At 41.3% G+C, this 55,458-nt stretch overlaps 1 long non-coding RNA gene, 2 other non-coding genes and 1 pseudogene across 3 annotated transcripts; 1 reads left to right on the forward strand and 3 right to left on the reverse strand.

Annotated features, from left to right (window-relative positions):
* Window positions 1–5,540: 5,540 nt before the first annotated feature.
* Window positions 5,541–5,633, reverse strand: trnar-ucu (transfer RNA arginine (anticodon UCU)). Its single transcript has 2 exons — window positions 5,597–5,633; window positions 5,541–5,576 (listed from the first exon to the last, which is right to left on the reverse strand). It is a non-coding gene; the product is annotated as a tRNA-Arg (tRNA).
* A 17,055-nt stretch (window positions 5,634–22,688) lies between these two features.
* LOC138242904 (uncharacterized) lies at window positions 22,689–27,467 on the reverse strand. The gene is made up of 4 exons (XR_011191779.1): window positions 27,333–27,467; window positions 23,834–23,916; window positions 23,490–23,528; window positions 22,689–23,346 (listed from the first exon to the last, which is right to left on the reverse strand). It is a non-coding gene; the product is annotated as an uncharacterized lncRNA (long non-coding RNA).
* A 5,208-nt stretch (window positions 27,468–32,675) lies between these two features.
* LOC138218934 (5S ribosomal RNA) lies at window positions 32,676–32,794 on the forward strand (annotated as a pseudogene).
* An 18,314-nt stretch (window positions 32,795–51,108) lies between these two features.
* Window positions 51,109–51,180, reverse strand: trnaa-ugc (transfer RNA alanine (anticodon UGC)). Its single transcript has one exon. It is a non-coding gene; the product is annotated as a tRNA-Ala (tRNA).
* Window positions 51,181–55,458: the final 4,278 nt, after the last annotated feature.

Raw genomic sequence — 55,458 nt, forward strand, 5'->3', positions numbered from 1 at the left:
CCAGCATTTAACGGTGCTGTTGTTTTGATTTTACATATTGTTAGCATTTTAATGAATTGTTAAAAGATTGATACACAAATCGCTAAATAAGAAAACGTAAAATCCCTAGCTGTAAGCAATTGGCCATTCATATTCCTGAATTTTAAATTCCTGTGTTTTTCTGTATCCGAATGCCTGGTGCAGCTAATTTGAAAGCAGAGTCTACCATTTACTGTATTGCAGAAGCGTATTGTTGCCACCAAGGTAAAAAAATCCTGAGTTTACAGGAGTAAAAGAGGAAACAAATGCAAACACCGTTTAGAAAAAACACACACGTCTCAGGCCTTAACCATGACAAGGATGGGATTTGAACCTAGACGAGCAGAGCACAATGAATTAGCAATCCAAAAAGTGACTCCTGTTTAATTTTCATTTCGCTTGCTCGATTTGTAGTACGCTCCTAAATCCTTACAACCGAAAAACAAAACAGCTTCATGTGCCACAGCATTCTGCTGCAGGTACGGTTTGCACCGTGTATTAGGCGAACCCGAATTCAATATTTCAAATATGTGAAGAATTTCATGAAACCTGAAAAAAGATCACAGCCAATGTCAGCAATTCAGAGCCTGTAGGCAGCTTCAACAGAACAAAACGATCTGAAGCCGCAATTCTTTCACAGAGTGTATTGTGACACTCTAACCACGTTGTTGCTATTACTGCTACTTCTGCTGCCGTTGCTTTAAACTCTACTCAGCGGGCAAGTAAAGTTGTACAAAGAATAGACTACTTTGAGCCGTCCAAGTTCCATTATGTGAATTTAAGCTTTTTGTTTATTAATAACAGCATTAGTAATACAATGCGTGCTCAGAAACCTTACTTATTAGCTTATGAAGCAATAGTGTTTCGACAATTTGCGGTCTTCAAAAAGTAAACGCTGAAGTTTTTATACTTCCTTGTGAGCAGATCACCTTTGATTTAGAAAACGAAAACTTACTCCCCTGTTGCTTTCATTGCAATATCTGAATCGAGACCCAAGCGCTAAGAAAGCTGAAAAACGCAGTCATAAACCCGATTTTAATTTAGATACACATTTTCTCATGCAGCCTTCATTACAAGACAGTCTATTTCTCGAAAGCGTGTTATGTAAAAAAGAGAAAAACGAAAATATATGGATGACAATATTAAAAAGCTGAAGATTTTACTTTTGAGAAAGTGTCATTTTATGTATCTAGACGCTTTTCAACCACTGCTTTTAGAACTTTGCTGTGCTTCCTGAATCATTTTCAGTGTTATAAACTGGGTGTGGAAGTAGCGATCACTTTGTAGAGCAGTTGATAGACTGAAGCTGTTCAGACTACTCTTCTTATTCCTCAAATGCTTCCATCATTTTTCTTTCAGGCTAGGACGCGAGTGTGTACATGTGTTTGGTTTTCGTTTCACTGATTCTCATTGAAGATTTGGGAATTAACAACGAAAGAATCAGTTGCCTCAGAAAGCAGGTTTGGTTCTCAACGATCTTGAAGACACGCCCATGTAGAGCAGCGTGTGATGATTCGTACTATAAAAGACCAAGTGCTCAAAGTGACGTCTGCGTTTGCCGTTGAAACTTTTAATCTCGGGCGCACTTTTAGAAAGCAAAGATAGAGCAGTTGTGTTGAATCACACTATGACAGCTGTCAGCAGAGTGGCGCAGCGGAAGCGTGCTGGGCCCATAACCCAGAGGTCGATGGATCGAAACCATCCTCTGCTATGTATTTTTCATGCACGATTGATAAGCACACCATCAGTTTAATGAAGTGCATTAAAACTGATTTTTCTCTCGTGTGTATGCAAGCTTCACACTTACGGCACTCTTTCATCTTTACCAATAGCAGATGCCCAAATGTATCTTTGGTTGTTCTGCGATCCTTCATAGTTTCCTCAATTCCTTCAAATGAACATCCATATCAAAGCAATTATATATATATATTACAATTAAGGTACATATTAAAAATATCAACGCAAATTTGTATAATGCTCATTTAATGATTGTCAAGGATTGTCAAGTTCTCCAACAAATCTGTGTTCTAATTTTAAAATATTTTTGCTAAGGATACAACGGGTGTATAAATGAATTCTCCCAACAGCCAGTTAAAGAAAAATTCCACACGTGAAGATGGTTTTCTTGGACATTGACTTAGGTACTTAATTGTTTACTTGTTGTAGTTGCACACAAGTAAAACACGTAGATTTCCTGCAACATTCAAGAGAGTTTGTGAAGAAATCCCTTCAATTTTTAGCAGAGATTATGTTTACATCATCACAATCTGAACCGCGTCCCTGAGTGTGTTTGACCCACCAGCCCTTTGTTTAAGAGCTGCACAGGGACACATTCCCGTTGCTTTTCACAAATCACTGGCATTTGTTTGCAGCATTTCTTCTGTCCTGAGAAGCAAGATTTGTATTTTTTCTTTCAGAAGTTGTATGAATTTCTTGAAGTTCAGAAACAACTTGTTCCAGAAAAGAAATGAACACTTGCTTCAAAGTAAATCAAGACGTATGTGTCTCTTGCTGCGTGTGCTCTTATCTGTCCATCTCTCTCTCCTCTTCTCTCTGGCAGTCTGTCTAGAGTATCTGAAGGGGATGTAACACCACTTGGAAAAGAAGAAACATTCTCAGGAAAAATTCTCAGGAAAATTCTCAGGCAGAATAAAAAATCATTATTCTCTTCTCAGTCAGATTCACAGCTCAGACTCACAATCAGACAGGATCTCTCTATCCTCACAATCCAGAACCAGAAGATATTCAGACAATCAGTGCTGCTACATGAACAATATCAGACAGAACAGCCTGGACTCAAGTCACATCTCCCCCTTTTATCCTTCCTCCCAGCCCTCTTAGAGACATAAAAGAGCTCCTGGTTCTCCTCTCTGTGAACTGGGCTCAGGGGTCACTGATCTGGCAGCTTTCCAGGACTTCTAGCCCTTCAGTATTACTTTCTTTACTGTATGTCAGCCTCCCAAAATGTTTATAAACGTTTTATAACACACATGAGTGTGGAATTATCTAATTATTTATGTATAGTATTTATGTAATAAACACCAGTAGTGACACTATAATCAGTATATTGATTATTTGTAGCCGATGGTCCGATGGTCGTGTCTACAATAGTGACCATTTGACCAGTCTGTAGCTCTGGGCAGTGGGACTCAGATCACACAGAAGACCTGTCTGTGTGTGATTCCACACCAGCCCTGGGATTCAGCTACTCTCACAAATGTCTCACAGACTGTCTTATAAATTTACAATTAGATGAAGTCATGTAACAGTTTTAAAGATAATTTAAATAATCAGACAGCAGTTTTGGCAGTGGATACATCTCCACATGGGGGAAAGGGACAGTAAAATAGTAAGGAAAATACAAAAGAAGAAACTGAAATATATGCGCTCACTGTAAAGTATGAAGAGGTGGTCAGACAAGCAAAACAGCTTTGCGGATAATGTGAAGTGACATTGTTTTGTGTCAATCAGCTCACGGATTCAGCTTCATGTGCCTTAAGCTGTGCATGCCCTCATGAAGACTCTCTTTAAGATGATTGCACCTTTCATTGTCAAATCGCCTTCTTTGCATACAAAAGTTGCACCAATACTAAGAGAAAGGATGAGGAATGGCTTTTATCAAGCGATTGCAGTGTTTGTTTGACTGAGGATCCTTGTGTGCTGAACTGGCCTCTGGAGAAGTGTAGTGCAGTAAAACAGAAGGTTTGTGTCACTCAAGATTGTAACAGAACAGAACAATACAATGACAATACTTTTATGAGAGTAAATATTACTGGTGCATCACAGTTCTTATAATGGTGAAAACAGGAGCAACTTCTCTACATTTTGGACTGAAGTATTTAAAAGGCAAGAAATACTATCATTATGCAATTTAATGCAGTTGAGCTCCTCTAAATGTTGTAGTGTGATGAAACAATGTATAGAATTAGGTGACAATATCGGAATTCATTCAAATGCACAAGATTAATTTTCAGCAACAAACATGCACTCGAAAATATTTTACAAGAAAGAAACCTTAGATTTGCCTAAAACACTGCGACACAGAGGCCAATCTCTACTCCCTCATTATGCCGGCTTACCCGCTCATCTCCAGCGATAGTCAGCTGCCATCACTGACTCAGACATGATGTTCATGTACATATTATACCTTAATATGACACTGCGTTACAATGATTTGATCAAAACAACTGGTGAATTAATAATAATCAAATATTTCTTTCCTTTCTTTTAGTAGATAAAGACCAAAAAAGAAGCATTTATTATTTTCCTCTCCTACCAGCCCTTACAAGTCACCCAGTTTTTAGTTTAGAGCTGGATTAAAGCTCCAGTCTCTTTGAGGGTTGAGTTGGAATCCCACAGCTGCCAAATATCTCCAACTATCTCAGTGTTAAGAAGCAAAAAAACTCACATTTGCTGCAGAAGGAACAGGATAATTCGTGCCATTCAGCCTTATAGCGTGATGTCATTTTCTCATTCTCATTTTTAGATGCTTGTGATCGAATCTATGATCCTTATGAGTGTGGTCACCCTCCATAAAGGTAGCACAGATACAACGTGCCACGTTTTCAGAGAATCACATTAATTACAGGTCAGAAGAAGGCGACAAAGTGTCCGCTAGGCAGTTCAGCGATTTCAATGGTGTTCTCTGTTGTTTAGGTCCAGAATGACACCTGTTACAACCAGGAAACACACAGTGTCAGGCATCAAAAAGACTTCCCAAAACCCTGATCCTCTTCTTGATCCGGTGATGGCATCCAGACATTTCCTGCAACACAGCCAGGATACGGTCTTCAACAACACGAGTGAAAAGCTAATTCCCAACCTTTGCAATCCTTTGCAAAGAAGGACCGCATGTGCTCAGTGTTAAATGCACTGTTCATTATTAATAATAATAATAATCTTTACATTATATAGCGCTTTTAAAGGTGGCTTTTCAAAGCACTTTACAGAATGACAACAATAAAGTTAAAAAAATACACAAGATAAGCAGGATGAGAATACACAGTTAGAGGAGACAATAGATGGTGGTATTAAATACAGTAGGAACAGAGGGGTAAAGAATAGTTCATTAAAGGCTCTTCTAAAGAAGAGGGTTTTGAGTCTGGATTTGAAGGAGTTTAGAGAAGGTGACTGATATCCTTGGGGATAAAGATCCAGAGCTTTGGGGCAAAACAGGAGAAGGCCCTGTCACCCATAGAGTGTAGTCCAGATGGACTGGAGGGCAGATAGGAAAACACAATTAGAAGAGCGAAGGTTGTGAGGTGGGGAGTAGGGCGATAACCCAGACAGGTCCTGAGGTGCCAAGCCATGGAGAGCCTTATAGCTGAACTTGAGGATTTTGAAGTTGACAGGAAGCCAGTGCAAGGACTCCAGGACAGGAGTGATGTGATCACAGTCCAGTGCTAACTTCTTTCTTGTGGCTGCTGGTTCATTTTCAACTGTGGACTCTTAAGAAGTCCTGTATTTGACTTGATCAACACCAATCCCTAGAGGATTTCGAAAGGTTCAATAAAAATGATAGATGACTCTGGTGGGACTCGAACCCACAACCTTTGAATGACTTCATTCTATCGAGGCCTAGAAGTCCAACGCGCTCTCCATTGCGCCACAGAGCCAGCTATATGAAAAAGTGTTTGCCCCCTTCCTGATTTCTTATTTTTTTGCATGTTTGTCACTGAAAGTTTTAGATCATCAAACAAATTGAAATATTAGACAAAGATAACACAAGTAAACACAAAATGCAGTTTTTAATTGAAGGTTTTTATTATTAAGGGAAAAAAAAATCCAAACCTACATGGCCCTGTGTGAAAAAGTGATTGAGATTTATCAGTCTGGAAAAGTTTATAAAGCCATTTCTAAAGACCAAAATTACCCCAAGAGCACAGCGACAACTCATCCAAGAGGTCTCAAAAAACCCCACAACAACATCCAAAGAACTGCAGGCTTTACTTGCCTCAGTTAAGGTCAGTGTTCATGACTCCACCATAAGAAAGAGACTGGGCAAAAATGGCCTGCATGGCAGAATTCCAAGACGAAAAACACTGATGAGCCGGAAAACATCTTGATGACCCCCAAGAATTTTGGGAAAATACTCTGTGGACTGACGAAACAAAAGTTGAACTTTTTGGAAGGTGTGTGTCCCATTACATCTGGCGTAAAAGTAACACAGCATTTCAGAAAAGGAACATCATACCAACAGTAAAATATGGTGGTGGTAGTGTGATGGTCTGGGGCTGTTTTGCTGCTTCAGGACCTGGAAGACTTGCTGTGGTTAATGGAACCATGAATTCTGCTGTCTACCAAAAAATCCTGAAGGAGAATGTCCGGCCATCTGTTCGTGACCTCAAGCTGAAGCGCACTTGGGTTCTGCAGCAGGACAATGATCCAAAGCGGGCAAACTTCTATGCCCGCTTTGATGCTCTGAACACGGGAAATGCTGAGAAGACCCCAAGTGTGCAGGGCGAGTTTATTCCGAAACTCTCATAGCAGGACGTGCAGAAGACTCTGAGCAGGGTGAAAATCCGTAAGGCTGCAGGGCCTGATGGGATACCACCTCACGTCCTGAGGACATGTGCAGCCCAGCTGACCACAGTGTTTACGGACATCTTTAACTCCTCCGTGTCACAGTAAAGTGTCACCCACCTGCTTTAAAAAAAACACTATTGTTCCAACCCCCAAAAAGACAAAAGTGACATGCCTGAATGATTACTGCCCAGTAGCATTAACATCTGTGGTGATGAAATGCCTGGAGAAGCTGGTGTTGTCACACATCAACTCCTCCATCACAGAGTCCCTGGACCCCCTGCAGTTCGCCTACCAGAACAACAGATCAGTGGATGATGCTGTCTCCCTGGCTCTGCATACAGCCTTGGAACACCTGGACACTAAGAACTCGTATGTGAGAATGCTGTTTGTGGACTACAGTTCAGCATTCAATTCCATCATACCCTGTCAACTGGTGACAAAGCTCAGGGGATTAGGTCTGTGCAACTCTGTCTGCAACTGGCTGCTGGACTTTCTTATCGAGAGACCACAGGTGGTGCAGATAGGCAATAAAACATCAACACCACTCACCCTGAGCACTGGAACCCCACAAGGCTGCTGTCTGAGTCCAAGGTTGTACTCCCTATTTACTCACGACTGCACAGCAAGACACAGCAACAACCACATCATTAAGTTTGCCGATGACACCACTATAATAGGACTGATCAGTGATGATGACGAGTCCACTTACAGGGATGAAGTTGTACAGCTGCTTAGGTGGTGTCATAGCAATAACCTGGACTTGAACATAAAGAAAACGAAAGAGATAATAGTGGACTTTCGGAGACACAGGCCATACACTCACAGCCCACTCAGTATTGATAGAACGGAAGTGGAAACAGTCACCAGCTTTAGGTTTTTGGGAATTCACATCTCTAAAGATCTAACCTGGACTGTGAACACTGACTCTATCATGAAGAAGGCTCAGCAGCGCCTTTATTTCTTGAGGTGCCTCAAGCGATGGGGGATGCCAATACATGTGTTGATGAACTTCTAGTGCTGCACCATCGAGAGCATCCTCACCAACGGGATCACTGTGTGGTATGGTAACACCTCTTCGCGAGAAAGAAAGGCACTACAGGGAATGTTCAATATGGCCCAGAAGATCATCGGCTGCGGTCTCAACGAGATTAAACAGCTCTATGAGGACCGCTGCCGTGGTAGAATTCTGGCCATCACAGAGAACAGTCACCACCCCGGGCATGAGCTCTTCACCCCACTGCCCTCAGGCAAGAGATATAAGAGCATGCGGACACTTAACACTAGATTCTTCAATAGCTTCTATCCACAAGCAGTGAGACTGGCGAACAAATTTAGCCATCCCCCTCGGACCACATCTACACCATCACCATCTACCTCTTTATGATTTCTTATTTATTGCACATCTCCAGTCATTGTTTACACGTCTGTATTGTTTACATTCAAACTGTCTACATGTTTACTTGCACATTGTCTATTGTTTGTTTGTACATTGTCTTGATGCACTATTTGCACTTTGTCTTGTTTTTTACACTTGTTTTACAATCGAGAGACTTTCTGTAAGTAAGAATTCCATTGTACCAGTACCGGTTACATATGGCAGTAAAGTTCAAGTTCAAGTTCAAAACACACCAGCAAGTCCACCTCTGAATGGCTTAAGAAAAACAAAATGAAGACTTTGGAGTGGCCTAGTCAAAGTTCTGAACTGAATCCGATTGAGATGTTGTGGCATGACCTTAAAAAAGCGGTTAAGGCTCGAAAACCCTCCAATGTGGCTGAATTACAACAATTCAGCAAAGATGAGTGGGCCAAAATTCCTCCACAGCATTGTAAAAGACTCATTGCCAGTTATCACAAACGCTTGATTGCAGTTGTTGCTTCTAAGGGTGGCCCAACCAGTTATTAACTAACATTAACTAAATGTTGTCCACAACTTCAAACACCTGTGAGAAACGGGCAACTGCAGTGTTACGCCTGCTGGCTCCACAGATAATCCTTTTTTGAAGTTTAAGGAGAGGATTTCTTTGTCAATTCAATTAAACGTTTCAGAAATGCTGAACTATTGATATGTTTCACACGCAGCACGGGCTCTCCTTTGTTTACAAATATTTTTTTTACACCAATTTACTCAACTACGATTTTTGCTGAGCATTTTGTTTGCTTGTTTCCTATTGTATACTGCGCTGATTTCTGTATTGTTCAATTTCCCTGTTGATTTTAATTACTTGTTTTCTAAGACAATCAGACCAGCTGTTCTGACCTTACCTTGCACTGGAGCCACTCTTTTCTTTCCAAAGGTGTGGAGAGAGATACTACTGCAGGTAACACCCCATGAGAAACATCATGAGTTTCTGGAAAAGCTCTCTACCTGCCCTCTTCCCACACCGACGTGTGTGAGCAGGGATTTAAAGGGACTTTCTGAAGTGTAGAAACATTTTATCGTTACATACTTTTTCTGTGCAGTTAGTTCTCCTTCAACTCCGCCCGACAACAGAGGTCGTTTTTAATACATGAGTAAAGGCACACTGCACATCTGCAAAACATCACGTACAGGTTTAGGGAGAGCGACATCAGTGATTGGAAGGTACAGATGCAGCCATTCAAAGTGCGCGGTACAGACATGTACCGGAGGTAATTGGCTACGGCGTCACGCATTGTGACGCGCGATGACGCAAAATACCGCGGTACGTGATTGGTTGACCGACAGGGGCACTCGTGGTCCATTGGTCTGTCGTAGAAAGATTTACAGTAAATGTCTTTACTGTGCCCGTTTTAGCATTGAATATTCATATGGAATTTTACCACTGAAGGGAAATCTTAGTACCTGAGCATAAAAAGAATAGGAGCATACTGTAACGCGTGTGAAGGCCAAAAACGATATTAATTTTGGAACATAAACATACAGTATATGGCTGGTCTCTGTACTTTAAATAAAAAATACACACCAGTATTCCATTTCTCCCTAAACATTTTAAGCTTCGAAGTCTTTAACTAATGTGATACGGGAGTCAACAAGCATACTTTTAGAATTTGATTAAAAGGGAATATAATATGGAATCGCGTATCTAAAGAAATTAATAACGATATAATTATATTCATGTACCGCAACACAAGAATAGTACATGCTGTACATTGTCTGTTGATAATGTTTCTGTAGTGCTTTTTCAGCGCTCTACACGTGACCTTGCCGGTGGCACTGTGGGTTAGGCTCCTGACTCCTACCTCACACGCTGTGTGTTTGAATCCTGCTGGAGTCATGACTTTTTTTTCAACAAACATTTCTTTGAAAAAATAAAACATTTCCCTGGGTCAGAGATTAAATAAAACCTCACTCGCACCAAACAAATTTATATTTCTAAATATCACAACATGATCGAATTTAAGTCATTTTAATAACAATGAATCACCTATGTGTCACCTATGTGTTACAATATAAACATTTATATTGATTTAAATCGCGTTTTGATTTAAATCGCAAACACAGGTTTAAATATATGTGTTTTTTGATTCACAATCAGACAAATGCAACATAAATTGATATCTTTGTCTTCTAAGTATCTTAATAAACTTTCAGCATAGCATTCTCCCCGTTTAGATTTATTTTTCTTGGGATCCTGGGATCAAACATGGAAAGATTAGATTGTAATCATTTTTATTTTTTAAATACATTTTAGAAAAGTTTAATCTATACTAAAAAGTTGTACACCACCTGCTATAAAGATACATATTGTAATACTTTCGGGTTCTGATAGGACAGACACGAGAACTCAGACTTGCGGAGTTAAAGCAAGTTAAAGCCTTGATTTTATATATCACCTTTAAAAGTGGCATCTCAAAGCAAAGTAAATACCCAACACTGATTGTACCAATCTGTCATGCTAATAAAGCACCTTGAATTGAGAGAGAGAGAGAAGGGGAGGGCGAGCAAGCGAGAGAGCACAGCCAGGACAGACAGGCAAATAAGATACACTCCACAGACATTCACAACAGCGACATATCATAAAACGTTTGCACATATAGTTAAATTATTTTTTGTTTTTCAGGAAGTTAAAAAAAAAACACTTGAATTACTTATCCAGTCTCTCGAAATAAAATTATTTTTCAAGCAATGCAACTGACGTCGGGCAATGTGTTTTTTTTGGGGTCAATCCAACATTGACAGTCACATCTTAAATCTTGTCAGTCAGCTCTTTTTTCTCTATTTGAATTGTGGCAATTCAAACAACCTGGGATAACAAGTGGTCTCAAAGTCACAGAGCTCACAGAGCTTTCCCAACAGATGACAAATCCCTTAGTCCTTCCTTAATCTTCCTGAAATTGTCAGATTGAGTGAACAAAAGCATTTTATTAAAAATTTAATAAAAATTATTTTTTTAATTGCGTATCTAAGGAAATAGCAGTATAACCTTGTTCATGCAGTGGCATGTTACATTATTAATTTGGGTGTCTCCTCTTGCCAGAAAGCTCTAAATTGCATTTTGAGTGCGGTTTTTGACTTTTTTTAAATTGCAACCCATAAATAAAGCTGATACTGTTTAGACTTTTAATTATTTTAAACTGTATTACAGCAGCACAATGCAACGTAAATTGCAAAAATACACTTGGAATCTGTCCAAGCCCTGCTTTGTCAGGCATTTTCTTTTACTATAACGGACATAAAAACTCCCTTGCTTTTAACAGAGCGTTTCATAATTTCTAACTACGAAAATTATTTAAACTGCTACACTTATCATTCAACCAGAGCTCGAAATATCACAAGGATCCTCAAGAGCACAGCAAAGACTGTATTAAAAGTATACTAGTGACAAACTAGTATACTTTAGATCTTTTTTTCTGATACAGGGAAAATCTGATCATGTTTCTCTCTAACAATAAAAAAAACATTATTTTACATATCACCTTTATGTGATATCACCTTAAGGACAGCACATACAAGTGTTAATTGCACAATGGACCGCGCAAATCAATTTAAAATAGTCTTCTTTAGGTGTGAGGGCAGGAGTGGATCGCAGAAGGCATAATCAGCAAATTAGGAAAACAAAGAACAGGACAGGTGAGACGTGTTTCCAGAGAGCAAGTGATCAGAAAAAGGAACAGCTGTTACGCCCAGGTTTTACGCTCTCTCTGCTGAATGAACAAAAGCATTTTATTAAAAACGCATTTAAGTTTGTCTGGGTATTTACTATGTAATCTGTGGTTTCCATCTACTGTATTGCTTTGAGATGCCACTTTTAAAGGTGATTTGTAAAATAAAGTTTTTTATTATTGTTATAGAGAAACATGATCAGATTTTCCCTGGTTCAGAAAAAAGATGATTAAAATCTGTAATCTTTCCACTTGTATGTCATCGGAAAATACAAGAAGTTTCTGCTTTGTGTAAGGATGGTATCAAAACGTAATCTAACTGGTGAGAAAGCTGTGCTGCTCAAAGCGCTTGACAGGATAAAAACAATAACAACAATAGTGTTAGGCTGGGCAAACGATTTTTTTATAGAAATACAAAATGAGATATAATGATGTGTTCCGGCTAAGACATTAACAAGTACAACCCCCCTCTCTGCGGGAGTGCTGGCTGTGACGAATTAAACCGGTTTCACAGGTATTTTCAAAGTAGAAGGGGGCAAGTTTCCAGCGAAAGACACCTCTCCCCTCCAAAAGTACCGATTCCTGGAATCTGGCTGGCTGACATCCTTCTGAAGTGGTTCCATAATATCTGGTATACGGAAAAGAAAGCGTTGATAAAAAAGCCTGGATTCTCATGTATCTGATACAAGTATCTTTTAATACAGTCTTTGCTGTGCTCTTGAGGATCCTTGTGATATTTTGAGCTCTGGTTGAATGATAAGTGTCGCAGTTTAAATAATTTTCGTAGTTAGAAATTATGAAACGCTCTGTTAAAAGCAAGGGAGTTTTTATGTCCGTTGCAGTTAAAGAGAATGCCTGACAAAGTAGGGCTTGGACAGATTCCAAGTGCTTGTACAAATGTGCTAAAGAAATTATACTTTGAGTTTACAGCTTGTCCAAAGTCATTCATTATTAATACTATTAGTAATATCTTCAGTAAAGGCTTTGATGCATAAATATTTCTGATAAAGGTAGGTTGTGTACTTTTGTCCAACTGAGCAATCTTGCTTTCATAAAATATACCAGCTTTTTAATGACTGATGATTAACATGCTGTAATACACAGTTTAAATTTAAAAGCTCAAAATTTATACCGCGAAATACCCCACCCATTTTGAGTGGCTGCATCTGTAGGAAGTTTCGGGTCACTTTTTTTGTTATAGATTCAAGCAACCCTAAATACCTTTTCAAGAAACATTTCAGAATCCATGTCACATCCAGTACGATTGCTACACAGGTCTACAGAATACAATCAGAATACTGTTATTCTGAATACAATCAGAATACTATATAAAACACACCACCCAAAACATTTCTAAAACAGGAATTACATGTTTAGGAATGCGCCCTCCTTTATACATTAAATAAAAGGTCTGAAGCCTGCTCCAAAGAAGAACTATATTCAGAGCTGACAAAGAAGTGATAGGAAACATCTCGGAAAACGAAGGTGCTGTCGTTTTCAAGCATCGGACACCAAGAGCTGAACCCGGCGTTCTCTGATAAAAGTAAGGTGTTGGGAGTGTGGCTGGGTGGTCTAAGGTGCTGGGTTTGTGCTCCAATTTCTTCGCAGGGGTAGGTTTTAATTTCACTGCTGCTAAGTGTTTGTGGGTTAAGACCATCCTTCTATTGCAAGTTCAATGGGTAAAAACTTTGCTTGACAGTCTGTTGAGAGACTGAACTAGGTGTTTCAAGATAGTCTTTGTTAGCTTAACATCAAGGCAGAAAAAAGCCTCATTTTGTCTTCCCAACAGCAATGCTCTTTGGTCCCTTCAGCGGGGAACAACATCTGCCGTGATCACTTTTCAGAGTCAGTGCGAATCGTAGTGTGCCATAGTTGTTTTTATAATTGGTTTTGTTGGCATGCTGCATTTGTCTGTGAAACTTTAAAGCTGTGTTTTTTCACGCCGAATCGTTGGCAGGAGCAAAGCTTATTCAACCTTTGCACTCAGCGCTCAATCAGAAATACAGTATGTATTACTATTAGTGGCACTGAGGTCACTATGGTGCAATTGAGTGATGTAAGACCAATGGCATAATGGATAACGCGTCTGACTTCAGATCAGGAAATTGTATGTTTGACTCCTGCCTGGCTTTTGTTGCGTTAAAATGATTTACCTTCCTTTATATAAATTAACTGCACCTGAAAGCTATAGAAAACACTTTGGGTAAATTGTCATTTTCGCATGAGGCTGCAGACAACTTAACACTGCTGTCTGGAGATCAGCTCCTTCTCTGAGCTCTATTGGAATGAAATCCCATGGGTAGCAAAGTTGGAGAGCAGCTCAACTTGTGCTCAGTACGGTGCTGAGGGTTCAGTACTGGTGTCGTTCTAATTAGCACGAACTGCACAGGCTCTGAATCAGACCATTTCAATTAGTTTGGTCAGTGTAGGACACTTAATGTAGAATTATTACTTTGCCTGTGTCTTGTTTGTATATAATTTAATGTCTCTGATAACTTAATGTTAGTTTTTAATTTAGTTTTAGTTTTACGATGTAGGTTAATGCATTGACATATGCATGAACACGCGAAATGTCTCACTGCTGATTCAGCTCATGCTCCATAGGAGAGAAGCGATTCCTCCTGTTTCTCATACAGCCATATCAGAACAGAAGACCGTGTCACCCAGCTGTGATTCAAGATCGACTCGCATCTTCAGCCCTTTTTTTTTTGTTCGTGATCATTAATTTCTTTAGTTATGATCAATATTGAACTTTTTTAAAATAAAAATAATCAAACATGCAGGCAGGTTTTTGAAAAGTATTAGGAGTTGACAGGGTGCCCATTTGGAATAGTCATCAGAAAATGTGAGAAAAGGAATGTAACGGAAACTCTCACACACAGCATTAGAGATTGGAATCTGACTGTAAAAACGCTACCTGTCTCCCCATCGGTAATCAAACCCCAGTTTCCCGCATGACAGGCAGGGACACACACCATGACACTAACTAGGAGCGCTTGCTAGCTGTTAGGAGGCATTTACTCTTATGGCTCCTACTGTTTCGGGTTTCGACTTTTATTTTCATAGGAGCGCATGAAAACGAGTTTCCATCTGCGCCATCCTCACTCGTGCTCTGCTATTGTCACAGCTCCTCCTTGTGCACGACCAACACCCATGGAGTCGGTTCTTTCAGCTTTACTAATTAGGTTTTCAAAGGCTGGAAGTAGGGCACAAGACACACGAACACTAAAAGCATCCTTATCTGCTTTCAGCTGCGAAATGTCATTCGTGGACACTGAAGAATTTGTTTCCAAGGCAGCGGTTTCAAGCAATTTAGCGTTTTAAAAGTAGAGCAGTGCGTTTCCATTTTTATGCAGGCACACGATGACATAAGGAGATTGTCGTAGTCGGCAGGACTTGAACCTGCGCAGGGAGACCTCGATGGACTTCAAGTTCATCGCCTTAACCACAAAAACACAGCAGAACTCTTCAAACCAATTAAAGTCCGATTAAACCGCTCCACCAACCTGTCGTTCTGGGGATGGAGTGGGATGGTCCACGTCTTAGAGATCCCCAGGCGCTGGCACACTCTGGCAAAGACCTGGGATTCAAAGTTACGCCCCTGGTCACTGTGTAACTCCTCCGGCACCCCTAGCCTGGCAAACATCCTGCAGGATTCCTGCAGGACCTCTATCCATCGGACAATCTGCCCCTCTGGCTCCTTACAGTGGAGCAGCCAGGTGAGGGACGCATGGTCGGTCCTCAACCGGAACCGGGTCCTGAACAGGTACGGCCTGAAGTGGTGGACCGCCGCCATCACCATCACCGGGTCACGCAGTAGTTCTGTTCAGCCCTAGTCAAAGCCCGACTGTAGTAGGCAACTACCCGCTCCCCATCTGGCCCCTCCTGCGCCAACACCGCGCCCACCCCCGAGTCACTTGCGTCGGTATCCAGGATATACGGTAACCACGGATCGGGGAAGGCTAGCACGGGGGCCCCCACCAGAGCTTCAGGTAACCAGCTGAAAGCTGTCTCGCAGCCCGAGTCGAAGTCGAAACGGCGGCCCTTGTTGGTGAGGCGGTGCAGCGGGGGAGCGATGCTGGCAAAGTCCCGGACAAACCTCCGGTAATACGAAGCCAACCCCAGAAAGCTGCGCAGCTCCGCAACAGTGCGGGGGGTCGGCCAACCACTCATTGAGGCGACCTTACCTGGGTCTGTAGCCACCCCTCACAGTCCAACAACATGTCCCAGGAAGGTCACCTCCTGCCTCAGGAGCACGCACTTGCGGGGATTGAGCCTCAGGCCAGCACGGCGGATGCAGGCCAGCACCGCCTGGAGGTTCGTCAAGGCCTGGTCGAAACCCTGGGCATGAACCAGCAGATCGTCCAGATACAGCACACACTGGTTCCACAGGACCGATGCCAGCATCCTTTCCCTCAGCCTCTTGAAAATCGCCGGGGCATTGCACAGGCCAAAGGCAGTAAACTGCCAGAGGCTTCGAGCGAGTGGTACCTGCCACTAGCCACAGCGGAGGTCAAGGGAGCTGAACCAGGTCGACCCAGTGATGTAGTCCTTGGCATCGTCTATCCTCGTTAGGGCGTAGGAATCCTTCCAGGTGACCTCGTTCAGCTTGCGGTAGTTTACGCAGAACCTCCACGAGCCTTCTTTTTTTTGGACCAGTACAGCTGGCGCCGAGGGCTCTCGGAGGGCTCAATCACTCCCATCTCCCGGGGTTGAGGTGTTCAAGGGTGGCCGTCCCTGCGCTGAGCCGACCCGTTCCCGTTTCCCGACACCGATCGAGGAGTGCGAGGTTCGGGTGCCCAGCAGAACCGGGCTCGGTGTCGCCTCTTCCCGCAGCAGTCGCAAAACAGCGTGCGGGGCTGTTCCGCGGGGGTCGCTGCATGGGCTGTCTCCTCTTCCCCCTCGATGGACTCCTCCGGGACATCCAGGAGCACCTGGCAGGCCGCTCCTTCCAGCGCCGCCGCCAGGTGGCAGGCCATCTCCACCTGGCACCAGCCATTCGTCTGGGCCGCAAGCTTGAACTGCTCCTCGTAGGTTTCCCAAGGCGCTTCCCCGTCATAGCCACCCGGGTCGCACCCACGCTGATGGGTGTGGGAATCGCTGATCGGCTATGGCAGGGAGGGTATCTTCTCTTTGGGGCATCGACTGGGCGGGAGTAGCGGGCAGTCGCCCCAATTCTACCAGCAGGACCACTACTGGATAGCCCTGGTAAGGGCTGTGGCCACCTGTCGCACCCAGGAGTTGCTCAGGCTCTCTATGTGTGCTGCCGATGGGTTCTGTCTCTTTTAGAGTCAGCCAGCACTTGACAGAATCAGCTAATGTCTGCCAAGATTTGTCCATCCTTCCTGCTTCTGACACCAATGTAGCGTTTACAGGTTCTTCTCAGAACAAAGGACCAGTGGAGACGCGATTAACAAACCAAGCAATAGCTTTATTCTTTAACAACCACAAAACCAAACACAGGATATACATGCACATGAGGAGACTGACAGAACACGTACACATCTTTAGGGTGGTAATTACTTAACAACACGCTATACACTTATAAGACTACACAGGGCACTAGAACTACTAGGACATTATTTACACAGGTAGGGTCAGCCGCTGGTCATCGTGCTGACCCTCAGACTCTCCCTGGCTACCACTCCCAGCATGCCCAGCGGTACTACAAGTGCCTAGGGGTGCTTCCTCCTCACCACCAGGCGAGGGCGTTACTTTTAATCAGACAAAGAGTTTATGTGTCGCTCTGAATTTCTAATTGATTTAGAATTCAAAGAAAATAGCGTTTTGTTCCACAATGGCGTGAAATTATCGCGTCTTTCACTCTACGTCTCTCTTGTAGTAAAGCAGATCTTGCTAGGTGAGCATTTGCTCCGGTAAATTAGGTCACTTTTCATGTTAACTCACTTCTTCTAAACAACATTTCCTGATGCACGTTTTCTCCATGAAAAAATACATTTAATGATAGGTAAAGATAACATTGCTAATATTGATAGAGTAGAAATGTAAGATGAATTTATGAGCTAAAGGTCCTAAAACGCCTCCTGTAAAAGGACTCATAGCAAGATTTTTTTCAAATCCAAACTTTGCTATTGCATTGCGCATTATGTAAACACGACCAGTTCCGGTTTCTGGTGAGTGCATTTTTTCCAAACTAAAATTAACAAGAACATTTTTCAAGATGCGCCATGTCCCAAAACCGTTCATCAGGACTGCTATTAATATCAGGTGAAAGCAGCACAAAACATAAATTTAGCCTAAATATTAAGAGACTATCGTCTGTCAGCTACTGCTTTAAGCCATGTTCAGCCAATGATAGAAATGTAGTGCTCTACTACAGTAGCAACAGACCGCAAACCGCAAAAGTCAAAGGCTCAAACCGACAAGAGTGGGATTCGAACCCACGCGTGCAGAGCCCAGTGGATAAACAATCTCCGCCCACACTATTCAGATACATCAGAATCGTACCTGAACGTGACTGGACTTTATTGGATTTTAGGAAATTTATTTCAGCGTGGTTATTTTTTCTGCCTGTGATTTCGGAAAGAAAGACCCAGTATTTGTTCACCGAAATATTCTGTGAGTTTGTTGTGGTTTGAGAGGGGTTTATGAAGGTAATAAAGGAGGGAGAACACGCGAATTGTATAACCGCTGAACCCGGACACAGCGTCTCCAGCCTGTGTTGGAGATCTTCCTGCTTTTGTTAAGGTTATTGGAATCAGCGGTTACTTTGGGGGTATAGCGCTTGTATCTCTCTTCTCTGGCTAAACACTATCTACTGTAAAGTATAGAAATAGACAAAAAAGCTAAAATAATTCAGTAAGGCCGAGCAGATAGGAAAGTTTAGTAAAATGTTCTGTAAATCAATTTCCCTCGATTTCCGAACTCTCTGTTCGTGCTCTGATATAATCTCTCTGCTCCTGCCGCTGTCACTGGGAGAGTGACTGCATTCCGTAGGGCTACAGGTTGATTTCACAATGCCACATTTAATTAAAGCTGATAAAGTTTCCATTTATTTTACACGTATTATAACGTCCCTCAAAGAGAGATTTTATCAGTTACATGCAATCAATACTTTTGGCTTTTTGTATGGGACCAGAAATATTAAAAAAGATCTCATGAAGTATTGGCAGAATCTACCTTTACCGCTCAGTAGCAATAACATTGCCAATATTCATGGAGTAAAAATGAAAGATGAACTGACAGCTTTATCTGAGCTAAAATAGTCCTAAACGCACCCTGTAACAGTGTTAGTATTCATAGCAGGAAATACTCATTTTCACCCCCAAACGTTGTTGGATTACGCATTATGTGAACTTTACTGGTTTCGGTAGCTTCTGGTGAATGTAGTTTTTCCAAACTGAAACTTATTCAAAAATTATTAAAGATGTACCATGTCCCAGAATTGTTCATTGGGACTCGTATTAATAGAATTAGAAAGTAGCAATTGTCCGCGTTTGTGATTATGTCACTTCTCTACTACAGCAGCATCGATAAAAGACCCTCTGAAAGCAGTAAAGCTCCTCAGTGTCAGAACTGTGAGACAATTTAATAATCGGGAGTGAGGGCCACAGCAAAACAGCAGAAATTGCAATCACTATTTGCCAATGTATTCTCTCATGCCATGTTCAGAGGGTGATATTTAAAAAAAGGTACAATAAAATTTCCTGAAGTCCAGGATTTTGATAGTCTCTCATATCTCAGTGTCAGAATTTTGAGATGTTTTTATAACCAGCTGGTAGGTTCAGAGCAAAAAAGCAGGAAGTGCAATCACACTTTGCTCATCCTCGGTTAACCATATATTTTCATATGCCATGTTCTTAATGTCCCATTTAATACTGCTATATTAAAATGTCTTGTAAAATGCAAGTATAGGAGACTTTTAATGATCAGAAGGCAAGGTTGTGGTAAACATGCAAAAAGTGCCAGTGAATTCACTGCCTTTGTTTTACTTACTCATTGTCTAACATGCCAGTTTGTGTTATTGTGAGTTTTGAAAATTGGTTTTCAATTTTCTGAAATGTGTTTCATACAAAAATGCAATCTGGACAGTCACTATTTACTTACATATTCCAATTTTCTGAGGATATGTACAGTAATCCATCCAAATTAGTACATTTAAAAAAGACTATAAAGAGCCATCTACAGGCAAAAGGCGGCATAATATTACATCAGCAGCATTTAAGGTGGAATGAAAAACGCAAATAAGAAGCCAACTTCAGCCTTGTAAATGTTTACACATCACATCATATGCAATCTTGACATTAAAAAATCTTGGTTCCCTGAAGAGGAAAGCTGTCTTACACTGATCCCATTCCTTATTAGGAGACCAAGGTTGTAAAGACAATCTATCATTTCTGTTCCTCCAAGGCATCAGGAAAATTATTACGCTAAAGTTAGAAAACACACTCCGAATAGCCCGTATGTTTGATTTCCGCAATCCATTTAGGCTACAATAGCTAACTTGGCACTTCTCCAGCATAGAGAAGAAACTCAGTTTAGTGAACTACTGGTGTATTCAGCACACCTTTCTCCAGCACCCATCAGGATGACCGAGTGGTCTAAGGCACTAGATTTAAGGACTTGTATCTTTCCAACTTGCTTGGGTGTTCTGGTCTTTGAGTGGAGGTGTGGATTCAAATCCCACTCTTGACAGCTGTGTTTTTTTCCCCTTCTTGTGATCGCTGACAATGATAATAGGAGAAAAAACAGAGAAACCGCTTAGCAAGAATATGATGGTCATATTTCCCACAATGGGAAAATTGTGGAGAGTTTCTTTATGTGGAGAATTTACTTTATGTGAATACAAGTAAATCTTCTCATTATGTATGTCATTTCTTATCATTCTTACAAGCAAGTTTATTTTTGAGGGAATCCCTAGTGTAAAATGTAATGTAAACAGGAATTATTCTTAATTTAGAAGATATTGGACTGTGGATAAAAATTGTAGACTGATGTAACAAAATATTTATACAAGTGTAGGAACTGACACTGAAATAGACCCGTAGGTGCACAAAAGTCTCATTTTGTCATTTCAGTAGATCGGCACACCAGTAACTCTGTGATTGTGATGGACTCTGAATAAATATGGTAAATTTGCTATTCGATCTGGAAACTCAGTTTCACGCTTTCATGGAGGTTTTGCTCAAATTGATTGCTTACGAAGTCTCAGAATGTTTCTGAAACAGGATGTGTGACTCTGAGGATGAGGAGAAGACAAACTCCGCAGCATCTCACAGTTTCTGGAAAGATGGGTCATGTGGAAAATGAGATCCTGAAGTGGAGATTGCAGCTGTGGGAGGAGTTAGGAGCAGGAGGAGATCAGGGACAGACAGCTCATGTTGGACACACGCTTCCCTGTGAAGTCACTGCAGAAATACAAGAAATGGACATGAAACTGAAGCTGTCAGGTCAGTAGGGTGACTTATATGAAGTCAATGCCTGAGTGTATATAAACAGTGTCTTTAACTGCTTGGTGAGAATATAATGAAGAGATGCAGAATGAAGTGGGAAAGACGTGTTTGATATAGCAACGGAATTATCAAAGTGATTATCGTTAAAAACACAATTTATTTACGCATTAAATAATTTGTTTGTAGTACATAGTGTAGAATGAGTTGTGCTTAAAACTTTGCCAGGCAGCAGGGTGGAGCAGTGGTTAGCATTGCTGACTCAAAACACTGGGGTGCTGGATCTGTAGTTTTTTATCATCCTAGGAAGAGAACATTCCAGGATCTGTTCTTACCATTACTCAGTTTCTGAAAATTAATAAATAGCATAGCAGAATAAGAGGATACACCTTTGTATTCTCCCGTGTCAAGTTCTGATTCTGAGAAAAGGGGCTGCTATCAATGAGAAGGAGAGAAGGATTCTTGGCATCTCTATCTTATTTATTCATTCCCAGGACCCTGACTACATCACAACAGTAACTGTAATACTGATTGATAATACTTATTATGTTTAATTATGATTGAGAACAATAAGACATGTTGGAAGTGGAGGGGTCGGTATCTCTCTAGTTGCTGGAACTGAACTGTCTGCAATAGAAACATGGGGGATTGATTATATTACTAAATATATATAATATACATCCAAAAGACTACAGAAACTAAAATTATCCTGCAGCTAGGATCACACCTTCCCCTTTCTCGTAACGACAGACTACTGTTCTTCTAAATTCTCTCTATTCATTGTAGGTTTCATTTTACACCTCTCTTCACCTATCCTGACTTCACACATCCTGATTGGCCTCTTTCTGGCACCTGCTCCCGCCCCTCACTCCTCCTCTCTCCCTGCTTTTGTTTTCACGCTACATTACCTTTGCTTACTACCCTGTCTTTCACACACCTGAAGTGTGAAATGTTGTGTTTTCTTCTCTTTTCAGCATGGAATAAACCTATTACTTGTTCCTTCGCAGCCTACACATGCTGACACAGCTACCCACCTGAACTAATTATATTGTTGATTATATGGATTATATTGTTGACAGTGGCCTGGGGCCCCTCACATACCCGGTTACTGTCTTATTGTCTAATGGGGGTGCAATGGCCAACATACATTATTAATAATAAACAAGAATACTGAACATATTTCCTCCAATGATTATAGCAACTGTTTAAACTATTGCAACTATATAGTCACTTTATAAATAAAATAATCACTAATGTATGCATTCCATACATTAAATTTGTACTTGTGACTTTTTGTAAGATAACCCAGCAGATAATTATATTATTTATGATAGCATTATCATAGCATAAATGTAATTATTAACACAATTATTGATGTTCTTCCTATTCTCTGTTGACAAGTTTTGCTCCATATTGGTGGATATTCAGTTTTTTATGAGCCCAGTACTTGTATTTCTCTTGCAAGGTTTTAAACTCTACTCAAACCCTAACTTCAAGGTCTTTCTCTGCATTTGATTAAAATTGCGTACAATATTGTACAAATGCAGTAATTTGACTTTGCTGATGTGTAGATTGTTAAAATAATTGTATTATCCAGTTGAAGATTAGAAATATAATTTTTGTAGGGGATTCACTATGGTTTTATATATTTTTTTATTTTAGCATGGGATTCCAAAAAATGAAAGCAATGTATTAACATTGATCCAACAGTTGAAACGTTTTTGTGTTCATTTATTCAATTATTCTTACCTTCATCTTAACATATGACATCTACTGTACATAAAAGATCAGATGTTAACATTTTTCAAATTGTATCATCTTGTATATTAATATGCAGGTACTTTTTATTTGTGGTGGGGGTAATGCGCTTTTGAACCTGACTGAAAGGCCTTGTCCTCTTGTCTTGTGATTTCAGGCTCAGAGGCCAGTGCTCTCCTTGAAGCTGGGGAAAGGGCTCCTCAGCACAGTGAGGAGGAGTGGGGCTCCAGTCTGTTGCAGGAGACAGAGCTCACTGCTGCAGAAGGGAAAGAGACACTCAGTGAGCAGCACACAGAGAGCAGACAGAGTGTGGAGGATCTGGACTCTGTGCCCATGATGAAGACGGAGCCTGAGAGTGGGACACCTGGGTTGTTAGTTTATAATGATTTCACAGAGAATGTTAATTTGGACACTAACAATATTACACAAGGTTGTAACGGAATGGGCTGTGTCTCTGTACTAGAGCACAAAGAAGAACTGGATGTTTTCAATCTTACAGAGCAGCACATGGAGCCCCAGTTGATTGACCCTGCAGAGCAGCAGACTGAAGCACCTGTTGAAGAGATCAGTACTATGTTACAGCACCCAGAGCCAAATAAATTGAAAAGTCATTGGCACACTCATAAAGGGGAGAGAGTATTCAGTTGCAGTCAGTGTGAGAGGAGTTTTAGTTGCTGAAACCATTTAAAAACTCACCAGCTTATTCACACAGGAGAGGAGCCTTTCAGCTGCAGCCTGTGTGAGAAGAGAGTTAGTCAGGTAGCCTATTTAAAATCAATATTTTTTTTAAATGTATTCACACAAGAGAGAAACAAATTAAATGTAGTCAGTGTGTTAAGAGGTTAAGTTTGGCAAGGAAGCTAAAAACCCACCAGGTTGTTCACATAGGAGAGAAACCATTCACCTGTAGCCAATGTGGGAAGAAATTTAGTCTGGCAGGCAATTTAAAAGCCGACCAACTAATTCATACAGGGGAGAAACCTTTCAGCCTAAGTCTATGTGAGAAACATTTGAGTCAGTTAAACAACTTAAACACTCACCATCATTCACACAGGTGAGAAACCCGTCAGCTGCAGTCAGTGTGGGAAGAGTTTTAATGTCAAGCCTCTTGAAAAGACACCAGCTTTATCACATAGGAGATATTATGTATTTATACGCAGCAAATCAGCCAGTGTTAAATCAACTCAAAACTTTAACAGCTCCACATTCACCAGAGTTAAATTAACACTTTCTAAATACTTCGAGCCTAAACTCTGACAGTGTTAAACTCTGAGTGTCATTTTCAGAATTATCCGTGTTATTTGTACACTTCTGCAGTATGCACTAAGTGCAGTGTAAAGTGCTCACACTATCCAGAGTTTTTTTAACAACACTGTGGTGTCAATTAATTGACACTATTAGTGTTAAGTAACACTGAATAGGAGAGTGAATACAAATTCTTAAATTTCATTTTCTGTGTGCAGTATATTTAAAACCACTGAAGTAAAATGCTGTTTAGTTGTATGTTTTCTATGTGTGAAAGTTAACCTATAAAACAGGCAAACACAGGTAAAGTCCACTTTAAACTGTTTTTATATGTGAAAAAATGGTTTAAACATTTGTTTTCGGTGACATTTATGCAAGTGGAACAAAAGTTTTAAAAAAAGACTTATGAATAGCTACAACACGTAAATCGTAATTCCATGGTCAAAGGTAAGGAGAAGAAGCACGTTTAGGATGTGCAGTCTCCTCTGGTGTGAGGGAGAGAGGAGCAATGAAATAAGGCAAATAAGAACATAGGATGGAGCAGGTAGAATAGGTAAACAGCAGGTGAGAATGAGTGGGAAGATATGTTCCAAATTTTCACAAGATTTTCCCCATTTCTCTCAACAACAGACTCATCTCCTTCTAATTCCTCTGCGTTATTTGCAGATCTTGGCTTTTCATGTGGACACTCATTCTCACCTGCTCCATGCCCATTCTAACCTAACTGTCTTTTGTTCTTCTTTGCCTCATTTCTTTGCTTTCTCACCCTCCCTCCCAGCAGAAGAGGCTGCAAAGCCAAAACACGTTTGTTCTCTCTACCTTTTACCACAGAACGCACCTTTACATGCTCCATTGCAGCCAATGCAGGATCGCAGATCCCTACTCGAACATCTAGCTCTGCCTTCTGCAAAAGGCCCTCATCCAATCAGCATTCCCATATACAATAACGCAATTACATTTTTCAATAAGGACATATATGTATAAATCATATTATAACAAATATAAGAATAACATAAATGTTTTCATCACTACCATATGTACCCTGAAGATCAAAAGGCTTTCACAACTTCAAATCCTCAAATTTCAGAACATCCCTTTCCTCACTTTCAGTCACTTGGAAAGCATGGTAATGTTCATCAAGGTGATTTGTGAAGAGCTTGTCCACCAAAACATAGATGGTGTTATCAATCATCAGTATTTTATTAATTTTGCAGAAAACTAATACATTTCTTGTTCAATCTTACTGCAAATTACAAGTCCTGGTCTGTACTATATACCATCAATTTTAAGTAATTTGTAATAGACACATTCTTTTATAAGGTCAGTTGAAGAGTTTTTGCCAAACCAATACCACTAGTAATGTAATTAAAAGAGAATGTCATTGGTCCTCAGTATGTCTTACTGATAATTTTTCCCAACGATACCCAACATCCATTTAATGTTTCTTAGCAATTGATTTTGTAAGGTTCTTGAAGTCTTTCAGTGTGGTTTTAGACACTTTATGTTTGCCCTCAAACCCCATAGTCCATACATGTGTTGTAACAGAAGGAATAAGGTTCTTGATCCCGAGATGAAGTAAAACAGATGAGTTTATTGCATGCAAGGAACAATAAAGCCGAAGTCTTGTTTCCCGCAAGAAACAACAAAACTGAAGTATTGTTCCCCATACTGGTATAAACTTTTGGGTTATATAGTGTTTTCTTCTCCGTTTCTGACGTCACTCGGTCTGATGGTAAAGAGGGGGGTTTATGGTATTTGGCCAGTTTACGATGTTCTGGCCAAATGGTCAGTTTAAGATTACACCCAGGGGGGTTCCTAGCTTGCATCTGCAATCCTTATCAGTTAACCCCCTTTCCTGCCATAAACCCCAGCTTGTGACTTAGAAGTCTAAACCTCATACAGAAAGGATTAAATTCAAACCCCCGTCTTCACATCTTTCTTCACATGTAACAAAGGACTTATTATACAGCTTGGATAATGTACCATGTAGTGATGCTTTGGGATTAGGCTTCTCTCTGGATACAACAGTTTAAGAAGTTTATGATGGTCAATAATCAAATACTTCAAATGTTCAGTCATACCTTCAGTATGAATAAGGGAGAAAACTATAATCATTATTTCAAACCGCAAATTCCAATTTTGATTTCCTTGATGGACAAACTCACCAAATAATAGAGGAATGTTTTTGACAAGGCACCAAGTTTGTATAGCATTCAGCCCAATATTACCACCTGTGCCTTCAAAGTTAACATTTGTAGGATGTTTGTTTTATGCTCTAAAAACCCGTAATCAAAGGAGTAAATTCTTAACACATCTGATTTGAAAGTTTTCTGTTAGATATTCAAAAAGTAATTTCACCTCATACTGAGCCACACCCACGAGAAGCTAATGTATGATGTCATGGTGAGTAATTATCACACACATGAAAATATTGTAGAGTTGAAGACTGATTTTTTTTCACATCATAAACTGAATTGGGCTGTGGGTCAACTTGAAGAGACTGCCAATGCATTTCAAAAATGTATTTTCCCCACAAGATTATTTTGGGGTCATCCTATGTATAGTCTGGGCATCTCTCTTATCAAACAAAGGTGACAAAAATAATTTCCAGCAAAAGATTCTGTAAAATCAATAATAATGTGCATTCCTAAATTATCACCAGTAATACGAAAGATGGTACCATATATTCTGTCAGTAGAAAAGGGAAGATCTATTTCATGACCTTCTAAAGTTCTGGTATAATTTAGCAATGGTACCGGTATAACATCAAAAACATACTTCTTTAGGTCCTGAATATAAAAAAAGCGATATCAAAAGAATATTCATAACAGCTCAGTTGAATTTTGGTGGCACATTTCCAAGAACAATGTAAAGGCACCCAATTTCTGTATTGAAGTGGATAAATGGCTTCTCGAAATTTGCCAAACTTTTCTGTACTGCAGATTGACTGTTATCATCTGTAGGTAAAGCTCAGAGTATCAAGTAATAGGTTTATTCCATACTGAAAAAAAGAAGAAAGAAAACAATGTTTCGGCCATGGAGCCTTCTTCAGGTGTGGAAAGAAAACACAATGTTTCAGCCCTGGAGCCTTCTTCGCTCCACGGCCGAAACGTTGTGTTCTTTCTTCTTTTTTTCAGCATGGAATAACTTGTTCCTTTGCAGCCCACGCATGCTGACGCAGCTACCCACCTGAACTACTAAAGCTCAGAGTCATGCTATGATTTAGAATGCAGCTCACATTAAAAATAAAGGCACAAAATAAAATCAGCATCACTCTATAAGAGTTAACAATACCTCTTTTGCTGTAGTGTCATCTACATCAATGCTTGTGTTGGCCCTTCTGGGGGAAGGCTCGGAAAATCTTAAGTCGGTATCACTGGATGAACGGGACAATGTATCCATGCAGGAACTGGGTGACGAAAGGCCAAGGGATTCAAGTTCTTTAAAAATAAATAAGGCAAAAGAAGACAATGAGAAAACTATTGTTTTAATGAAAACAATATTCATTAGGATCAGCTAAATGTGATTCACCCTCATTACTATCTTTGATAGTTAAACAAAGGTTTGGGTTTGATTGAATTAGTTCTTGAAGTGTGTCATCTTCAGCCTCCATTAGTGTGTCATCATAGATGTGTAACTCCGCATCAGGCATCAGTTCAAATTTCCTGTACACTGAATATACATTATTAAAAAAAAAAACAAATACCACTTTCAAAACAGAATACACATAAACGCATCAATCATGTTATCATTAAACAACAAATATTTTTTATCAGTTAATACTTGCCTTCACTGAGGAAATCATCATGGGAAAACCCTGGTGCCAGTCTTATATACTTATTTAATTTCTTTAAATTTAATCTTCAGCTACGTTTTCTAAGCAGACAAAAAATCATGGAATTATGCAATTGAAAACGCATCAGTTATGGCAGTAGAGCCTACATCACGTGCTGGTCATACAGCAAGCGGTGAGGTTGATAAAGGTCTTAAATGTAGAGCAATGTTACCTTAATATCTCCGAAAGCTAGATGTCATTTTTAGAACGGTACTTAATGGACATTTTACTTTGGCTGCCTTTAGGATCGAGTAATCGTGTAACTAGCTTAGATGACTTGCTCTACAGGAGATAACTGGTTTTAGTACTCAACGCAGCATCGTTATGTAATGTAAAGCTTCCACGCTCGATAATGCTCCGGCCTGCAGTAACTTATAATTTGTTAAGCATTTATTGCATACTATCAGATGTTTAATTTTTCTGTCGAGACAAATACACGGAAGGACAAAGCGAAACTAGCTATATAACGTTGTGAAAACGTGATGGACTGTTATCTATGCGACGACGTTCAATAGAAAAATATGTCGTTCAGTAGCAAACACTGTATTTAGCTAAGTTACATAACGTTGCAAAATAGAGTAGAAAAACAAGCTATCCACTGTACAGAAAATCTTGCAAACTAATTTAACGACTTTACTCGATCCTAAAAGCAAATAAACAAAGTAAAAGTTATTATTGATAACAGTTTTCGAAATGGCATTTAACTTCGAAAGACATTAAGTAAAGAAAGAGCACACTGCATTTAAATTTAAGACCTTGATCAAACTTACCGTCTGTTAATGACCAACACATGATACAGATCGTGCTGGCAGCGTCAACAGGTGTTGTATTTAACGCTAACATTGTAGCTTTTTTCAACTGAAAGCCTGTACGGAAGCCCGTTAGTGACACGGAGAAAAAATGCGTTTTATGTAACCTCGTTTCAGTTTATATTGAATTATTATTTCGTAAATAATATTGTACAATTTAGTAATATATTGAAAAATATTTGCAATTATATTACCCCATGCAAATACCATATTCATTTATTGACTATAAAGAAGATTACGAGGCTGACGTTCTCGCGTTTTTTCGTTCCACCTTAAATGCTGCTGCTGTGATATTATGTCGTCTTTCGCCTTTCGGTCAGTACTAATCCGGATAGAATATTGTAGACATCTTCAGTGGAAGGGAATATCCAGATAAATAGCGACTGTGCAGATTGTATTGTTTGTATGGAATACATTTCAGAAAAGCGCAAACCAATTTAAAAAGCTCACAATAACACACATTTACACTGGGAAAAGGTGATTGCACTTTATGCTGTATTGCTATGGCCCTCTATCCTGATTACAAAATCGTCTCACAATTCTGACACAAATTTTACTGTACCATTTTTTAAATGACTCTCTGAACATGGCACTTGTTCTGTACAAGTCAATTGATAAAACCCGGCCTGTAAATGTTGCTGGAGAATGTAAAAGAAAGAAACAGCTGCAACCACAAGAATAACAACAAAAAGGTCATTTTGTTATTTAATGTCCTTTTGAGACATGCACTGTCAATGCACACAGGTACATGCTTGACTTCGTTAGAATGTGGACAAATATGTTTTGTTGAAAGTGTGGAAAGTTTTAATAACTTATTCCTTTCTTACACGGAATAAAAGAACAGAGTCTTTATAAGACAAAAACAACCCAGTGGGCAGTGATTCGTCCAATATACATATATATAATAGCGAAAAAACAGCTATATGTATATATACATTGCCGCAATGTATAATTAACATTGAATTGCAATGGTAATTTCGACAATATTAATAACTGCAGTAACAGATGCAGCCATTCAAAACAAGCAGGGTATGCTGCAGTATAACACGGTGGGCGTGTCGCAGTACACCGCATCATACCGTATGCAACTTAGATTATGTTAATAGCATAATCACCTTGTAAAACCGCCAGCTGGAGCTAATAAAGGTTAACCTCTCCTGTACAGCATTTGAGCTGTCACCAGAAAACGTCGGTTTCGAATCCTGATCACTGCTGAGGGACAATCTTTATTCAATTAAGAATTTAAGTTGTATACTCTTTAGACTTTTAAATTTAAACAGTGTATTACAGCATGTTAAACATTAAACATTAAAAAGGCGGTATATTTTATAAAAGCAAGATTGTTCTGTTGGACAAAAGTACACAACCTACCACCTTTATCATAAATATTTTAATTATGCAGGAATATTTTATGCATCAAAGTCTTTACCGAAGATATTACTAATAGTATTAATAAAGAATGACCTTGAACAAGCTGTAAGCTAAAAGTATTACCCTGGTCCAAATTCTTTGTAACCATCTTTGTAAACGAAAAGAGTTTATTTTTGCATTGACAAAAAGTAACACCACAGCATTTAGTTGATCCGATCACACATTCGTTTCCAATCATACAAAGTAATTCTCGAGAATCTCCGATTCACCATGCCTTTCACATGCTCATAAACGATATTAATTTAGGAACATAAACATATTACTGTATGTAAACTGTACTGTATATTGCTGGTCTTGGTAGTTTAAAGAAAAAATACACACCAGTATTCCATTTCTCCCTAAACATTTTAAGCATCAACGTCTTACATGTTGTTATTTGGGAAACGTTTTTACGTGCTCCTTCTGACCATATTAGGATTATATACTTTGTGAAAAGTGATAGTCTTTTAACCTTTTCTGTGAATTCGCTTGTTATTTAACAAATGCATACTTTTAGAATTTGATTAACAGGGAATATAATATGGAATTTCGTATCTAAAAAAATTAATAATGATATAATTATATTCATGTACTGTCTGGCGGAATAAACTGAAGAGGTTAGTTAATGCGACATGGAATTATTAAGAATTATCACCTCTTTTTACACTTGAGAACAAATGAGAACATTGTAAGACTCTGATGCTTAAAATGTTTAGGGAGAAAGTGGAATACTGGTGTGTATTTTTTCTTTAAACTACCAATACCAGCCATATACAGTCTGTAATGTAGGGATTTCTATATGTCTTTATTTAGTGGTTACATTAGTGACAAAGGCTAAACTTTTAGCTTCAGTAACGCATACGCCGTATGGCATACATGTTTGTTTTGGGTTTTGCTTGTTCACATATCTTCCCTTTTTATAAAACGACATGGTTGAAAACTGTTCCAGAGCCACTGTTGTTTCATCAGTGAAAAGTACATCATGAAATGCCTCTCCCTGTTCAATCCTCTGGAAAATAGAAAAGGAGCATAAAGCGTCTGATGGTCATAAACGATATTAATTTAGGAACAGCATCAGAGATATGTTTTTAACTGCACTGCATCGGAGAGAATACCATAGTGTGTTTTTTTTTTACTCCCTGGCGGAAACTGGCTTCCATAAGAATCAGTATGGCTCAGAGATTAAATAAAACTTCACTCGCACCAAACAAATGTATATTTCTAAATATCACAACATGATCGAAGTTAAGTCATTTTAATAACAATGAATAGTCACCTATGCGTTACAATATAAACATTTAAATTGATTTAAATCGCGTTTAAATCGCCTTTATTTAAAACCCATAAATAAAGCTGATACTGTTTAGACTTTTAATTATTGAAAACTGTATTACAGCAGCACAATGCGTAATGCAACATAAATCGCTATGTTTGTCTTCTGTGTAATAATGTTGACCTCTCTGTCCAGCAAATTAACAATAGTAATAATAATGAAATTTATTGTATACAGTATGGCGCCTTTAAAGGTGGCTCCTCAAAGCGCTTTACAGTTTAAAAACAATAACAACATTACTGTTAGGCTGGGCAAACGATTTTTTTTTTAAAGAAATACAAAATGAGATATAATGATGTGTTCTGGCTTAGACATTAACAAAGAGCATAACACGTGGGCGGCGTAGCGGTCGGCTCTGGCTTTCCTATCTACTATATACACTGCAAATACAACCCCCCTCTCTGCGGGAGTGCTGGCTGTGACGAATTAAACCGGTTTCACAGGTATTTTCAAAGTAGAAAGGGGCGAGATTTCCAGCGAAAGACACCTCCGCCCTTCAAAAACCCAGTAATGAAATCGCTTTAACATGCTAATGCGTTGGTGTAACAGTCCGGGCATGGCAAACTTCTAATGTCAACTCGACTATGGCGAAAGGAACCCTTCTTTCATTGGAAGACAATGAACATATTCTAGCCCTAAATGAATTAATAGCAAACATGGTTTGCATAAAAGACATTTTTCCAAGAAAGTTTAGCCTTTGTCACTAATGAAACCACTAAATAAAGACATAAATATAGAAATCTTAAGATTTTTAAAATACATGACTTTGCTAAAATTTATTTAAAAATAAAAACGATTACAAACGCCAGCGGAGAGAGAGAACAGGGGAGGGATGTTGATTTTGCATAAGGGGCGGGGCTATGGAAATGTGTATATTTGGAAATGTGGAGTTACATGTTCTGGCTGTTTGTGAATTATCGTTGTTGAGTATGGAGTGTTGAGGTATTGATTTTGTGTAATGTTTTATGTTGAAAATTGAGGTGGATTTTGTTTATAATAAAGAGGATAAACTGGGATGGGAGGAGGGTTTAGTTTTGCATAAGGGCGGGATTATGATAACTGGAGGAATTTGAGAGAGTTTAATGGTTTGATATATTTGATTTTGTATTGTTGTTGTTATCTATGTTTTTGGTTGGTATTATGTTTATATGGTTGTTTTTGTTGGTTGGTCGTTATTGTGGTTATTAATCGTCGTAAGAGGTGACGGAGCTGTCCTCTCTATAAGAAAGGGGCCATTAAACCCCGCTCTTGCTTATGGCCACACCCCCTTGAGCATGCCTGATCTCGTCTGATCTTGGAAGCTAAGCAGGGACAGGCCTGGTTAGTACTTGGATGGAAGACTGCCTGGGAATACCAGGTGCTGTAAGCTTTTAAGTGCAGGAGGCGCCCTATCCCCACTCGCTCGCTCATTCCCCTGTTCACACGTGCAGTGCGGCTTTTCCGTCTGTTTATTTGTCAGCTTTGGCGAGACACGGGTGCTTGTGTATTAGCGTAAGCGTTTTTTATTCTGATCATGAACAGTTTTACAAGTCCGCAAATGATTGAGGAAAGGTTTATCGCCAGCTGAAAAGAGACACGGCGCTTCGGCTGTGGAGACTTGTTCAGCTGGCGTTCGGGGAGTCGCGTTTTTCAGAATTGTATTGAGATCGTTTTCCACAGAGCTCAGATGTCAAAGCACAGCAGCAGCTGTCCACAGCGATCCTCTATAGCGCCCTTTCTCCCGCAGCTCCGTCCTCATTGGAAGGAAGCAAGAGTGAAAGGCTGAAGTGAAATAGAGCGGGGACAAAGGCGGTGAAGAGAGAGAACGTGGGAAGAAGAGAAAAACACAAGGGAAAGAAAGCAGCGTCGTAAAAGAGGTGACGGAGCTGTCCTCTCTATAAGAAGGGTGCCATTGAGCCTTGCTCTCGCTTACGGCCACACCCCCTTGAGCAGGCCCTCTGACACCACAGGGGGCGTGGTCATGTGAGAGCAAGAAGAAGGAGAGGAATAGAGGATGTGTTTGTCTCAAGTAAGACTTTGTTTTTTGTGAATTTTTGTGGTTTTTTTGGTGTTTTTGGTTGATTTTGAAGCCCTCCCCTTCAGCCTAGTGCTGTTTGGGGAGGGGAGAGACTTTTGTTTTTTTGTTGTTGCTTTTTTGTTGCTTTCTGAGTCCTGTTTGTGTTTTAATGGAAGGAAAAAACATGGAGGCAGAGAATGTTATTGTAGTGGAGGAGGAGAGTGGTGTAGGAAAGAGAAGGATGAGGAATTCAGACCGCCCCCCCTGGCGGGTTTTTGCAAGGGCGCATACTGTTGTGATGGATGTGAGCGGCATGGAGAAACCATCTTCGGGTGCTATTATCGCAGCGGTGCACGGCGTCTGTGGGGAGGGCTCTCTTTTTGCCTGCCGCCCCCGGACGCCAAAAGAGTTTGAACTGACTCTGGACTCAAAAGATCATGGGTACACGGTGGCTGTGGGGCTGGATTTGCAGGGCACACCCTGCTACTGCCGCTGGCTGGAGCCGAAGGAGGTAGTGGTGTCCTTCCTCCACCTCCCGGCATATATCTCAGACGAGACTATCAAGGAGAAGCTGAGTAGCTGGGGGGTGAGAGTGATTTCGGACATCAGGATGCGCCACTACCCTGGGACCACCATTGCTGATGGCACGAGGTTTGTTAGGATTCGCTTTCCCGAGCATGTTGCCTCGTTGCCATACAGCACCCACTTCGCCACGGCAGAGGGGGAGCAGTACTTCCGGGTCCTCCACGACCAGCAACAAAGGGTGTGTCATGTCTGCCTGGACTCGGGGCACATCGCCAAGGACTGCCCTGAGTTCCTCTGCTATGAGTGCAGACAGCCCGGCCACCGCGCCAGGAACTGCACCGCTGCCAAGTGCCCGGACTGCCTCCACGCACTCATGAGCTGCAACTGCGAGCCGGAGCCGGAAGATCCAGCCGCCGCAGGAGCAGCTGCCCACAACGCCGAGGGGGTTGAAGATGGACTACGAGTGGCCGCTGCAGCTGAGCATGGAGAGTTGCCAGCAGCGGCGCCCCAGGACCCTTGTGAGCCAGCAACGCCCCAGCCGGTGATGGGGGAGAGGCAGAGGAGGCCCCTCCAATCCTGGGTACAGTGCAGCAGAAAGGAGCCGGGGACCAGCCAGAATCTCCACTAGCGGGGGCGCCCCGTTGCTCTAACAAACCTAACAAACCTGAAGAAGGAATGGAGGATGGGTGTCTTGAGATGGATGGGGCAGGGACGGAGGAGGGGGAATTACAGAGCATGGAGATGGAGATGGAGGGGGAAGGGGAGGTGGTGGAGATGGATGGGGTGGAGAGGGAGGACAGGGAGGAGGGGGAGGGGAGTGGGCCAGCCGGGGTACAACCGCCTGGGCCCTCGAAGGCCGGGATCCAGTGTCACCACGTCAGGCCTCAGCCCAACCTCAAGCCCAGTTCAAGAGTTGTCCGCAGACCCATCCCTGATGTGTAGCCATCCCCATCCCTGACTTCTACCGCTGCACTATCGAGAGCGTCCTCATCAACGGGATCGCCGTGTGGTATGGCAACACCTCTTCGCGAGAAAGAAAGGGACTGCAGAGAATGGTCAATATGGCCCAGAAGATCATCGGCTGCGGTCTCACCGAGATTAAACAGCTCTATGAGGACCGCTGCCGTGGTAGAATTCTGGCCATCACAGAGGACAGTCACCACCCAGGGCATGAGCTCTTCACCCCACTGCCCTCAGGCAAGAGATATAAGAGCATACGGACACTTATCAACAGATTCTTCAATAGCTTCTATCCACAAGCAGTGAGACTGGCGAACACATTTAGCCATCCCCCTCGGACCACACCTACACCATCACCATCTACCTCATTGTAATTTATTTACTCCAGTCATTGTTTACACGTCTGTATTGTTTACATTCAAACTGTCTACATGTTTTCTTGCACATTGTCTATTGTTTGTTTGTACATTGTCTTGATGCATTGTTTGGACTTTGTTTTGTTTTTTACACTTGTTTTACAATCGAGAGACTTTCTGTAAGTAAGAATTCCATTGTACCAGTACCGGTTACATATGGCAATAAAGTTCAAGTTCAAGTTCAAGTTCTCTCCCTCAGGCTCGGGAAGGTTCTGCCCAGGATCCTGTCGCCTTCGCAGACCTACTGCGTCAAGTGGAGAGACATCGCGGACACAGTGTGCTCCATCAGAGATGTTGTGGACCTTATGCGGGAGCAGCCGAGGGGTGGATACGTCCTGAAACTGGACCAGGAGAAGGCCTTCGACAGGGTGGAGCATTCCTCCCTGTTTGAGGTCTTGAAGAGCTTTGGCTTCGGCGAGGCCTTCATCTCCTGGGTGAGGCTCGTGTACAAGGGGATCGTGAGCTGTGTCAAGGTGAATGGTTCCCTCACGAGCTTCTTTCCAGTGACCTTGCCTGGGGGCACCGCCACCTCGTTGATCAACCAATATGCTGACGACACCAGACTGACGTTGGCAGAGATCTCGGCCATTTTAGAGGTGGTGCAGGCCTTCTGCGCTGCCTCGGGCGCCAAGGTAAACTTGAAGAAGTCTGAGGTCATGCCGGTGGGGAGGGCAGACCTTGCCCCGCTCTTCGGCTACCCTTTCAGGGTTGAGACGGGTCACCTGAAGGTCCTTGGTGTCTACATTAACGCTGATGAGCAGGCCACTGGGCTTCTCCTGTGGAAGGAGAAGCTCATTAAGATGAGGGCCAATTAAATCGGTGGAGACACAGGTCCCTGACCCTAAAGGGAAGGGTCCTGCTCGTTAACACACTGTGCCTGTCCCTCTTGTGGTACCCACTGTCTGTGATGCCTCTTCCTGAACGGGTAGAGAATGAGATTAGGCAACTGGTGGTGGGATTCGTGTGGGAGGGGAAGTCTCCGCGGGTCACTCATGACATCCTCATTGGGGAAATCTCCAGGGGTGGGCTGAAGCTGTGTGATGTAGGCCTGAAGCTGAAAAGCTTTAGGCTGAAAGTAGTGAAGAAGTTCCTTGACCTGGATAATGTCAGCATTTGGAAGATTGGTATGGCAAGCTACCTCGAGACTTGCGGGGGCTTGGGGCAGGAGACCCTCCTGGTGAGGCTGACTCCGGGGTTGATAAAACATCTGCCCTCCTTTTACAGGGAGGTCCTGCTGGCGAGGGGGTAGTTCATGTCCCAGCATGTCTCCTACACGCCGGAGACCCGGGCCCAGCTTCTGGAACAGCCTCTGTTCCTCAACCCCCTGCTGGTGTCTCGATGGAACAGGCAGCTCTACGAGGCTTGCATATCCAAGTTCAAGGATCTTCTTTATGAAGTAAAGGATGGATTTCTGCCCACCCAGGCTATTGTCGACGCTGTGCGAGAGGTTGACGACGAGCTGCCTGTCAGTAAGATCCGTCAGGATTACGAGCAGCTCAAACTCGGTCTCCCGGACAGTTGGCTGGAGAAGCTCCATCTACAAGACGGGGCAGCAGGCCCGGCCTGGCCGGAGCTGAGGGTGAAGTGGGGGGACCGTGGGGTGGACCTCCTGGGGTGCACCACCAGCATGTTCTACAGGCTGATGGTGGCAAAATGCTTCAGAGTGCTGGTCTCAGAGGTGTTCTGGGGTAAGATCTTCCCCCAGCTCGAGCCAGGGCGTACTTGATGGATCTGCTGGATGGCCTGTTTCGCTCTGTTCGAGGAGCTGTTCTTGACGGGGTGCCCTGGAAAGAGCTGTTCCTCTTTGGGTACCGCGGGTCTGAGGGGGGGGGTTAACGCCATTTTAGTGAACCTCCTCCTCAGCCTAACGAGGACAGCTGTCTGGGAGAGGAGGAACCTCATGATGTACAATGGCCTGAAGCCAGACCTTGTCAGGCTGTACATTGCCAGGGTGAAGGACTGCTTCTCTCTCAGCCTGGCCTACTGCAGGGCTGAAAGGCGGATGGCCGACTTTCGCAGGATCTTCTTAAAAAATAACATCTTTGTGGACCTGCGAGAGGAAGGCCTGTACTTCCGGCTCTGAGATGGGGGTGTCTTTGAACAAAAGACACACACGGCTCCACCCTTTTCCACCCCTGAATAGCATTGGAGAGTTGAATAGCATTCAATTCACATCGAATAGCATTGGTCCCTGAATAGCCCCTGAATAGCATAGGCGAAGCTCAGCACTGGGCCACTGGGCACAATTTCACACCGTTTCCGTAGTGTAGTGGTTATCACGTTAGCCTCACACGTGGAATGTCCCCAGTTCAAAACAGAGCAGCTTTTTTTGTTGCCACGCACACTGTTTGGGGATTCGCCTAGCGCTGTGATCGAACAGACCCAGTCACCTCTTAGTGTGGCGGGATCTGCACAGTGCATGTCACAGAGCTTTCTGCTTTCACTTCAATGTGCTTCCTGATGTCGAGTCGTGTGCTGTGCAGAGGCTCTGAAAGCGAGAGCAATGAAAAAGTGCACAGCGCTGTGAAAGAAAACACAGAGAAGTGAAAGGCAGTCCTTTCTCTAAGACCGGGGTAAAGTTAGCTTGAAGTTCTAAAACGATTTTGGCACGCCTGTAGTGCTTTCGCGATATCTCTTAGAGTTACAAAAACACTTGCTTTGTGTATAAAATGCATTGTGAATGCTTTCTCAGCCTTCACTTTGTCATTTTTATGACTTTTTTTTACCACGCTCAAATATTGTTTTGTCCATATCTTCACAATGGAAGCACAGAACGTGTTCAAACCAAATGCATTTTAAAGACCACAACTCTGATGAGAATTCACCAGGCTCGTTCAGTCATTAGTCACATTCTATCGTTTGCCATAAGCAGACACTGCGAAGTGATGTGGATATCAGTTCCCAGTCTTGTGGAAGAGGAGGAAAAGAGCACACAAGGGCTCCTCCGGGAGTTGATCCCGTTACCTCTCCCACCCTAAGCGAGAATCATGCCACTAGGCCAACGAGCTACAGCAGCACTTTCCGTTTCAATCTGTCAGCGAGCTTGAGGATGGGGGAGATGCGTCATTCGCTCGTCCAGTCAGACCTTCATCAATAAGTCAAGAAAGCCGCAATTACACGACTGCCTTGCAGTCGAAGGGCAGTGAATTGTGCCCGGTTAGAGGGGAACAAGCGGATATAGGTGACGCCGAGGCATAAGCCCCAGCAAGGGGGGATGGCTTGTATGGTACAGCGCTTGCTTTGCATGTGGGAGGTAGCAGGATCAATTCCCGCATCCTCCAGGTGTGTGCTTAGAGCTTGATGTGTCGAAAGGTGTCCTTCAGCCTGTGGTCATGCCTTGCATGGAGAGCATCGTGCAGCTGTCAAGCGTTTCGTAGCCACACCCCCTTTTCATCTTCTCTCTGGCTTAAGCGTCACTCCGCCACTCTCTCTTGACATTTCATGTCAGCATGTCAGAAGTCTGAGTGACATTTTTAATGGCTGAGTGAGGGCACGATGCTGAAGCAGAGAGGCCACTTCAGCCACAAAGACTTGTGCTAGGTAAGATCTGAAAGTCGGACTCGCAACAGAAACAGACCAAAAATGTATCGGTGAGATCAAAAGGCAAATGCAACATTCAGCAGAGGGCGTCTAAAGATTAGGGAACGGGCGACTGAAATCCATGTGAGGCAAACTTTCCAGTGTGTGTACTGTAGCTGGGCTTGTTGGCGTAATTGGTAGTGCGTCAGTCTCGTCATCTGAAGGGCCTGAGTTTGATCCTCACATGGGGCAGGGCTGCTTCCTCTCTTGCTCTTTTCAAACACTTGCGGCAACTGTTCGCTCATAACCACGTCTGGAATGCGTGACCTTTACACGGGCGAGAAGCAACGCCGCATCCCTTTTCTAAAGAATATTCAGAAATAAGTCAAGAAATTTGCCATTACTTTCGCTCGCACTGCTGTCAGCCTGCCCATGTTGCCAAAGAAAGATTCACTCGGCGTCAACATGACAGAACAGCGATCACTTGAAAACAATGTTCCACACTCCGTAAGCAAGAACTTCAGTGTTTGCAGTCACCCGATATGCCGATAGTCAAAGGAGCGCAAAACACGAAGCGTCAAAAGACAAGATGAGTTGATGGTAAGAGCGTTGAATTGATGAGCACAAAAGTTCAGCTCGTACAATAGGCAACGAAGGTCCAGGCATCGTCATCGCACTTGAAAGGACTGCCTTGAAGACTAAGGGCAGTGGGAGGTTGTTGTTGTGACATGGAGGCATTGGGATGGTGGGCCGAGATCTATTCTTCTTAAGGAATTCTTCATCATGATAGATCGGTCCACAGGTCATCTAAAGAACTCAGGGAATCATGTGCTACTGAAGGGAGTGAAGTGCTGAAACACATGACATGCCCCCTTGATCTCACATGCACAATTCTTCTGCAACATGCACAGCTACTGTCCACATCAGGCAGTGGGGCTTCAGCAGAATTTGCTACGCCACCTGCAATTACATATCCAGCTGCACACATATAGATGGCCCCTCTGTCCTTTTCAGGATCTAAAAAAAAAGCATAGTGTGGTTTTCCTGCCACCTGATTGACCTCATCTCCCTCAGAATGTGCCCCGCCACATTCATTGCTGAAGCAGGACGGAGGCTAACGGACATGTCAGAACAGTGAGGTTCAACGAACTATCCAAAATATTGTGGTTGTAGTGGAAGAAATATGGTTTAAATTGTACCTTGGTATTTCAAACTCTAGAATGTTATCCATTTCTATTTTATTTTGACAGGAACTGTTAAAAGGCTAATGACACTAGATGAAAAGAGAAGAAAGAAAACACAACGTTCAGCCGTGGAGCCCTCACACCTGAAGAAGGCTCCACGGCTGAAATGTTGTGTTTTCTTTCTTCTCTTTTAAGCATGGAATAGACCTATTACTTGTTCCTTTGAAGCCTACACATGCTGACGCAGCTCCCCACCTGAACTGCTAATGATACTAGATGCCTGGTAGTTTGTGGTACTTTGTTATTGTCTTATATTTGCTCAAACTGCATATGTGTGATTGCATATTTTTGTATATTTTTATATGTCAATATTTAATTCACTGACATTCCTGTATGCTTGGAAGGAAGGCAGATTGGATTTGACACAGGACGCCTGCTCATATATGTTGATCTTTGTTGGGCTGGAAAAACAATGATAAAAAGTGAATGAAAAAAGATCTCTCCAACATTTCCCTTCTCTTGACCATGGTTACACTGCCCTTTCTTTCCATCTTTTGTCCTTCTACAAAGATTTCAGGGCTCTTTATCCACCATAATATCAGAAGCCAAAAATAACCATCTAATGTGTAAACAGCATTTGTAATGTTGGTAGCTGGAAGAGGTTAAGTATGTTTGCAAGACCTAGTTGATTACACCACAGACTTACTTTGTTGCTGTCCTTTTTTTTTTTCTATTTTAAAGGCTGTGCTGGACTGTACCACTATCATAGAAGATTTTTTTCAGGACACATCACAGTTCCATAGTAGAATTTATCAGTAGTAGAATTCCATAGGACATTATTTATCAACATCTAACATTACCCAGTGTGAGACTCTGCCAGTAAACCTCAGAGCATTGAGTTCTGTACTGGAGAAGATGGCTTTCTGAAGTCATGAAATCCACTGCTGGGATGCCTGAGAAACAGTGATTGAATCCTGGCTGGAATTAGGCTCTCTGTTAGTGTTGATTTGTGGGAATTATGAGGTAAAAAGGGAAAACTCCTATACTTTAGTCACTTTGAAAGTTCAAATGTACAGATCTTCAGAAACCCCAGTCTGAAGGATGAAGCAGGTTCTGCTCAAGGAGTTGCCTACGTTTTGCTCCATTCAATCCAAGCAGATAGTCCAACATTTGCCTTCTCTTGGCCATGATTACACTGCTCTTTCTTTCATCTTTGTACTTCTACAAAGATTCCAGGACTCTTAATCCACCATAATATCAGAAGCCAAAATTAACCTTCTAACATGTACAAATCATTTGCAATGAAAAGAGGTGGAAGGGTTTAAGAATGTTTGTAAGACCTGGTTGATTACCACACATAGACATAGTTTGTTGTCAGTTTTCTTTCTCTTCGAAAGGCTATAGGAGGGGCGTGATGGACTGTACCACTATCATAGAAGATGTTTTTCTTCTAAGGACACTTCTGTAGCGGCAAGGCTTATTTAAAATACAGGAATTAAGTTTGCTGCTCCCTTACCAGTCCCTCTCTCCCTCATCTCAGTGCAGCTGGATACAGAGAGGCCATTCCATCTGGTTCACATTTAAGGTGTTTTTCTAGCTGATAGAGTTTCCTGATAAGGAACAGCTCCCAAGGCTGAGATTCACCAGCCACCCTAATAAATGGTCATCTCTGGCGCCTTACTGTCTGGGAGATTCCATGGGAGAGTCTCATCCCAAGGCTTACAACCCTAAGGTCAGAGGTCATTGTTACTCATCCTCCACCTCAATCAGCCAATCAGGAACTGGAAGGGCAGGGTAACCCCAAGTGGGTCTCGAATGCCCGCGGAACTTCAAGCCACTGTACTACCGTAGTTCCTCCAGATAAAACAGGCAGCACAATGCCCAGAAGGTGCCCCTCCAGGATGTTCTCAGACTCAGCTCGGACAATCACGTGACGGCCAGTGTGTCCGAGTGCCAGGACTTAACTTTGTTCTAAGAGTCGAGAACGGAGGTTGCCCGTGCATAACAAAAAGATCTGCCCGAGGTTAGCCCAGCTGACAGCCTCGTGAACCACCGGTACTCCACCGCCAAAGTTCGCCTGATCAACGAGTGAACTACGGTTGGAACTGTCGACAGCTGAATCACAGGATTCAGGACTAGCGCTACATCGGGAACGAACTGGTCTTCTTCCCATCTAAAGAATTTGACTTGCTTGGACCTGCAGTCACTTTCCATGTGCACAAACTCTGCTAGTTTCAGCCAACACTAACTAGCCAGTCTTCAAAGAGCATTAGCAGCGCATCGCAGCGGGAATCTCTCCCTCCTCTCTTTCTCGCCAGCCGCACCGGCCACTGCCTGGCACCAAGCCAGAGAGCGCCGATTGCACACAGCAACAGCCTGCCAATGCTTCTTTGTGTCCGTGGGAGATCTGAATCCACACAGATCGGATGAGTATTCAACATTCTGCATTACAGCTCGAGAATTCAATTGTTACCTCAACCACAATTGATATCAATCTAATACCTATGAGTGATGTACTTGCTTTTGAGTATCTAGTGTAGAAGTTGTAATCCCAGTTCATTTACAAAACAGTCTAAATAAATGGTTTACTGAATGTATGTCCCTCTTGGTTTGGAACTCTTCATGATTTAATATATACCTTTTGTATTCTGCTAACCCACACTCTTAAGATCTGTTATGTTTATATGCACATTTTATGTATTAATAAGTGTATTAGTATCTGTGTGTGTGTGTTAATGAGTTAACCCGCAAGGTCGGTTTTCTAATAGCCATCAAAAAATCATTTTGTGACTTACTGCTACAATTAATAATTGTCCCAGTAAATACACAAAACCCCTACACATGCATGGAAACCAATATTTACCTGCTAATCCAGAATGCAGCAAAGAACAGTTGGACAGAAGGTTAGTATTTGTCGATACTGCATCACAGAGGTCAGTCTCTTCCCCCTCATTATGCAGGCTGACTTGTTCACGATGAACTGTCCTCCAGTGACAGTCAGCTGCAATCACTGAGTCAGACATGGTGTTGATACACTGATGGCGCTTTGGCTGATTTGGTTAATATGTTTTCTTCTTAAACAGGAGATGCTGAGTTCAAATCCCACCAGTGCTTTTCTTCCTGTCTTGTCTTACAAAATGTATCACTATGGATGATTACGTATAGCTTGATTTTGTTTAATGCAAGTTTTCATTTTCTTTCTAGAACAACTTGCTTTTCATGAAATTCATACAGCTTGCGAAAGATGAAATACAAATCTTGCCTTGTATATCGCAGGCTGGTAAGAAAGAAGCATTATTTTCTTTTTTTTAATCAGAAGCTTGCAAATGGAGAAAAGGGACACACGTGAGTCTCTGTTAATTGAAAGGTTAGTGGTTTGAGCCCACCCAGAAATGCACTTCTCATTATTGCAATGTAAACCTCATCTCTACTTATTCGGATTTCTTAGCAAAACCTTAACCCACTTGATATTTGCAGGAAATGTGAATGTTTTTGTGAAACAATTAAGTACGTAAGTCAATATCACTGGGAATGGCCAATAATGACCAACATTCAAGGACATCATATTCAGCCAAGGACTTTGATCTTCGAACGGCTGGCAGAAGAATTCATTTATGCTCTCGATGCACCCTTAGTTAGAATATTTAAAATTACGACACAGATTTGTTGGAGAACTTGACAAGCAAAAAAGACAGTTGGACAGCATGATGATGTTAGGACTGTACGTTTGTATTTTAATACTTTTGTATATTTATCTTAATTTGAATATACATGTAACCATAAATGCTGTTCTATGTAAATACATTTTGTTGTATTTTATCATATTTTAGATGATGGCACAAGGGGGTCTATTATACCATCCGAAACTTCCAAGACAACTATAACAGAGGCTCATATTTTAATATAATTTGCTTTAAAAGAAAACCAAAATGTGTAAGATATCATCCCTCAATATCGACGTTCAAATGAAGGATTTAAAGAAGCAACAGCGATAGGAGAGTACATTGATTTTGGACCAATGTTTGCATCTGAACATTCCTTCCTCCTGGAACAGGTATGTTTTGAGTCTCATGATGATGCTCTTCTGGATAAAAAAAACAGTGCAAATTTGTTTCGGATGTATTTTGGATAAAATTATAACTGTCATCGAAGAGAAATTTGATCAGTGAATGCAGTCGAAACTGCATACATTTAGGACTCAGTACCGATAACACTGCTGCTATTGATGGAGTAGAAATACGTGTATTGGTAGTTTTATCTGAGGCAAGAAGTACTAGAACACCTCCTATAAAAATGTTAGGATTCAGAGCAAGAAATATTTTTCCACCTCACCCAATGGTATTGCATTAACAAGGCTGATTCGCCAGCTTCTTCTTCTGCCTTAAATGCTGCTGCTGTGATGTTATGCTGCCTTTCGCCTGTAGATGGCGCTTTACAGTAATTTTTAAAAGTACTAATTGGGATGGATTACTGTATTTATCCTCAGTAAAGGGGAATATGTAAGTAGTGACTATCCAAATAACATTTTTGTGTGAAACACATTTCAGAAAATTGTAAACCAATTTTCAAAACTCACAATAACACAAACACAATAAGTAAATAAGACAAAGGTAAAACATAAGTTCACAGGCACTTTCTGCATTTTTACCACAACCTTACCTTCTGATCATAAAAAGTCTTAAAATCTTGCATTTTACAAGAACTTTTGAATATAAATGGGACATTTAGAACATGGCATATGAGAATATATGGTTAACTGAGGATGAGCAACTGGTGATGGCACTTTCTGCTTCTTGCTATAAACCTACCCCCTGGTTATAAAAACATCTAAAAATTCTGACACTGAGGTGTGAGAGACAATGGAACTTTGATAGTTCAGACTATCAAAATCCTGAACTTTAGGAAATTTTACTGTGCCATTTTTTTTTAAATATGACCCTGTGAACATGGCATGACCCTCCTTCCTCATTACCAAAACATCTCAATGTTCCGACACTATGTACATTACAACACTTCACTGTTGCATTTCAGTTGTGACATTGTGAACATGCCATGTTAAAGTATATAGAAAGTCTAGATCAGAACAGGCTAAATGCAATTCATAGTGATTTATCATTTTCTTACTTTCTAAATAAAAAAAAATCAGTGATTATGACACTTCGGTATGACATAAAATATGCTTCAATTACAGAATAAATAATCATGGAAAAAATACCCACAGTGGACATTCATATTTGTGATTATAGGAATGTTAAATATCAGGTGAGTAGCTGCGTCAGCATGCGTAGGCTGCAAAGGAACAAGTAAAAGGTTATTCCATGCTGAAAAGAGAAGAAAGGAAACACAACGTGTTGGCCGTGGAGCCTTCTTCAGGTGTTAGAAAGACAGGGCAGTATGCAAAGATAATTTTCTTTTTATCTTTGCTGACTGCAGTTTATCTTTGATGACAACCTCATCAGATCTCTCAACTCCCAACTCTTCCAGTTTCTCACTTCAGAGAAGGATAAAAAACTCAATCATCCTCTACAGAGAAAAACCATCAACACCCCTACCACCTCCACCAATCCTAACCTTGTTGTTACTGTACCCTCTGACCTTTCCCTTTCACCCCTTTGCATCCTCAGCTAACATATTTTAATATTACAACACAATTACAATAGATTGTACAGTATTTACAGATTAAAATTAAGGTAAATATGTCCAAATATCAAAATCCAACTGCACAGTGCTAACAAAACAATGCTTGTCAAGTTCTCAAACAAATCTGCATTGTATATTTAAAATATTTCAGCAGAGGATGTGACGGGAGTATAAATGACAATTCAACGATCATTTTTCTTGGGTGAATATGGTTTTCTGGGGAGTTGTGATGTTGGGCATTATTGGACATTTTTGACACGTGCTGAACAGTCGCATTTCCTACAAATATTAAAATAGCTATGGTTTAGCTCAAAAATCCAATCGACCTATGCGAAAACAATGTTTACATCGCAAAAGAAACCCATCCCTGGGTGGACTTGAACCACCAGCCTTTTGGATAACAGCCAAATGCGCTAACCGATTGCAACACAGACACTGACTGGAGGAGTCTTTTCTCAAATTCAAAAAAAAAAATCTCTTACCGTTCTTTTTGCTAGCCGGAAATATTTCTTCTGCACCGATAACGAAGAACTGAATTTCATGTTTCACAAGCTGTGTGAATTTAAAAACAAGTTTTCCAGAAAGGAAATGAACACATGCATTTAACGAAATTAAGCCCTTTGTGAGTTCCCAAAATGGTATGTTCTGTACTACAAGATAGGAAGAAATACACAGCTTGGATTCAAACCGCAGTTCTTTTGTTTAATAAAGAGGCACTTTAACCAACTAAGCTACGGTGACATGACAGCCATTCCCTTTTACAGCCACTTGGACACATCGCTCTGAGACATCTGTATTCAGAAAGCGCTGAACCTGCTCTCAGAGCAAACGGCCTCTTTTACATACAGTAGCAGCCCCGACAACAAGAAACTAAGAGAACTGGCTTTTATCTGGCATTTTTCATGTCCAATGCGTTTGACATCTCCCAAGGGCGACAGAGCTCTTTTGCAACACTATTTCTTCTTCTTTTTTATTTCTGTATGCTTTGATAAAAAATGAGAAATCGTGCAAGGGAAAAATGTCTTTTTTTCATAGAGAAAACGTGGACCGGGAAATGTTGTGTTGAGAAGAAGTGATTTAACATGATACGTGATCTAATTTATCGGAGCAAATGCTCACCCAACAAGATCTGGAGAAGTTGGAGAGTCTGGTGGATGTGATAAATATACGGTGTTGTGGAAGAAAACAGTCTTTCTTTGAATTCTCAATAAATTGGAATTTCAGTGCGAAACATAAACCCTTTGTCTGATTTAAAGAGATTATATTTTAAAACTCATAAAAAATCCGAAAACACGTTTCTCACTTTGAAATTTTAGACGGGGCGGTATATTACTAGTAGCAACGCTGAGCACACTATGGGGGAATTCAGGTTATGTGAAATACCAGCAGTTTAATAAATAACGCATCTGATTTTGGATCATAAGATTGTAGGTTCGACTTCTACCTGGCTCATGTACATTTTATTCAAGCTCCTCAGTAATAGATGTCTATTATGTAATGATTCGCACCTAAAAGCAAACATTGGGTCTGTTTCCTCTGTTTTCCAGCATGAAATAGCAAATCGTTACAAAAAGTACCTGCTAATGTCCAATAGCGTTTTTTTTTCAAATTACATTTTCAGGCTTCAGACACTTTTTAATAAAACAAAAGTGTCCAGAAACTCCCTAACTTTCAGGTTTGCTTGAACCTGTATTAAAAGAAGTTATTTGAAACTTCCGGGATTCCATTCTCTGATGTAGCTGTCTCTAAAGACGGATGTGATGTTTCGCAGATGTGAACTGTGCCTTCTCTCTTGTGTTCAAGGGTATTCGCTGAGTGAGATCTTAACTGTATGTCCAGTAGGGCTCTATTTTGTTTAGATTATCTATGTGGTGTACAGATAGAACTCAACTACATGGTGTGAATTCCGTGTTCAGGACAAGCAGAACCTGAAAAACTAAAAGCAGACCTCAACATAATTTGAACACACAGCCTTCTAATGTGGAGTCAGACATGCTACCTTTGCACCACAAGGTCACAGCTATCAGCTGTTTTGAATTCCCCAAAGGAGACAAATCAGCTTCACAAAAAATTATCCTGTGAAGAGCGCCGCTCTTCCGAAGAGAGTCTCTTCATCTCAGACCATATTTTATTCTTCCTGCGCAGCTCTTGTGCAGGTGTTGTTCTTGATAACAGATCCAGGAACACTGACTGTTTTTCTATTTTTTTTTTTAATTAAGTACCCCATGGTGCAACGGTAGCATGTCTGACTCTAAATCCCAAAGTTCATTTTCAAAGTATATCGGAGTCAACTGATACTGATCAGGTTCTGCTGCTGCTGAACCCGCAGTCTTCACCTTAAAGTTCAATTCCCCAAGCCTTATGACCTTCTATGTCCATCCCTTCTCGTAAAAACTCATATTTTCACAGGGTACCTGTCACGACCACCAGCCAGCGGAGATCAACACGTAAGCGAGCCAATCAGCACCAGCAGCGGATTACTACTAACAAGCGCCGCCGCACGAGTTAACACACCTGCAATTGCTCTACCGTGCGGCACGCCGGGTTATTTATACCATTCGTACCTGATTCCCGTTGCTCGGTATTGAGTTCTCTACTTGTTGCTCAGCCTAGTGTTCTCACCCTTCTTTTGCCTTCCTGGAATTCTGCCTGCACCTTTTGCCTTCGGACTTCGGATCTCATCTCGCCCTTTGGATTGTTTGCTATCATTGCCTGTTTTGGATTTGACCCTGTAGCTCTCTTTTCGACTACGATTCTGTCTCACGTTTTGGATTGTTCGCCACCAGTGCCTTTACCGGATCTCGACTTACCTTCGCCTTCGGACTACGGCTCAGCTCCTGGATTTGCTCGGTACGTTTACTTACCTCCCTGCGACTCCTGCATCTGCATCGGATCCTTTTCACCTCTACAGAGCATCGTTACAGTACCCTACAGAAATCGCAGTATAGAATGAAAAACTCCAGTAGATCTCGGCCGCTGTTGGTGATTTTCCTTTAAAAACAAATTAATCTTTGGAAATTTTACGGAGTGTATCACTTTCACTGAGACCGAGGAGTGTTAAGATGTACATGAGTCTTTGTGGCTCGGTTGTTAACCAAAAGGGTGGTGATTTGAGCCCTCCCAGGGACGCTATAAGCCTTTTAAAGTACACACCCGTCTCACTTCATCTCCACGGCCGGTCTTGTACCACAATCAAATACGGAGCCCGCAGGGGGTAGTAGGCTCACAAATATAGCTCACTGTGTATATAATGAAGAAGCAGAGGTTAGTTTCTTATCTGCATGTTGCAGAGCCTTACGCAACTCGCACCATCAGCTGAGGTTTGATACCTGCACGGGCTATTAGTTGAAAGGCCATTGTAAATGACGTGTAAGAGATTTATCCAGCTGGCTTTTATGTTTCACACTAAATTGAGATCTTGAAACCAAAATAGTTAGAAATATGGAACACAACCGTTGTTCCCCAAGAAGGAAAGCTGTTTTGTACTGACTTCACTCCTTTTTATGTAACCCAGATTGTGAAGACAACTCTGCCCTATCAAAGGAAAATGTTACACAAAAGTTGGAAAGCACACTCTGAACCCATCTGTATATTTGATTCCCGCGATCTGTTCAAAGCTGCTTAGTAATTTGCAAGCAAATCAAATCATTTCAGAGAAGAAACTCAGTTTAATGAACTACTTTTGTATTTTCACTCATTGATTTTGATCTTTGTATTCTCTTTGCATTCTCAGCAATAATATTTCAAAATTACAGTTCGGATTTATTGGAAAACTTCACAAGCATTATGAGATTAGGACTGTACAATTGTTTTTTAATATCTTGGTATATTTACTTTCATTTTAATATAGATATAACCATAAATGTTGTTAAGCATATTGTACTTTTGTTGTACTTTTTGAAACATTTTAGCTGAGGACACACGGAGACTATTATACCTTGTGATACATGCAAGACATCTGTAAACGAAGATGTAATTACAATTAAATTTGGCAATTCACAGAAAACCACAATTTGTATAATATTATTCCTCGATATCAATGATCAATTGAAGGATTTGAAGAAACTATCAAAGAAACAGCAGCAAGAGCAGATGATTTTGGTTTTGAACCCATCTTTACACCTCAATAATCCATTTGTCCTCGAAAAAAGAAAAGACAGGCATGTTTTGAGTCTCATAATGATCATCTTCGAAAAAGCGTTGATTGCTTCTGTACTTTTTTGGATTTTCTTACGAAGATCTCACGAAGTATTGCCAGGATCTATATTTAGCGTTCGGTAGCGATAACACTGCTGATATTGATTGAGTAAAAATCTATGATGTATTGACAGCTTTATCTGAAGCGAGAAATCCTCGAACACCGCTTATGAAGTGTTGGGATTCATACCAAGAAATACCTTTTGTTTTCCCACCCAAAATGCTACTATTGCATTACACATTATGCAAACATTACCAGTTTTAGTAGCTTCTGGGCGCGATTTTCCTAAACTGAAACTAATTACAAATTATTTAAGATGAACCATGTCCAAAAATTGTAAATCAGGACTAATATAATATCAAATGAAATTACTACAGAAGAAAAGGTTTAACTGAAATATGAATAAGACTATGCAAGCCTACAAAATAGAATAATTCAATTTATATAACTTATTTTTTTCTTATTTGAGAAATGGGCTCACACACCGGAAGACACTAACGTTTCTCTTCGTTAGAATATGTGAATAACAGTTTAACCCCAAATGTCTGTAATTGTGATTCTGTTAAAATTCAAAAAAGCATCTATCAATAGTAAGAAATTATTAAGAAAGGAAGAAATTGTGTTATTTCATAAACTGTAAGACACAAAGACATTTACAGGTTATATCCTTTGCTTTGTCTTTTAACACAAGCGTTCAGGATCCAAGCCCATGTTCGGGCGGTTGTGTTTCTCTTGTAATCATCAAATGTCATTGTTTTGTCCGTCAGTTCTTTCTCGAGTTGTACCATGGATATTTTATACCATCAATACTTTTCATGCTCTTTTGCATTTTCCTTCACATACGGAAAAAAACCTCAAGGCGTTCTTGTCACTGTACTACACAGTACGGGACACGCAGTGAGGAATTCGCGCAGCTTTCAGCTCAGTGCAGAATCCCGAGGGAAGACTCACTCGGTGAATGATCTCTCAGGAAATCCCGGATGAGATTCAACATCCCGGGTGAGGTTTTTCTGCAACAGCCACGACAAGTGTGAAGACGTTCTCTGGATTTCCTGAATATGACGTTAAATTAGTTCAAATCCTTTGGTAGTTAACAGAACTAAATGCTTTGGAGGTACATTTAAAACTGCAGAGAACACTCTAGCACTTTGAGTTTAATTGTGTAAACCTGGTTCTCTATGAACAGGAGCAAAGAGTTCTCACTCAACAAAAGACTGTGATGTGAGCACAGTAACATAAAGCACTTGGAGATGCCAGGGATTGAACCCAGGACCTCATACATGCAAAGCATGCACTCTACTACTGAGCTACATTCCCAACAGGGAAGGCTGTGGAAGTGACTTAGAGATGTACAGGTGCTCACAGAACACAATTCATCTTTTGCATCTTTTAAGTGCTCTTGATTAAACTATGCATAGAAAAACAGCAGTACTGATGATTTTCATGGACTGATGCACACTTGTTCTGTACAACTCCAGTGATAAAACCTTGTCTGTAAATATTGTAGAACGTAAAAGGGTGAAACAACGCTCCAACCAGAGGGATGGTAACAGAAAGGATCATTTTCGTATTTAATACGTCCTTTTGAGATGCCTTGTCAACACACACAGAAGTTAGAGCTAAACAAATATTTTGTACACAAGACGGCAGTGCGATATTAGAATTCCTGTCTTCTTGATGGATTCAGACTCCTCCTCAGAGGTCCATGCTCGCCAAATAACTTTACAGCTGTAGCGGCAATGCTTGTTAATAAGACAGAATTAAGCGTTGCTGTGCTTTCCTAAATGAGGCCCCATCTCACTCTCCCTCTCTGTGGTGCAGCTTGTTTTCTTTTGATAAGGGACAGTTCCCAAACGGGGATGCACTTAGCTAAGCCTGGCTATCATGATCAATGGTCATCCATTGGCGCCTATCTGTCTAGGGAGTCTGGACATCTGGACTGCATTCCTAAGTGTCAGGAGTAAGTGACTCATATCTCACCTTGATCAACCAATCAGGGATTGGCAGGGCGTGGTAACACCACGTGGGTCTCCAATGCCCGCCAAACTCTCAACCAATCAACACACATCTGTGTCTTGGTCAAAAAGGGAGCGCAAGCTCAGATCGGGGCTCTCCTTGGCCATTTTCGTGCATCCTCAGAGACAATCACGTGACAACTGCTGTTGTCTGCACTGGGACTTGGACTTTGTTCTAAGTGCGAGGCTGAGGATCCCATACGTACTCAGAATTCTACCAACGTGAAAACTCTGCTTGATCAATGGCAGCCAACAGTTGGACCCTCGTCGACAACCTGAATAGCTTATTCAGAAGCAGCGCTGGTCCGGGAACGAACCAGCTTCTTCCCGGGAAAAAGAGTGACTTGTGAGGGCTTGCAGTCACAATCTGTGCATAGCTACTTTCTACTAGCCAGCCGGACTGCTGGTAGATCCCCTCGGAGCAACGACTGCCCTGCGCGCCACAGTCAGATTCCTCCGTCAGTCCAACTCCGAGCTGCACCTCAACTGGTTGGCCGGTAGCCAGAGGACGCTGGGACAACGCCCATTGGACAACTGCTGGAACCAAGGCTGCAACAGAGCCTGTCAGCTGGTTTGGTGTTCGTGCCGGGAAATTCCAAATCCATACACAGTGGATAAGTAAACCCCATGTTCTACATTGCGTCTCAAGAATTCAATTGTACTTCAGAACAAGTTGTTATCAATTTAATTCATGAGTATTGCATTTACTTCCAAGTTTAGAGTAACAGTGGGTAATAAGACTGATTAGCGATTTGGTAACCGAACGATATATATTGACATATATTCTCTGTTGTGTATCTCTTTGTGTTTGCATCTCTTCGAGATTATATACCTTGTATATTGATAACCCTCACAGTAAGGTCTGCCGCTTGTATCCAGGCAGACTGGTATATGTTTGGTGCACAATTTATATTAATAACTGTATCTCGTGTATTGAACCCGTGTGTGTGCGTTGTTAGTTGTTCTGACGATTGATTTTCTAAAAGCCACAACGAACCACCTCGTGATTACTGCTACAATTAATAATTGTCTCAGTAAACCCCTCAAACCTCTACACAGCTAAGGAAGAGTAGCTCGGAAAATACCCAACTCAACAAGCGAGCGCGTTGGTTGCTCTTGCTCTTAATGCAAGGAGCTGTTTTTTTTTTGCATTAATCATTTTTAACCAGAAACAGCTGCACAACTGGTTGCATTTGTGATTATGTCACTTCTCTGCTTCAGCAAGGTCAATAAAAGACTCTGAAAGTAGTAGAGAAAAACTGAATTAAAATCATATTAGCAATTCTGAGCGATATCTGCATACAGGCAATCCAATAAGAACGTTGAAATCTTTGAATGTCATCTCTCTATATATTGCGCTGCTTTTTACTTGGAGTAAAACTATTGGATTGAAGGGTTAAAATGTATTGTTGTTATTTGGAGAAATCAATGAACTCGTGATTTTATATGTTTTAAAAGACGGTCATGCGCACAGAAAAAAGACAGTGCTGATTATTTTTCTGGAGACGGAGCACTGATGACCTATCCGAGCCAATTGATAAAGCCCACCCAGTGGATACTCTAGCAGAACGTGGAAGAACGTTCACCATTGTAACCAAGGCAACCACAGGAACAACATCAAGAAGCACAATCAATTCCCCATTTAAATCTTTCGTGTAAGGTTTGCCATGTGAAAGCATGAAGTAAATCTCCTGATCTCTTTTGAACATGGACAAGGTATTTCTGATGGAGCGCAATGAGCAAAGGTTTAATAAGCTACTCCTGCCGATGATTCAGCTTAAAGAAGTAAAAGCTTCACAAACAAAAGCAGCTCGCTACCACAGCCAATATTAAATGTACTTGGTGGCACATTACCATTTGCACTGGCTCAAAAGTGGTCTCGGCAGACGTTGTTCCCTACGTAAAGCTGAAAGCGCCAAAGAGCATTTCCATTGAGAAAAAAAAATGTTTCTTGATGTTAAACATAGAGAGCCTGCCTTTTAGAAGTTCTCCCTCTAAACACTTTGTGCAGCCTCCCGACAGACTAACAAAAAGCGCCTTTTCACCAACTCAATTTATAATATGCCCCTCAAAACTCACAACCGAATAACAATCCATCCGTATATTTGATTTCCAAGATCCATTCAAGGCAACTTGGCTCTTCGCAAGCATTTAATTTCAGGGAAGAAACTCAGTTTAGTCAACTACTAGTGCATTCAGCACACCACTTGCTTTTGCTTGTCAGGGTGGCTGAGTGGTCTAAGGGACCAGACTCAAGGACATGTGTCTTTCCAGCTGGCTTGGGTGTTCTGGTCTCCAAATGGAGGTGTGGGTTCAAATCCCACTCCTCACAGCTTCTGTTTTTACCTCTCTTGAATTGTTCCAGTGCTAGCTGACAGTGAATGACTGAAATATAAAAGCAGCAGAAGAAAGCAAGCAACTCAGTGCAATTTGTGAGTATTCTGCACTGTTAAAATGCACAGGTTTTCATACTTTTTGGAATTCGTAGCTCAAGAAGTGACTCCTGTTTCATTTTCTATTCACCAACTCGATTTGCATTCCGCCCCTCACACCTCACAACAGAATAACAAACGGCTTCATGTGCCACAGCATTCCCCTGTAGATTCGGTTTGCACTATGAATTAGGCGACCCCGAATGAAATATTTTAGTGTTGGCTCAAATGTGAGGAATTTCATGAACCCTCAAAAAGGAACGCTTGCAGAAAATGCCAGCAATTCAAAGCGTGTAGGCAGCATGAACAGACCAATTCTGCAATTTCTTTTATCGCGGGCGGTGCTTTCCGAGTCCATGGCTCTGCATTAGAAATGAGAAGTGCTGAACTCTAAACACGTTCTTGCCATTACTGCTACTCCTGCTGCTACTCCTTCGTCCTCGAAAAAAGAAAAGACAGGCATGTTTTGAGTCTCAAAATGATCTTCTGGATCCACAAGAAACATGTAAATCTGATTGATTCTGCAGTATTTTGGATGCACTGTACTTATAACTTCCATCGAAGAGAGATTTCATCAGTTGCATATTGAAAATACGTTTAAAAAAAAACATAAACAATTTTCTAACAAACAACTCATGAATTATTGCCAGGATCTATATTTAGCGTTCGGTAGTGATAACACTGCAGATATTGATTGAGCAGAAATTTATGATGTATTAACAGCTTTATCTGAAGCGAGAAGTCCTAGAACGCCAGTTTTAGGATTCATACCAAGAAATGCCTTTTGTTTCCCACCCCAACTGCTGCTTTGGCATTACACATTATGTGAACATTACCAGTTTTGGTAGCTTCTGGGCACTTATTACAAAATTCTTGTAAATCAGGACTAATTTTTTTATCAAATGAAATTACTACAGAAGAAAAGGCTTAACTGAAATATGAATAAGACTATGCAAGCCTAAAAAGTAGAACAATTCAATTTCTATAACTTATTTTTAATTTTTTTAGAAATTGGCTCACACACTGGAAGAGACTAACGTTTCTCTTTGTTAGAGTATGTGAATAAAAGTTTAACCCCAAATGTTTGTAGTTGTGATTCTGTTAAAATTCAATAAATCGTCTATCAACAGTAAGAAATTATAAAGAAA

Source organism: Lepisosteus oculatus, chromosome 14 (genome assembly GCF_040954835.1).
Source record: "Lepisosteus oculatus isolate fLepOcu1 chromosome 14, fLepOcu1.hap2, whole genome shotgun sequence".
NCBI lineage: Eukaryota > Metazoa > Chordata > Actinopteri > Semionotiformes > Lepisosteidae > Lepisosteus > Lepisosteus oculatus.